General features: G+C 39.3%; 3 protein-coding genes and 2 long non-coding RNA genes across 6 annotated transcripts; 3 read left to right on the plus strand and 2 right to left on the minus strand.

Annotated features, from left to right (window-relative positions):
• Positions 1-27,586: 27,586 nt before the first annotated feature.
• LOC311093102 lies at positions 27,587-29,756 on the plus strand. Of its 2 annotated transcripts, none has more exons than XR_014608358.1 (7): positions 27,587-27,900; positions 28,203-28,308; positions 28,406-28,512; positions 28,620-28,711; positions 28,825-28,903; positions 29,009-29,104; positions 29,211-29,614. It is a non-coding gene; the product is annotated as an uncharacterized lncRNA (long non-coding RNA). The 2 variants fall into 2 exon arrangements; XR_014608359.1 differs by lacking the exon at positions 27,587-27,900 and adding an exon at positions 29,622-29,756 and having other exon boundaries at positions 27,909-28,308; positions 29,211-29,319.
• Positions 29,757-33,230: 3,474 nt separating this feature from the next.
• LOC311093107 lies at positions 33,231-34,107 on the minus strand. The gene is made up of 3 exons (XR_014608360.1): positions 34,053-34,107; positions 33,827-33,907; positions 33,231-33,715 (listed from the first exon to the last, which is right to left on the minus strand). It is a non-coding gene; the product is annotated as an uncharacterized lncRNA (long non-coding RNA).
• A 101-nt stretch (positions 34,108-34,208) lies between these two features.
• On the minus strand, positions 34,209-41,309 carry LOC311080822 (uncharacterized protein; the record flags this gene model as incomplete). The annotated part of the gene is made up of 5 exons (XM_084110976.1): positions 34,209-34,633; positions 34,704-35,018; positions 40,694-40,773; positions 40,891-41,026; positions 41,135-41,309. The coding sequence occupies 5 exons, from the start codon at positions 41,307-41,309 to the stop codon at positions 34,209-34,211; spliced, it is 1,131 nt and encodes a 376-aa protein (XP_083967102.1).
• Positions 41,310-43,815: 2,506 nt separating this feature from the next.
• On the plus strand, positions 43,816-57,443 carry LOC311080834 (macrophage mannose receptor 1-like; the record flags this gene model as incomplete). Its single annotated transcript, XM_084110986.1, has 6 exons — positions 43,816-43,906; positions 43,989-44,045; positions 54,888-55,190; positions 55,356-55,691; positions 56,502-56,780; positions 56,974-57,443. The coding sequence occupies 6 exons, from the start codon at positions 43,816-43,818 to the stop codon at positions 57,441-57,443; spliced, it is 1,536 nt and encodes a 511-aa protein (XP_083967112.1).
• Positions 57,444-59,254: 1,811 nt separating this feature from the next.
• On the plus strand, positions 59,255-60,449 carry LOC311080841 (C-type mannose receptor 2-like; the record flags this gene model as incomplete). Its single annotated transcript, XM_084110995.1, has 3 exons — positions 59,255-59,696; positions 59,790-60,134; positions 60,304-60,449. Coding segments are annotated over 3 exons (933 nt in total), but the record flags the coding sequence as incomplete, so codon positions are not given.
• Between the last annotated feature and the right edge of the window lie 8,357 nt (positions 60,450-68,806).

The raw sequence follows: 68,806 nt of genomic DNA on the forward strand, positions 1-68,806 counted from the left end.
CAACTTCTTTATTAGAAATGCTCTTTCTTCAACTCCACTAACCTAAAGAACGATCTAAACGGAGAATCTGATATCCAAACTCTGATTTAAATAACTTATGGACATTTTCTCACAAACTTTTTATCCCTTATAAAATTAAAGAGCTCCTTTTAAAAATTGTTCATAGATATTACCCTTTTTCTCAGATTTTCTGAGAATGTATCTTCTTTCTTTGTATGTTCCTTTTGCAGTATTGAAGAAGAATCTATCCTACATTTATATTATCAGTGCCCGTTCTCTAAACCTCTCTAGTCAGAAGTTACCTTGTTAGTTTTGTGCTGTTGGAACAAATTGGTACAAAAAACAGAATCTATAAAATCTTTTGCCAAATTTTCATTCTAACGATGTTAATCTTGATTATACGGTATTATTAATTTGTCTTCTGGGCAAGTTTCATCTTCATGAAGCCAGAACCATTCAATGTAATCCTGATTTTAGAATATTCTCCTCTGATATAAAGTCCCTTTTTTCTTCCTTTAAGAAAACGTCAAAACCTTTAAACTCAAAGGTTTCTAAAACAAATAATATCATTGAGTCTGTTTTAAAGAACCTTTTATTTTTTATATTGGCAAAATGTAATATTGTATTGATTTGTGTAGCCTAATTCAATAATCTCTTTTGATGTCCGTATACCCCCCTTGTTTTTTATTATTAATTTTTTTCTCTTCTCACTGTTAATGTCTGTATCCTTTCATTTGCAATAAAAAATAAAAATAAGAATACATTTGAGTGTTTGGGAAGTTATTCCCCATAAATGCAATATATTCAACTATATATGAAAAACAGTTGAATAGATTGAAATATATTAAAAAAATATATATATATATTTTCAAAATGCATAAGATTCAAGCTTAAAATTGTATCTCCATGTTGCAAATAAGTGTACATATTTCTGACAATAATTCATGCATCATGTCATGCATAAAAAAATATTATAAATGTATGATTTTTAATCAAGTGAGTTACTTTTTTGCTATTTATTTTTTTTGTTTTACACTGTTTTCTATATTATATATAAAATGTTATTGAATACATTCAAACATTGGATTATATTGTGACATTTATTGTCAGTGTGCATTCATATTCTCATTCTGTTTACTGTGAACACTTGAGATACATTACAATCCACTCGATATATATGCTCAGGTTTCAGGAAAAGCATTTGATCTAATATTCTGATTTAATTTACTGCATCCGTACTGGTGTAATGACTTTATGAGCAGATCGGGTCGATACTAAGTAAAAGCTTCTGTCAGTGAGAGTATAACAAGTCCTCCATGTGCAAATCTCAACCAGAAAACATTATTATTTTACTGATAATATTTACATTTGTGACCCTGGACCACAAAACCAATGAGTCATTGAAGTGTCCAACAGACTCACAAGAAGAGGAAGGGTCAAAGGAAGAGCTTTAGTTGTGTGTGTGTGTGTGTGTGTGTGTGTGTCACATGTCCAACTCATCTGACCTGTTCTCACACTCGTTCACTAAAGGTTTGAAGAAGTGTATTCATGTTTGACTTTTTCCTAAAACCCACAGAGCATCACGCGCTTTAATCTCACTGCTGGCTCACGATCATTAATATAGAGACATTACTTTACAGATTTATTCCAATAACACCTTAAATATCGAAGAAGAGTACAAATTATAATGATTATGTAATATGGTGTATAATATGGTATAATTTAGCAAAATGTTAATTTTTCTAGCTAACTAAAACATTACGTGACATTGATCACAAGCTGTTTCATTGAGGTTTTTCCTCTGATTAAGTGATTACTCGAGACATGATAGAGATTTCGGGAAGATGATCCATTCACCAATGAATAAACCTTGAGCGGACATGCAACGTTCAACTCACTGTATATGAAGTTCTTCTTCATTCTTCTTCGTCGAACAGGAACAAACTCAATTGCTTTTGCAATAATTGTAGCTGTATTATATATTTTTTGTATGTATTTTATAGTTTTCACATGATTGTATATCATTTTATTAATTGATTTGTTAAATACACACAGTATTGCTGTGTTATTACTGTATCTCTTCAGTTAAAACCAAAAACATAGACTGTCCAGTCAAGTGGACATCTGAAAAAACTTTCAGATGTGTTGTTAAGAGCATTAAAATCAGGGAAATAACCCTGACCACTCATGAACGGGTTAATGTTGTCCACATTATAGACTCTTTTAACCCTAATCTGTTTCTATTGGTTTCCATTCATATGGAATTATACCTGTATATATTCACCAAGATCTGAACTAGTCAGACACTCTTAAAGGTCCTATCACTTCACACCCATTTGGTGAAGTGACCAATCAAAGATGACCGGGAGAAAGTCTTTGCTCATCTTATCCCCATTTGCATGTTCATGCTGGCATGGAGAATTTGTGCAGTCTTTACACAAAAGTATGGTAAAAATATTTATGATGCAATTTATCTTAATATGTTGTACACCATTGATTATAAAATCAAAAGAGGATTATTTTGATACCAAGAAAGAGGGGATTTGAAGAGTGATGCATCATCTTTGGATATCAACATTTGAAGTTACTCTAACATAACTAAAGAATCATAACTAGTCATAACTAATAAAACATAGGGACATGCATAAAACACAGAAGAAATACTATAAATATTTGTGAAAGTTTGTGGGTAAGAATGGAGTAAATGTCCTTTGTGTATTAGAGTTTGTCTCTATAGTCTTTGACCAAATGGCTCGTGCCGTCTGGGTCTCCTGAGCTGTCTTTGAGGGTGGCAGACACTAGTAATATATATTCACCAAGATCTGAACTAGTCAGACACTCTTAAAGGTCCTATTAGTTCACACCCATTTGGTGAGGTGACCAATCCAAGATGGCTTCCCTGATTCGACGCCAAATGCGCTTTTCGTTTCCCCGTGAAAGGAAGGATACATAAATGGATCCTTAGTGGCCTACCCTACCCTATTCTACCACATAAGTGATTGCGCGCCGGTGACGACAGCATTTTTATTTTAAAAAAATTGCGTCCGAGAGTTCGGTGGTGAACGGCAAATTCACATTTAAATGTAAGTATTATGTTTTCATTTACTCAAATAGGTAGCGAAACCACAGTTAAAAGCCACAAGTTTTTCGTGGCTTCATTTCTCAGGTGGTTTCAGGCAGAACTTGTAAATTCTGAAGGCAGAATTTTTTCTAATATTAGTTTAATAATTGTTTCAGGGAGCAGACAACTCAATTTATTAAATTGTGGTCTGAAAATGACAATTTCTTTACGAGGGCGAAAAACTCCGCCAGCGTGGCTTGAAGGAAAGACAACAACCTATTTATAATATTTGCACTAGTCTGTCTCACTTGTGTATTATAAGAAATATCACTCACCCTATAAAGCCCACAACGATAAGAAAAGCAGTAGATAAGGCAATGGGGTTTCACTTCTATGTGTTTGTGTAGTGCTGTCATGCAAGCTATGTCTACAAAGGTTTTAACCAAATTTGAGTATCCAGAAATATGATTTCTGAAGTATTTTGTATGCATGTCCTGATGTGTCATATTTTACAGTGTTAACAATGCAGTAATATTAAGATTGCACCCCTGTGTTAATATTTTTCATAAGTACCTTTTTCTGCTTTTTTAGAGCAGTTCTGGAGAAAATGGGTCTGCTGGGGAAGGTAACTCCCATACAGGCAAAAAAAATAATGGGACAAAAAAAAAAAAAAACATTACAAAGTAAGAAAGTTAATACACACATCTTTCTCCTTTATTTGTTGATTTGTATTTTGTCTAATTCTTGTGTGATTCTGTTTATCCAGATTTGTTAGCGGTTGTTTGTGATTGTAAAGGGTGTTAAAATGTTTATTCAATAATTAATTGAAAACCTATACCTCCCTATTTTTTTTATGTGAACACCAATAGTTCAGAATCAGTTCACCGCCACGCCAGCGGATGGCGCTTGAGCGCTCCTGTGAAGCACACTATAGAGACTAGCTTTTTCCCGGGTGCGATCTCAGAAGTAAACTAACGCACCAAAGGAACGACACTCATTTTGTCTGTCTCTTTATTTATTCACAGGTAAAATAATATGCACTTTAAACGTTCTTCTGATTGTTCACATTACTATAGGAAGGTTTAGGAACGTAATTGTGAAAGTGTTTGGAGTAACTTTTTCATGTTCTAATGTGTTTTATACAAATTGAATTAACTCGAGGGTCTCAAATGCAAACGATTTATTTAGTTATGCATTCAAAAGTATTAAGTCATACAGCATTGTTGTGATGTTTGAGTGCATTGGTAGTGCGAGGTTGCTTGTTATTTTTGTGTTTTAATTGAGTAGTTGAGTATTATCTGTGCATTAACAATTCAATCGCCATTTTGAGTGCTTTGCGCACATGTTTAATGAGTGACACGAGGCAATCAGGGTGAAGTGGTGTATGTAAAATGGCGTTGGATTTTAGTTTATGCATTCTGTGTGTTTAAGTGACACATTTGTCATCTTTCTAGTTATGTGAGTAATGAGAGTGACATTTATGTGAATCTTTATTGATTTATTCTGTACACACACTTCTTTCCACATAATATGTAAATCATATATTGCCTTTATGTGAAACAGGCTATGGAATACAGGTGTGTATGTATTCATATATCTTATGTGTACACGTATGAGTCATATAACATAAGTTAATGTGCAGATGTTATTTGTGTATGTAACTCAAGAAGTGTTTACAGTTACTAAAGTTTTATGAGCTCAGAAGTAAACTAACGCACCAAAGGAACGACACTCATTTTGTCTGTCTCTTTATTTATTCACAGTGTTTTCACAGATACACAGTGCTCCACTGCCTGTGTGTCCTTTGCTACCAGTCCAGATATCCCCTAGGTCTGAGGCCGGTAACATGATCATCATTCATTTACTTAGCATTATTCATATTATAAGCTCTAAAATGCTTATATTATATAAGCATTTGTAAAGTCCCATTTGTAAAGACTTTATAAAACTGTAAAGTCCATAGATATCATATATAAACGCTAGATGTCTTATGGCTCAGTCACTTCCGGCATCACCGTTCGGCCATCTTGTCACAGTGAAGCTGTGAATTAAGGTGAATGATCAGCACGCACACAAATCCTCTTATCTCGCTGAAATCTTGACGGATTTACAAACGGTTTGGTTTCTTACAAACGTTATTAACGTGGCTATAATTCCGAATGCTTGAACATGTATGTTATAATTAATCATATGTATGCAGTGTATGTATGCAGTGTCATAACTACATCTCTGACGTTTATAACAAACCAAACCGTTTGAAAATCGGTTGAAAATTGAGCAAGTTATGGTTATTTAAATGTACATGCACCATTAAACGAGTGAGCGTGGCAAGATGGCCGCCACGTAGTCCACATGTTGTCACCTATAAAAGGTGTAGAGTAAGACAGTTGAAGTGTGTTGTACATGCTGACCATTATGTAACATCTTTTAATAAATCTATAAGAACTGAGTTCTTTCTTGGTCTCATGCTTACCAGGATTTAAACATTACAACATCAGCAATTGCTTCTATATATATATATATATATACATCTCTGAACACATCTAGTGTGTGTAATCAGAAACGTCCTGTATCTGATCATCTCTGTGCATCTCAAGTGTATGGACGTGTACAGGGTTTTCACACACCTTAAGTTTCACTGAAATTTCCAATGTCCAAAAAGTCCCAAAGTAAAAGTATGGGGTTAGGATTGTTGCATTATTCCAAATAAATAGATTGAGATTCACAAAAAAAAAAGATCAAATTCACAAATAAACAGATTAAGATCCACAAATAAATTCTCACAAGTAAATACAAATCGCCCAAAAGAAAAAACTCTCAAGTAAATAAAATGAGATTTACAAATAAATAAACAAATGTGTATTGTCAGAAACACAACTCTGCCTGACATTTATTTGTGAACCGCTATCTGTGCATTTGTAAATCGCTGCACGCATCTGTGGATTTTGAAACACTTCTAGCGTCAACATGCAGGAAAAGCCACAGATAAGTGGAACCACTAAAATAGACAGATTAGACTGACACAACTGACAGAATGGTCAGAGGAGAACCTTGACAGAGAGAAGTGAAGAGAGAATGATCAGTCCCAGCAGACACAGATCACACTTATCAGACATCTTCTGTTTCTGTCAGTCTTCCTCTTCATTATCTATAGTTACAGCATCATCAGGTCCTCTTGTGGTTATAAACTTCCTCTGTTCTGATCAACTGAGTGATTAAATCCTGCTAGAGTTGCTGTATAGAGACACGATGCCACAGTGAAGTGTTGCTTTACATGCGTATTGTGAACGTATTCTCAACACACATCTGCTCTGAACACAGTTTATAAGATATTCTTTTGCACACGAGAGCATTACTGTTAGTCACTTATTTTAGCAGTTTCCTGAATTTTAAAACAGATTTTAAAAGTATTGTAAAGTAGCATCAGCTTGGTAAAAAAATAAACCTGCATTTGCACATGAGCAGATATTAAAGCAGATATTAACTGTCTTCAGGGAGTTTCTACACATGGATTATAACGTTCTGCTTTACTCTCTCCAGCCTTGAGAAATATATCAGATCCAGACTCCTTTATCAACACTACAAATGCTCTGGAAGATCTGGGATGTATTTCTCAAGCACCACTGATTTAACTTCCGCCTCCCTGAACTTCTGGACCACTTTGCTAAAACACTTGAACGAGTCGTTTTCGACCAACTACACTCACCTAAAGGATTATTAGGAACACCTGTTCAATTTCTCATTAATGCAATTATCTAATCAACCAATCACATGGCAGTTGCTTCAATGCATTTGGGGGTGTGGTCCTGGTCAAGACAATCTCCTGAACTCCAAACTGAATGTCAGAATGGGAAAGAAAGGTGATTTAAGCAATTTTGAGCGTGGCATGGTTGTTAGTGCCAGACGGGCCGGTCTGAGTATTTCACAATCTGCTCAGTTACTGGGATTTTCACGCACAACCATTTCTAGGGTTTACAAAGAATGGTGTGAAAAGGGAAAGACATCCAGTATGCGGCAGTCCTGTGGGCGAAAATGCCTTGTTGATGCTAGAGGTCAGAGGAGAATGGGCCGACTGATTCAAGCTGATAGAAGAGCAACTTTGACTGAAATAACCACTCGTTACAACCGAGGTATGCAGCAAAGCATTTGTGAAGCCAAAACACGCACAACCTTGAGGCGGATGGGCTACAACAGCAGAAGACCACACCAGGTACCACTCATCTCCACTACAAATAGGAAAAAGAGGCTACAATTTGCACGAGCTCACCAAAATTGGACAGTTGAAGACTGGAAAAATGTTGCCTGGTCTGATGAGTCTCGATTTCTGTTGAGACATTCAGATGGTAGAGTCAGAATTTGGTGTAAACAGAATGAGAACATGGATCCATCATGCCTTGTTACCACTGTGCAGGCTGGTGGTGGTGGTGTAATGGTGTGGGGGATGTTTTCTTGGCACACTTTAGGCCCCTTAGTGCCAATTGGGCATCGTTTAAATGCCACGGCCTACCTGAGCATTGTTTCTGACCATGTCCATCCCTTTATGACCACCATGTACCCATCCTCTGATGGCTACTTCCAGCAGGATAATGCACCATGTCACAAAAATAGAATCATTTCAAATTGGTTTCTTGAACATGACAATGAGTTCACTGTACTAAAATGGCCCCCACAGTCACCAGATCTCAACCCAATAGAGCATCTTTGGGATGTGGTGGAACGGGAGCTTCGTGCCCTGGATGTGCATCCCACAAATCTCCATCAACTGCAAGATGCTATCCTATCAATATGGGCCAACATTTCTAAAGAATGCTTTCAGTACCTTGTTGAATCAATGCCACGTAGAATTAAGGCAGTTCTGAAGGCGAAAGGGGGTCAAACACAGTATTAGTATGGTGTTCCTAATAATCCTTTAGGTAAGTGTATCTACATTTCTCACACAGAACATCCTCCTGGACAACAACCAGTCTGACTTCAGAAGCGCCACTAAACTGAGACGGGCCCTGCTCACCAGTTCTCATCTTGCTGGATCTGTCTGCTGCTTACAGTTAACCACCAAGAAGAGCATCTCAGGAACAGTGCTTCAAGTCTGACCTCTCAGTGGGTCCTTCAGGGTGTCGTGAGGTGTTTAAGACCCAATATCTAGCTCTCGGTTATTGAAGCAGGTCCTCAACTACAACTCGCTTCAGTGGACTTACAGATACATTACCAGCTAATAGTGGAGCGCCTAAGTGATATAATCGTTCAGTTTATGATAGAAGCGTGAAAATTGGCATAAGCAGTCTCCATGAGTCACTTGACAAGAAAATTGTCCGAGCCACTTGAAATGTCAAGATTTTTCATTTTTTAAGATGGCCGACACCTTAGTGGAGCAGTTAATTGATATAGTGGTTTATTTGGTGATACAAGCATGAAAATTGGCATGAGCAGTCTCTGATGGTCACTAGACAATAAGCCACCCACAGCTACTTGAAATTTCAAGATGGCGGCCATTTTTCAAGATGGCCACCACTTTAGTGGAGCAATTAGGCTCATGGCAATTTTCATGCTTGTATCACCAACTAAATGATTTCTTAAGCCTAATTGCTCCACTAAGGTGGTGGTCATCTTGAAAAATGGCCGCCATTTTGAAATTTCAAGTGGCTCGGACAATTTTCTTGTCGAGTGACCCATGGAGACTGCTCATGCAAATTTTCACGCTTGTATCATAAACTGAACGATTCTGCCAAACATAAGCACTTAGCCGCTCCACTGTAATGAAGGGGAATTAACATATTCGTAACAAACATCTCAGGAAAGGAGACTTATTAAACACAACTGCAGCGGTTTTATTAAGAAAATTATAGCAATCATTCAAAATGAAAAAAGATGCTAAAAACAGGAATGAACAGACAAGATCCAAGAATCCTCAAATCAGCTCCATCACACAGAACAGAGAGAGATTATACAGTCTGAGTCTGTCCATTACTGTATTAATATTATATTTAAAGCAGTTTACATATGAAGCGCAAGAGAATGACTTTCAACACTGTAGGCAAATATATCCATAAACCCATATAAATGAAAATAAATCTGGCTTTTATATGTAAAAAACATTTTAATCTAAACATGATTATGTCACTATAAGTGCTCAGAGTTTTTCCTCTGTTTTCTGAGAAGAAGAAAATAAAACAATGAACAATCCTCTGTAAGTTTTTGCTATTGTAAATATTGCTGCAGATTGGCTCTAAACTCATCAGTATTTTATTCTAATATTGTCGGCATCTCTATTTCCTCTGGGTGCTTCGAGTCCTTCCTCCCTGCAAAATAAAAGCATTGACTGACCTCTCGTATGTGTTTTTATCATGATTGCAGATTGTTCCAGATCAGATGAGTGTGAATCATCAGATTGTGTGCGGCTCAAAACTCACCAGCTCTTCTTGCACAGATGATCTGAAGAAGAATCACAGTAGGAGCAGCAAACACTGCGATCCCAACAATACTCACAATCACTGCAGGAAACATGAGAGGAAGAAGAGAAGCTGTACATGACTGAAGTCAAGGGTATTCAACTATCAACAGTTACTGATGAAGCATTTACAGACTGACTGATAGTTTAATGTTATAAAGCTGTCAGTATAAATGAACGTGTCGTACCTCTGTATAATGATCCAGCAGTCACACAGACTAAAGTTTCTCCTGGATCTGTGGATCACGTCTGTTAGTTCAGTTCAACACATAATGCCACATATACACAACATCATCATCACATAATACTTGAGCTTCACATCACAGAAATGATGAATATCATTTCTAGTAGAGCCAATCTGTGGAAGTTTTCCCAAATCTGTCAGTAAAGACTGTTTTCTCACCTGAATACTTGACAGTGTATCTGACTGAGGTCTCGAGTTGATTTCTGCGAGTAAGCTGACATCTCCACTCTCTGTTGTCATCTTCATTCAGGAGTGTTGTTGTCAGAGTGATGAAACAGCGTTGTGGAGCTGATGATGATAATATCTGATATCTGGAGTCTGTCTTCAGATCAACACCAGCCTGATTCACCCACAACAGCTCAACTCCCACAGAACTGACCCAATAATCACAGGAGTATCCAGCAAATTAATACAACTGACAAGAGAGAGTCACAGAGCGGCCTGGACTGATCTCAGTCTGTGAGGATGAAGATGATGATGATGATGCTGAAGATGATGATGGAGATGATGATGAAGATGATGATGATGATGATGAAGACACTGAAACTGAACACAAGACACAAATCACAGACTCTTCAATCTTCATCTGAGTTTAAAGGGAGAATCTGCCCTTTTTAAATTGACCACATAATCATAAACTTACCATGAAGAACATGCAGATAAACACCAGCATCAGGTCCTTGTTGTCTGTCATTCACATATTGTTGGCAGCTGTAATATCCAAAATCTTCTCCTGTGACGTTCTTGATGTTCAGAGAGCAGTCAGACTCCAGACTCAGTCTCTCATGTCTCTCTGTGTCGTTCTTCTTTATCCCTCCAGTAATCAGTTCAACTCCTACTGAATCATTGAATCTGTTAAAGTAGGTCCATGTAGTTGATTTGCAGTCAGAAAGAGCTTTATTACAGGACAGACGAGCATTTTCACCAGAATTGATGAACACATTATCTCCACTGGTTCCTGAAACACAGTATATCTCAGTGATCATTATGATATATATTAATAAATGAAACCATAAAACACACCAGCATAAAAAGCAGAAGTTTAAAATAATAGTATTTTTCCTGACTTAAAGCAAACAACACACTCTCCAGAATAAACTATTAGTCTTTATCAGAGAGCTGTTCAAATCACTGACACACTCTTAATATGAAGATAATTCTTCATCATCAGATGTTTGAGTGACACTATGTCCAGTATCAGGAATAATACAGTATGATCTGTGTGTATCAATACACAACTCTGAGATCACAACGTGAATGTGTGCAAGAATAAACTGAGCATGTTCAAATTAACTCTTTCCAGATTAATTCCACTAAATGTCTTTAGAGAAAATACAGATTTCTTTACCTGTGAGAAGTGAAGAGAGAATGATCAGTCCCAGCAGACACAGATCACACTTATCAGCCATTTTCTGTTTCTGTCAGTCTTCCACTTCATTATATATAGTTACAGCTCCTCCTTTAAACATCATCAGCTCCTCCTGTGGTTATTAACTTCCTCTGTTCTGATCAACTGAGTGATTAAATCCGTTGCTATATAGTGACACTATACCAGTGTAACTTTGTCCTCTCTGTAGACTGGGCTCATATAGACTCTGAACTGTGTACTTTAACACTGAGGATTTTGCCCTGTGGTTTTGAATGGTCTTGACTCTGAGTGACACGCAACTTTCCTCTACAAAACCCGAGATCTAAACCCTGTCTGTGAAACCAGGCCATACTGCGCTAGCAATGTGAGCATATTATTACTGTAAACCCATTTCATTTGAGTCCACTAAAAAACGATATTTCACACAATATATATATATAGAGCTGCGGCATCTGTAGGTGTACACCCAGAGTGTGCACATATTTCTTGATATGTAGCCCCTACGATAACATGAAGAAATCCCCCAAAATATTCTCATCCAATCGCCCACAGGAACTTGGACATAGACTCGGCCAATCAATGACTTGCATGCGGGTACACTGGTGAATGAGACGAGAGGAGAGGGCGGGACAAGAGCGAGGTGAAAAAAAAAAAGAAAGAAAAAACAACGGAGAAGATGGCGGCGTCCGAAGAGGTCCCATGCTGACGGAGATTTCGGTATGATAATTCAGTAAATAACAGTTTAGCTCTTAGTTATTGCGGGTGCTACATGTTTTGGTCTGAGCTACAGAACTGTTGCGGTTTGAGTGGCGTGTGTAAGAGCGGAAGACTCCACGCTATCAGTACTGAAGATTCATCCGTCGTCATATCATCAACAAGTATAGTTCGCATAGTGCGAGGCAAACGTTCTCGCTAGGTAGTGCAAAGTGTTGATTATTCAGCTATACTACTAGCGCGTCGCCAACGTTGGAAGCTTGTCACACAAGGAAAGGAAGACAACCAGCCAGTTCACTGCTATAGCCCTGGACGTGTCTGTGGCTCATTTCACCTGCTCTCTCTCTCTCCCTCTGTCTCTCACGCCATCGATACACGGTGCGGTTGATGAATAATAGGCTACCCTGCCACACATGACTCCACCATTGTCACGCGATAGCAACGCCCTCGTGATGGACATGTTCTATTAATTGGTGTACGGTCGGCACATACGTAACGTGGACAATCCGAACCAAAAGGAACATTGAACTGAGGTTGGTCATGGAGTGTTGTTAAGTGTATTGTGTGAAACTGTTTTTGAGGTTACCGTTGACCTGAAGGTTACTGTTATTCAAATATATAGTTTATCTGCAGTGTATTTAGATACATGCTGATGTTGTTAAGTAAAACTTTCAAGTGTTATTGAGCCACTCTGGTGAAGTGGATGTTAATACAAGGGTTTGAACACTTTATGGTGGTTACAGGTTGATAGGGAAACCATTCCTATCGTTTAACATTTGATTTATACATTTTTTTATATATATATTTTTATTTTTTTTATTTTTTTCCTCAGTATTAAAATACTGGTACTTAGTATAATAAATAACCACTCATTTCTCAACGTTTACACTATTGTTTTATTGTGAAGTTTTTCCATCTCCCCTGAAGTAGGGGCGTCTCATCCTCTGTCTGTAAAGTATAGTAGTTAGGGGGAATACAAGTTGAGTCACACACACTGATGGTTAGGCTACTGATATTCTGCACTTTAGGTCTCCACCGTGACAGGTCCAAATCCTAAAGCCTAAGCTATTGTGCTCTATTGAGCGGACAGAGTAGACACGAGATTAATAGGTCTGGGGGTTAGGGACTTAGATCCTCTGATTTCCAGCCATTCAGGGGAGAGTGATTTACCCCTACTAAACGGACGTTGGTCCCGTCCGCTACATATTGGCCGCCACGAACAGGATCTACTTTTTTTGTAGCTTTATAGTTTATGCTCCATGGCTGAGATGGAAGAGTTAAGGAAGCAATTTAAGGATCTCCAGGAAACAGTTACAGCTCAGACAGCTAGGCTGGGGGAACAAGCGGCACTTCTTGATCAAGCCAGACAAGATCAGAGGGAGGCTCTGTTGATGGCTAAGACTGTAATCGAACAGCAGGCCAAGACCCCCGCGTCTTTGTATATTCCAAGAGAGAGAAAATGTTCCGATTTCACCGGTAGCCCAGCCCAAGGTGAACCATGCGTTGAGGAGTGGATAGCATCCATGAAGTCTAGCTTCAAGATAGCCAGGGTTCCAGACGAAGATAAAATTGAGTTGCTCAGGCAGCACCTCAAGGGTGAGGCTAAACTGACAGTTAAGTTTCTATTAAGTGAAGAAAATACTGATATCACAAAAGTCTTTGAAGTTCTGGAGAAAACATATGGTGACAAGGTCCCTGTTGGTGCTCGCCTTAGAGAGTTTTATGACAGGAAGCAAGGCCCAGGTGAAAAGATACGTGCCTATGCTTATGATCTTCAGGAGAAACTGCATAAGCTGAAACGGCGAGACCCAGAGCGAGTTCAAGATCCAGACAAAATGCTGAAGGAACAATTTGTACTTGGGCTAAGAGATGACTTCTTACGGCGTGAAACAAAGAGACAGGAGAAAGCACAACCAACGCTGTCCTTCTTTGACCTGATGCAAGCGGCCATCACGTGGTCGGAAGAAGAAGAAGAGGCCCCTACAGCTGCCAGAGGCCCAGTGCGAGGAGCAGTTAATGCAGCAGCTGCTGAAGAAGCCTCTTCTCCACTGACCCTGACATCACTATACGAGGCTATCCAAAACCTTGCTGCCCGTCAGGAGGAACTCTACAAAGCAGTTCATGGCAGGGAGCAGGCTGCAATGCCCCCTAGACCTGCTAGACCCCCTCTAAGAGACGACGAAGGGCGACTCATTTGCTATTCCTGCAATAAACCTGGTCACACGAGCCGCACGTGTCGGCAGAGTAAACCAGCCGAGCATAGAGCAAGGATGGCAGCCGTTGCTACAACAGAGTGTCAAGCTGAAAATGACACACAAAGCCCTAGTGGTTTGGTTTCAGCTGGCATTAAAGCTGTTACCCAGACCAGCGAGAGGGACTCAGCAACTTCGGTTGGTGCATTTGGGGAGTGCTTCACAATTGATATTTGGATAGATGGTGTAAAGACCAGCTGCCTTTTAGACACTGGTTCTGAGGTCACTACCATTCCAGAGAGTTATTTTAGGGAACATTTCCAGGGGACCGAGTGCTGTCTGTCACCAGCTAAATGGGTTCGTCTAACAGCGGCTAATGGCCTTGAAATTCCAGTGGTCGGGTGTCTGGAGGCGGATATTGAGTGTATGGGCAGGCTGTTGAAGGGTCGGTGTGTTTTTGTGCTGAAAGACAGTTGCAGCGGCAAGAAGGAAAGGGGAAAACCACCCGGCATTCTGGGAATGAACGTGATCGGAGAGCTCAAGGGCTTCCTGACTGATTTCAAGGGTGTTAAGAAGCTGGACCGAGGTACTCCACAGCTAGGCCATGCCAGCCTACGCCGTATACTGGCCACCATGGAAGAGGAGGAACGGTGTGTGGGCCCAAACGGACGGATAGGGTTCGTAAAAGTTGCAGGGAAGCAGGCTGTCACCATTCCCCCGTTCAGTGAAAAGGTGATCGAAGGTCGCTGTAGGATACCACCCAGAGCAACATGCAAAGTGCTGGTGGAGGCGTCTGCCAGTGTCAGTCTCCCTCGTGGTCTAATGGTGGCAAATGTTCTGGCCCAGGCTACTGAGGGGAAGGTCCCAGTGCGCATACTCAACTCAAGTAAGAAGACCATCACATTGTTCCCAAGATGCAGAGTGGCAGAGTTGAGTAAACCCAATGTGATCGTACCAAGGGAAGTAGTGTCCGTGGAGGAGGTGAATGGAGAAGTGTACGTGAGGAAGGTCAGCCGTGGAGAGGTCGAGTCGGTAAAGGGGGATGGACCACTGTCTGTTCCGGTACACGCAAATCTCGAGGGTCTGACGCCACCTCAGGTGCAAAAGCTGGACAATCTTCTCAAGAAACACCGGGATGTGTTCTCAGAGCATAAAAGCGATTTTGGGTACACCACCACGGTGACTCACCGTATTCAGACTGGAGATGCAAGGCCGATTAAGCAAAGGCACCGGCGTATACCTCCACACATATTTCAAGAGTTTAAGAAACACGTGCAGGACTTGGTCGCACAGGGGGTACTCAAAGAAAGCTGCAGCCCGTGGGCCTCCCCTGCAGTAATTGTCATTAAGCCAGACCAATCTGTACGGTTCTGTTGCGATTACCGTAAGCTAAACAGTGTCACGTTGAAGGACGCCTACCCGCTCCCGAGGGTTGAGGAGTCCTTGGATGCCCTTGGAAAGGCGAAGCTCTTCTCGTCGCTAGATTTGACAGCAGGGTATTTTCAGGTGGCTGTTCATGAAGACGATCAGGAGAAAACGGCTGTTACCACCCCATTTGGCCTGTACCAGTGGACTAGAATGCCATTTGGTCTTTGCAATGCCCCTGCCTCATTTCAGAGACTAATGGAGGTAGTCCTAGGCGATCTGGCGTTCGACGTGTTACTGATATACCTGGACGATGTCCTGGTCTTTTCCAGCGATTTCGATAGCCACTGTGAGAAACTGGACGTAGTATTCACTCGTCTGAAGGAACATGGGCTTAAGCTTAAACCGAGCAAGTGTTTCCTGCTAAAGTCAGAAGTCAAATTCTTGGGCCATATTGTTTCTGCGGAGGGTGTCCAAGTGGACATGGAAAAGGTCAAAGCACTCCGTGACTGGCCGGTGCCCAGGAGTACAAAAGATGTGCGGCAAGTGGTGGGGTTTATGTCATATTACAGGCGTTTCGTCCCGAACTTCGCCCAGTTAGCAAAGCCGTTACATTCTCTAATGGGAAAGGGCAAGAAAGAGAGTGGAGGCCATTCTGTTCCCTTTGTGTGGAGTAGAGAGTGTCAAGAGGCCTTTGATAAGCTAAGGGAGCACCTTATGTCATCTCCGGTACTTGCGTACCCCGACTTTTCACTCCCTTTCACCCTTACCACCGATGGGAGCCTTCTTGGGTTGGGGGCAGTGCTCAGCCAGCGGCAAGAGGGGGTGGAGCGCGTGGTCGCCTTTGCTAGTCGAGGTCTCCGGGGTTCAGAGCGGAATGACAAAAATTATAGTGCATTTAAGCTTGAGTTACTAGCCCTTAAATGGGGAATAACAGAAAAATTCCGGGACTTCTTAATGTACTCTAGATTTGTTGTGGTGACCGATCATAATCCTCTGCGCTATCTCGAAACAGCTAACCTCGGGGCGGTGGAGCAGAGGTGGGTCGCCCAGTTAGCAGAATATGATTTTGAAGTGCATTATAAGCCGGGGAGGGAAAACACAAATGCGGACGTGCTGTCTCGGCTCCCTCGAGCACAGGAGCCTGAGGTCAGCGACACTGAGAAAGACTTTCTGGTCATTCAGGCTGAGGAAGTGCGTGCCTGTCTATGGCCTGGACAGAAGACAAATGCAAGAAAGCCTAGTGTGCAGGTGGCTTCACAAGCTGCTGTTACAGCGAAGGTTACAGGATATAGCTGGGAGGATCTTCAGCAACTTCAGGCAGAGGATCCTGTCGTGGGCCCTATAGCAAGGGCAATGAAATGTAACGCGAGGCCCAATAAGAATCAGTTACAGGAAATGGCTCCAGAACAAAAAAAACTGGCCTCACAACGGGATCGACTGAGCATCCGTCATGGTGTCCTATTTCGTAGCATTTATGACCCCAGAGATGGTGAGGAGGTACACCAGTTGGTATTACCAGAGGCTCTGCGGAAACATGTGTTCAGTATGGAACATGAGCATGGGGGTCATTTTAGTCAGAAGGGTACACTTGCGCGTATGACACGCAGTTTTTACTGGCCCTCAATGAGCAGAGATGTACATGAGTGGGTGAAGCAGTGTAAGCGTTGTGCACTTGCCAAAGACGTATTTCCAGCTATCCGAGCCCCATTGACATGCACTAATGTGACCACACCTCTGGAGGTACTGGCCATGGATTACACCCGATTAGAGGTGTCTGTGGGGGGCTATGAGAATGTGTTAGTCATGTCTGACATGTTCACACGGTTTACGATGGCTGTACCCACGAAAGACCAGTCTGCTAAAACCACTGCCAGGGCCATTGTCAAGCACTGGTTTGTGTATTATGGCTGCCCCTCTAGGCTTCACTCAGACCAGGGGCGCAGCTTTGAAGCCAGTGTCATCAAAGAACTCTGCCGTATCTATGGCATCTCCAAGAGTCGTACAAGCCCATATCACCCCCAGGGCAACGCTCAATGTGAGCGATTCAATAGAACGATGCATGATATGCTCAGAACTTTGACGCCAGAGAGGAAACGCAATTGGAAGGAGTATCTTCCTGAGCTTGTGATGGCTTATAACAGTCATGTTCACTCCTCGACGGGATACTCCCCGTTTTATCTCCTCTTCGGGCGAGATGCACGACTGCCTCAGGACATTCTGGGGGGAAGAGACTTGGAGCCCAGTGACATTGACAATCTCGATGATTGGGTCCTCGACCACCACGAGAGGCTGAAAGTGGCAGCAGAGGCGGCAGGGGACGCCGCTCGGGATGCATCCCGGCGACGCAAACGGCTCTACGATCGGAAGTCACGCGCTGCACTTGTCAGATCGGGGGATCGAGTACTGCTAAGGAATCATCGACCAAGGGGGAGGAACAAGATCCAAGACAAGTGGGAGCCAGAGCCATATTTAGTTGTCAAGCAGAACCACCCCGACTTACCTGTCTTCACAGTCAGGCCCGAAACTGGGGGGCCGTCAAAAGTAGTGCACCGAAATCAGATGAAGCATTGCACCTTTCAGACACCTATTAGAGAAGTAGTTGCTCCCAGGCACAAGAGAGCTGCATCTGATTCAGACACAGACTCTGTAGGATTAGTTTGCATTCCTCGTACCCTTCACAAGGCACCAACACCAGGCGAGAGTATGGGGGCTAGTCAAGGAGAGCTGCGGGATGTTGAGCCAGAGGCAGTCTTGGGTGGTAGCCTGGGGGAGGTATCTGATCATGAAAGTGGGGGAGCCTCTAATGCTAGCTCTGGGGAGGGGTCTGTTATAGGGGATTTAGTTGAAGATGCGGATAACTCGGAGTCAGATAATGAGTCTGTAATAGTGAGACGCCCACAGAGGAACACTAGGGGTCAGTTACCTGTTAGATATCGGGAGGGGTATGTTCTGAAGTGAGCTCCTTTTCCTTTGGTATGTTTTGTTTTGTTCTGTGATTTTGTTTTACACTAACGAAAGTCTAAAAGAAATGAATGCATGTGTACTTCTGTTCTAGATGTATCGATGTTACACTGTATGAAAAAAAGTACATGGACTGTGGGTTAGCAAGGGACTCAAACATTGAAGTCTATGATGTGGCAGGGTTTGGAAGGGGGGAATGTAGGTGTACACCCAGAGTGTGCACATATTTCTTGATATGTAGCCCCTACGATAACATGAAGAAATCCCCCAAAATATTCTCATCCAATCGCCCACAGGAACTTGGACATAGACTCGGCCAATCAATGACTTGCATGCGGGTACACTGGTGAATGAGACGAGAGGAGAGGGCGGGACAAGAGCGAGGTGAAAAAAAAAAAGAAAGAAAAAACAACGGAGAAGATGGCGGCGTCCGAAGAGGTCCCATGCTGACGGAGATTTCGGTATGATAATTCAGTAAATAACAGTTTAGCTCTTAGTTATTGCGGGTGCTACATGTTTTGGTCTGAGCTACAGAACTGTTGCGGTTTGAGTGGCGTGTGTAAGAGCGGAAGACTCCACGCTATCAGTACTGAAGATTCATCCGTCGTCATATCATCAACAAGTATAGTTCGCATAGTGCGAGGCAAACGTTCTCGCTAGGTAGTGCAAAGTGTTGATTATTCAGCTATACTACTAGCGCGTCGCCAACGTTGGAAGCTTGTCACACAAGGAAAGGAAGACAACCAGCCAGTTCACTGCTATAGCCCTGGACGTGTCTGTGGCTCATTTCACCTGCTCTCTCTCTCTCCCTCTGTCTCTCACGCCATCGATACACGGTGCGGTTGATGAATAATAGGCTACCCTGCCACACATGACTCCACCATTGTCACGCGATAGCAACGCCCTCGTGATGGACATGTTCTATTAATTGGTGTACGGTCGGCACATACGTAACGTGGACAATCCGAACCAAAAGGAACATTGAACTGAGGTTGGTCATGGAGTGTTGTTAAGTGTATTGTGTGAAACTGTTTTTGAGGTTACCGTTGACCTGAAGGTTACTGTTATTCAAATATATAGTTTATCTGCAGTGTATTTAGATACATGCTGATGTTGTTAAGTAAAACTTTCAAGTGTTATTGAGCCACTCTGGTGAAGTGGATGTTAATACAAGGGTTTGAACACTTTATGGTGGTTACAGGTTGATAGGGAAACCATTCCTATCGTTTAACATTTGATTTATACATTTTTTTATATATATATTTTTATTTTTTTTATTTTTTTCCTCAGTATTAAAATACTGGTACTTAGTATAATAAATAACCACTCATTTCTCAACGTTTACACTATTGTTTTATTGTGAAGTTTTTCCATCTCCCCTGAAGTAGGGGCGTCTCATCCTCTGTCTGTAAAGTATAGTAGTTAGGGGGAATACAAGTTGAGTCACACACACTGATGGTTAGGCTACTGATATTCTGCACTTTAGGTCTCCACCGTGACAGGTCCAAATCCTAAAGCCTAAGCTATTGTGCTCTATTGAGCGGACAGAGTAGACACGAGATTAATAGGTCTGGGGGTTAGGGACTTAGATCCTCTGATTTCCAGCCATTCAGGGGAGAGTGATTTACCCCTACTAAACGGACGTTGGTCCCGTCCGCTACACATCATTCAGACACACACACACACACACATCACTAGTTACAATCAACATAAAGCTTCATTGAGTATTGAGTGTTGTAATGTGTTGAGTAATCTGGATTAGTTATCGTTACAGTTATTATAGTTATTGTTATATATTATATATATATCTCTATGTATAGTGCTGAAGTGCACAGGGGAAATGCACAGTTTGTGAAGAAACTTTAGTTGAGACATGAAGCAGCAACTGTATTGATCTGACAGCAGCATCACAAACCGTAAGAGAATAACTTCATAATGCTTTGTCTGTAAATGATGGAATGACATTAACCAATCATAACAGGGGCCGTTTCACTGTCAAGCCTTAAGGGACACGCCACTAACACCAGTCATTTCAGACAGGGTTCAGAATGAAGGATGAAAATAATCATTATTGCTAATATACCGTATAACTGTTGAGCTAGTCATGCATGTGCTCCAGAATACATGCAGTGTGTCCTTTGGTGTTGCTATGTGTAACCGGCAGAGTAGTCGCTGTCTGGTTGAAGTTTGTCCCTCTGCAGCTACGGTAGCCCCCTGACGTCACCCAGCTAGCCGTGAGTGGCTAAACAACTCATTTGCGTCTAGGCCAGTTTCTATAAAACAGTCTGCACTGTTGGGCTTAGAGAGATTCTCTGGTGTCCAGATACATTTTCAGTCTTGTTACTGCTTGGGTATGTGGTTCTCCTGTGCAACAAAGGTGTTTGACTGATTGCCAGACGCTTCCGGGTAATCGCGCTGTGTATTACTGAAGGTCTTGGGCAAAGCACCCGCCGGGTAGCTGTACCGCAATTAAGCAGCAACATCAAGAAGAATTGTGAAGACTGGCACAAAGGGCTGTTTTTCCACTGTGCAGATTGCTCCTGCTGCTTTGCCTTGCCTAAATTAAGTTTTATATATATCTTTTCTTTTCTTTATTGTGGTTATTTTGCCGTAGCCTCCGTCTAATGCTCTGTCTGACTGATGTGGTATTGGCTGTTCTAGTAGTGTATAGTTTTACATTCTCTATCCACTCTGCTAGTGATAACTTTCTTGTCTTTCTTTTCTTCTTTTTTCCAGAGTACTAGAGTAGCTGCTCACAAGAGAGGTTCCTGGTTCCGTCCTCGCGCACTGCACCACGTATTGTAGTGGTAAACTGCACTTCACAATATTGACTGAATTATCGGCTTGTAGTGGTTGTGCCTGTGTGTGTGTGTGTGACTGCATGTGATCGTGGGCACCAGATTCCAGAGCACGGGCGGTGAACGTCATGCGTATCCCGGACAGGTAACCTGCCTTGACAGTGAATCAGTATTTTCCAGTTAACCCTCTGAAGTCGGCAATCACGCCGGCGTGATCTGCTCGCTTTTTTCCTTATCAGTTAAATTGAGACCCGAAATACTCTTTTGACTTTGATTTTACAAGCAAGTTTCATACATCAATCGATTAGGTTAAATGTGTATTATTTTTGTGTATACTCACAATAAAAACAAAGTGTTGTGCTTTTTGCCAAATAAAGAAAAATAAACACGAAGCGAGTTCTGCCTTCTCTCTGCCAGTGTAGTCCATTCTGAAACGCGTCCGAAAATGAACTGTAACTCAGTGAATACTCAGTCAAACAGGCATACAGACACACAGGCATGAAGCTTGAATTCTCTTCTTTTAAATGAAGTAATTTATATAAAAAACAAATATTCTCATCTTGTGAAATCTGTATTAAAAGAGAGCGATTCCAGTCGAGCTCATTACAGCTCATTCAAATGTAATGTGACTCCGCCCACGGAGAGCGCGCGCTATTCAAACACAAATGGCTGAGGCAATCCACGCAATCCTGTGAACGCCCCCATATCAGCTCTAGAAAACACAAGTTTATTCAGATCATTACTTGTTTACACCGTCTTGCAGCGCTGTGAGGAATAATAATAATGGAAAATGTACCTCAGAAGTGCAGGTATATCGAGGAGCGAGCTGAGGAATACTAGTAAGTTTTTTTTCCTTCTCACGTGAATCGGGTTTCTGTTTATGAATGAATGAACGGCAGAGATGCGCGCTGTTTACCACAGCTCGCAAAGACAGTTTAAATTTAAATCGCGTGTATGAATGAATGATGATGTTTTAGCAAACTGTATAGCTATACTGTAGGGTGACCATATTTTAGTTTTCAGAAAACAGGACGGGGGCATGGTCTGGGAGGCGTGGTTAAGGGGTTGGGGGCGTGGTTGGGGTAAATGCATAAAAAAAACTTGACAAATGCATTCACAACCTTGCAACTATGTTATTGTACTTTAATACATAAAGTAATACATCCTTTCCATTCAATGTTTGGACCGCAACAATAGAATAGGCCTACTATTAAAAAAAAGTTTAGCTTTTAACACCTTTTACATGACACTATATCTTTTCATGGTCATAGGTTAAAAAACTACCACTAAAAAAAAAAAAAAAAAAATCAATCCTGATGTTCTCTTGTAGCCTATAATTTCTTTATGTGGGCTTCTAGATCGCTAGCACCTTTATTTGACACTGACACGTACGTGCCAGCTTTGCAGTTCAAGCATTCTGCTTTACACGGATCCCGACCGAAACGAAAACACGGGAATTTTCTCTGTAAATCATCTATGAATTTACATGTGGGCTTTTTTTTAACGCTGTTAGCTACTTACATATAAACTGAAGCGTCGACCGTCGAGTCCTGGTCGAGTCACGCTGCTAAATTGAAATTCTGTGTCTGTGAACTTAAAGTCCGCCTACTTTGATTTGATTGGTCATTTCAAATATTCTGACATTGACGAGCAGTGTGACAGACCAATGAGGCTGAGATGAACAGTGAACACACACACACACACACACACACACACAGGCCTCTGTATTCTGACGTGCGCTCTGCTTGCCGCTGCGGATTGAGGAACGCGCTGATTATAACAAGACGGGGCGAAGCCGAAGTCGGTTTCATATGTTTTGTGTGCAAAGGCAAGCATGTATTTAAAGTACACGCTTAATGGCCCAATGAAAACCAGGACATTTTCACCACTTTACAAAAAACAGACAGGACAGCCAGGACAGGACGTGAAAACAGGACATGTCCTGGGGAAACAGGACGGTTGGTCACCCTATATACTGAGATGAGTAAAAATCGACTGAAATATGTTGAAATAAAATGTAGGCTATTTGTATAAGCAACGTATTAAACTGCAAATTAACAATATGCCCTAATATTTCATGAAAACAACATTACAGTCAGGCGAAATATGAAAGACAACATTTTGTTGACTAGATTTGGGTACAGTTTTTACTGTAGAATATACTGCCACGTCAAATAAGCTTTTGTTTAGCAATTTCTATATATAAAATACTATTTTTGTCAAAAATAAAGTCATCAACTAAGATGTTAGCTGTTCCAATGTTGGCTATATTCAAACTAATGAATACATAGATAAAATGTAGGCCTATAATCATTTTTTTTACAAAGAAAGAGTACACTTGAAATATTGTTGAAATTGTAATTATTGTTGTAATTGTAACCTTTTTAATAAAATAGCAAAAGATATTTACAAGATAGATGTAAGCAAAATCTTAAATGGTCAATATAAGTCTTCTTCTAAATATATATTTTGTCCTTGCATTGTGGCTCAGTCAGTGTCACACCTGAATGAATGGCTCATTATGCAGAGTGGGTGGGACATTGTATTCTCAGGTGTAAACCACTCCTCGTTCACGCCCCCCTCGCATATTGGCTTTCCAAGCAAAACCTGTTTTACATCAATTTAAATCAATGTATGGTTTTATGTGAACGATAAAGCAAGACTATTTTCACATAATTTTGAAGAAAAAACTCTAGGCGACGACATCCATTAGTCAAAAGTCTTATTGCCACATATTTAGTATGTGTTTTGTGGCCTTATTTCAAAAACTTTAATTTTTAGTTTTTTCGATTTTTTCGACGCATAAACATTATTCTCTCAAAAATGAAAACATGTACATACATGTGGCTCACATATTATTGTAGTCCTGTTTGTGCTATATAGAGTGAATTTACACCTTTGCCATTAATATGTTTATAAGCAACTGAAAAAAGCACAAATGTCAGAGCATGTCAGAACACCCCCAGGGCCCAGAAAACCGCTCAGACTCCAGAGGGTTAAATTGTTACTCGTATTGTCCCTTGTAACAGCCAATACCAGGTCTGGTCCCTCGCTTTAGTACTGTGCCTCAGTATGATGGGGTGGCTCTTTTAATTATACCATTGTATAATAAAGTTTTGTTATTGTTTTTCTACTGTAAGCACGTCTCTGTCTAGTTCATCTTTGGTGTACTTCTACGAACCTGCTTGCCTTAGATTAGGTATTTAGCAGTTAAGGTGCAAAGTATATCCTGGTGTGAGAGGCACCAGGTGGCGTAGTCAAGAACCTTTAAACCTAGATCTGGTCAAAGTTCCATAAGGTCACATATGCATGGTTTGACTGTGACTTCTTAAATCACACTGTGTATCAAAAGGGTAAACCCTTGTCTTTTCTAAAATGACTCCTTTCTGTACTCAGAATGAACATCCACATTCCCCATTGAAGTGTCCAACAGACTCACAAGAAGAGGTCAAAGGAAGAGCTTTAGTTGTGTGTGTGTGTGTGCGTCACATGTCCAACTCATCTGACCTGTTCACACACTCGTTCACTAAAGGTTTGAAGAAGTGTATTCATGTTTGACTTTTTCCTAAAACCCAAAGAGGATCACACGCTTTAATCTCACTGCTGGCTCACGATCATTAACATAGAGACATTACTTTACAGATTTATTCCAATAACACCTTAAATATCGAAGAAGAGTACAAATTATAATGATTATGTAATATGATATGGTATAATTTAGCAAAATGTTAATTTTTCTAGCTAACTAAAACATTACGTGACATTGTTCACAAGCTGTTTCATTGAGGTTTTTCCTCTGATTAAGTGATTACACGAGACATGATAGAGATTTCGGGAAGATGATCCATTCACCAATCAATAAACCTTGAGCGGACATGCAACGTTCAACTCACTGTATATGAAGTTCTTCTCCGTCTGCTGGTCGAACAGGAACAAACTCAATTGCTTTTGCAATAATTGTAGCTGTATTATATATTTTTTGTATGTATTTTATAGTTTTCACATGATTTGATATCATTTTATTCATTGATTTGTTAAATACACACAGTATTGCTGTGTTATTACTGTATCTCTTCAGTTAAAACCAAAAACATAGACTGTCCAGTCAAGTGGACATCTGAAAAAACTTTCAGATGTGTTGTTAAGAGCATTAAAATCAGGGAAATAACCCTGACTACTCATGACAGGTTAATGTTGTCCACATTATAGACTCTTTTAACTCTAATCTGTTTCTATCGGCTTCCATTCATATGGAATGATATATATTCACCAAGATCTGAACTAGTCAGACACTCTTAAAGGTCCTATCACTTCACACCCATTTGGTGAAGTGACCAATCAAAGATGACCGGGAGAAAGTCTTTGCTCATCTTATCCCCATTTGCATGTTAATGGTGGCATGGAGAATTTGTGCAGTCTTTACACAAAAGTATGGTAAAAATATTTATGATGCAATTTATCTTAATTTGTTGTACACCATTGATTATAAAATCAGAAGAGGATTCTTTTGATACCAAGAAAGAGGGGATTTGTAGAGTGATCATCATCTTTGGATATCAACATTTGAAGTTACTCTAACATACCTAAAGAATCATAACTAGTCATAACTAATAAAACATAGGGACATGCATGAAACACAGAAGAAATACTATAAACATTTGTGAAAGTTTGTGGGTAAGAATGGAGTAAATGTCCTTGTGTTTTGGAGTTTAGCTCTATAGTCTTTGACCAAATGGCTCGTGCTGTCTGGTCTCCCTGAGCTGTCTTTGAGGGTTGCAGACACTAGCTGAGTCCCAATGCGAAGGCTGCATCCTCCGAAGGCCGTATTTGAAGGCCGGTTGCGTCACAGCGGCGCGACGAAGGACGTCCCAATTCAAAGGCTGCATCCTCCGAAGGCCGTATTTGAAGGCCGGTTGCGTCATCGTGGCGCGACGAAGGCTTCCCTGATTCGACGCCAAATGCACCCTTCGTTTCCCCGTAGTGCTGTTATGCAAGCTATGTCTACAAAGGTTTTAACCAAATTTGAGGATCCAGAAATATGATTTCTGAAGTAGTTTGTATGCATGTCCTGATGTGTCATATTTTGCAGTGTTAACAATGCAGTAATGTTAAGATTGCACCCCTGTGTTAATATTTTTCATAAGTACCCTTTTCTGCTTTTTTAGAGCAGTTCTGGAGAAAATGGGTCTGCTGGGGAAGGTAACTCCCATACAGGCAAAAAAATAATGGGACAAAAAAAACAAAAAAAAACATTACAAAGTAAGAAAGTTAATACACACATCTTTCTCCTTTATTTGTTGATTTGTATTTTGTCTAATTCTTGTGTGATTCTGTTTATCCAGATTCGTTAGTGGTTGTTTGTGATCATCATTCATTTACTTCATACTTAACGTTGAGCATTATTCATATTATAAGCTCTAAAATGCTTATATTATATAAGCATTTGTAAAGTCCCATTTGTAAAGACTTTAAAGTCCACCCGGCCCTGGGTGTGATTGACAGTTTTAAGTAATGGGGGAATGTAGTGTTTGTGTATTAGTCAGGAGATGGCGCTGTAGTCCACATGTTGTCACTGTAGAGTAAGAGTTGAAGTGTGTTGTACATGCTGACCATTATGTAACATCTGGCACTGTTGGATTGCTTTAGGATTTTAGTAAATCTATAAGAACTGAGCTATTTCTTGGTCTCATACTTACCAGAATTTAAACATTACAACATCAGCAATTGCTGGTATACTTATATATATATATATAAATCTCTGAACACATCTAGTGTGTGTAATCAGAAATGTCCTGTATCTGATCATCTCTGTGCATCTCAAGTGTATGGATGTGTACAGGGTTTTCACACACCTTAAGTTTCACTGAAATTTCCAATGTCCTAAAAGTCCCAAAGTAAAAGTATGGAGTTAGGATTGTTGCATTATTCCAAATAAATACACTCACCTAAAGGATTATTAGGAACACCTGTTCAATTTCTCATTAATGCAATTATCTAATCAACCAATCACATGGCAGTTGCTTCAATGCATTTAGGGATGTGGTCCTGGTCAAGACAATCTCCTGAACTCCAAACTGAATGTCAGAATGGGAAAGAAAGGTGATTTAAGCAATTTTGAGTGTGGCATGGTTGTTGAGCCAGACGGGCCGGTCTGAGTATTTCACAATCTGTTCAGTTACTGGGATTTTCACGCACAACCATTTCTAGGGTTTACAGAGAATGGTGTGAAACATCCAGTATGCGGCAGTCCTGTGGGCGAAAATGCCTTGTTGATGTTAGAGGTCAGAGGAGAATGGGCCGACTGATTCAAGCTGATAGAAGAGCAACTTTGACTGAAATAACCACACTGTAAAACCTAAGACTGAAAGTTACTAAACTAAATGAGTACATTTAACTTATTTTTTAAAAAAAGTTAGTTTAACTTAATAAAATATGTGATATTAACTCAAAAACTGCAATGTATTAAGCAGAACTTAAACCGAATAAGTTATGAATAACCTATTTGTTATTTTAGCTTTTAAATTTAATTTTTCAAGAAATTACTTTTGTATAAGGAGATGAAATAAACACTTAAATAAATACATTTAACATTTTCTGCTTCATTTGAAGCCTACATTTAGGTCTCTCTACGGCGTTCTCCCTCACGCACCGGAAAACCCCGCGTATTTATTTCAATCTGCCCATCCCCCACAGCTCAGCTCACACACGAAGTAACTCGGAGTCGGAACAGAATGGAGAGATTTAACAGGTAAGCACGGCAAAATGCTTCGTCCTCTTTAGAGCACTTGTACGTTTAACGTTGTATTGTCGTTACTCTTCATCTTAAGAAGACCGACTAGCTAAAGTAACGTAGGCTACTAACTACTGTAATAAGACTAAGTTATGCCATTTGTGTCACGTCACAGAAACGCCAACGCGACATTGCATTTAGCACTAACTTAGAGATTTTTTTTAATCAGCGGCAGTAAGTTAGTTGTACTGTGAGTACACGACAGTTTTGTCACTGGAACAGTAATTTATATGTGTGTGCGTTTTGTCACATTTTTACAGAGCGTGTCCCGCGCAAATTTGGATATTTATCAGTGAGGACGAAACTGACTGACTCCACTAGTGCTAACGTTAACCGTCATTCACACGGCAAAAACTAAAGAAATAGGTAACGTTAATACAAGCTGACATACTCTTTTATTTATTATGTTGTGAGTAAACCACAGAAGTGGAAAATTAATATTTTTTGTGTTTTCTCATTTTAGCGTAAACAAACGTGTCCCGCGCAATTTTGGATATTGTGAGGAGACTAGCAGCTATAACGTTATCGTCCACCGACCGACATTTACCCGGCAAAAACTAAATAAAAAAGGTAATACAAGCTGACCTATTTCTTCATTTATAATGCTGTGAGTAAACTTAAGTTTTTTCAGTGGAAGATTAATTAATTTCTGTGTGTTTTCTCACATTTTTGCTTAGACAAAAGTGTCCCGAGCCATTTTGGATCATTATCAGTGATTGAGACTACCATCCACCGCCCGTCATTCACATGGCAACAACTGCAGAAATAGGTAATACAAGCTGACTTATTCCTTTATTTATTATGCTGCGAGTAACGTAAACCAATTTTTTGACAGTGGAAAACTAATTAATATTTTGTGTTTTTTCTCACATTTTGTCATAGACAAATGTGTCCCTTGGGCAATTTTGGATATCGGTGAGGAGACTATCAACCGACCGTCATTCATACGAAAAAAAAAAAGGTAATACAAGCTGACATATTTCCTCATTTATAATGATGAGTAAACTACAGTTTTGTCAGTGTAAGAGTAATTCATATTTTTGTGTTTTCTCACGTATTTGCATAGACAAACGTGTTCCGTGCAATTTAGGGTCTAGTGAGGAGACTGACTGACTATCCTCCACATCGACTGTCATTCACGTGGCAAAAATGAAAGAAAAAGGTACTACAAACTGACCTATTCTATTTATTATGCTGTGAGTAAATTACATTTTTGTCAGTGGAAAATGTATTAATTTTTTTTTTTTTTTTTTTTTTTTTTTTCACAGTTCAAAATAGACAAACGTGTCCTGCGCATTTTTGGATCTATTTCAGTAAGAAGACTGACTGACTATCCTCCAGTGACTGTCATTCACATGGCAAAAACTAAAGAAAAAGGTAATTTCCCAGGGAAAGCAAGAACTGAGAACTGATAAGAATGTAAAATGTGCACCTTGAAATGCAATGTAAGTCATTTTGGATCTTGTCAAATCTAGTTGTACTGTCAATCTCAAAGCTCTTTTCCATTTTAGATGTGTTTGTGTGTTTTTATAGTGAAAACAAATGCTGCCGCTCAGTCTTTTTGCCACTTAGCCGACGGTGACGTCACGCATAACCTCTATTCTAGCATTTATGCTGTGAGTAAACCAGTTTTGTCAGTGGAAGATTAATGTTTTTTTTGTTTGTTTGTTTATTCACAGTTTGCCAGACAGAAGTCATGTGCAGTTTTGTATTTTGGACAGTGAGGAGACTGACTGACCATCTTTCACAACATTCATCACTGAGAACCTTTTGTAAAATAAATTATTTTTCAATAAATACTATTAATAACTGCATCCTTTTCTTTGACCATTTCTTTATACCAGGGTTCCTCAAACTCGGTCCTGGAGGGCCACTGTCCTGCAGAGTTTAGCTCCAACACTGATCAAACACACCTGAGCAAGCTAATCAATGTCTTCAGGATCTCTAGAAACTCACAGCTAGGTGTGTTTGATCAGGGTTGGAGCTAAACTGTGCAGGACAGTGGCCCTCCAGGACCGAGTTTGAGGAACCCTGCTTTATACCAATGTTTTTCCTTTGTCTTATAAAACTTTATTAATTTGAGTTTAATCAACTTAAATCATTTACCGCAATCGGTTTCCTAAAACCATTTGAGTAGCTATATAGTTGTTATGACTTGATTAGATTTATTAAATGAACTCAAACCAGTTAGTTTAAATGGTTTAAATTACTTTAAAAGTTTAATGGAATGAACTTAAAATATTCAAGTTACATATACTCAAAATGAATGACTAAACGAACACTAAATTATGCGTGAATATGACTCAATATATATAAGTTCACAATACTCATATGTATTTATTTTAAAACTTAAATGGTTTGCCGCAATTAGTTTCCTTAATCGGTTTGAGTTGAGTTAACTTGTTGGGTTTTACAGTGCACTCGTTACAACTGAGGTATGCAGCAAAGCATTTGTGAAGCCACAACACGCACAACCTTGAGGCGGATGGGCTACAACAGCAGAAGACCCCACCGGGTACCACTCATCTCCACTACAAATAGGAAAAAGAGGCTACAATTTGCATGAGCTCACCAAAATTGGACAGTTGAAGACTGTAAAAATGTTGCCTGGTCTGATGAGTCTCGATTTCTGTTGAGACATTCAGATGGTAGAGTCAGAATTTGGTGTAAACAGAATGAGAACATGGATCCATCATGCCTTGTTACCACTGTGCAGGCTGGTGGTGGTGGTGTAATGGTGTGGGGGATGTTTTCTTGGGACACTTTAGGCCCCTTAGTGCCAATTGGGCATCGTTTAAATGCCATGGCCTACCTGAGCATTGTTTCTGACCATGTCCATCCCTTTATGACCACCATGTACCCATCCTCTGATGGCTACTTCCAGCAGGATAATGCACCATGTCACAAAGCTTGAATCATTTCAAATTGGTTTCTTGAACATGACAATGAGTTCGCTGTACTAAAATGGCCCCCACAGTCACCAGATCTCAACCCAATGGAGCATCTTTGGGATGTGGTGGAACGGGAGCTTCAGGCCCTGGATGTGCATCCCACAAATCTCCATCAACTGCAAGATGCTATCCTATCAATATGGGCCAACATTTCTAAAGAATGCTTTCAGCACCTTGTTGAATCAATGCCACGCAGAATTAAGGCAGTTCTGAAGGCGAAAGGGGGTCAAACACAGTATTAGTATGGTGTTCTTAATAATCCTTTAGGTGAGTGTAGATTGAGATTCACAAAAAAAAAAGATCAAATTCACAAATAAATAGATTAAGATCCACAAATAAATTCTCACAAGTAAACAAAAATCTCCCAAAAGAAAAAACTCACAAGTAAATAAAAATCTCCCAAAAGAAAAAACTCACAAGTAAATAAAATGAGATTTACAAATAAATTAAAAAAATTAAACAAATGTGTTTTGTCACAAACACAACTCTGCCTGGCATTTACTTGTGAACCGCTATCTGTGCATTTGTAAATCACTGCACGCATCTGTGGATTTTGAAACACTTCTAGCGTCAACATGCAGAAAAAGCCAATCTCAACTCAAGCCAATCAGATAACAGCTACATTTCTCCAGAATAAGCAGAGAAAACTAAGGGGGGAAATATACTAAACAATAGCAAGGATACTCTGGAACAGCGGGAAGAACAAAACACCACTAAAATAGACAGATTAGACTGAACTGACTGACAGAACGGTCAGAGGAGAACCTTGACAGAGAGAAGTGAAGAGAGAATGATCAGTCCCAGCAGACACAGATCACACTTATCAGACATCTTCTGTTTGTGTCAGTCTTCCTCTTCATTATCTATAGTTACAGCATCATCAGGTCCTCTTGTGGTTATAAACTTCCTCTGTTCTGATCAACTGAGTGATTAAATCCTGCTAGAGTTGCTGTATAGAGACACGATGCCACAGTGAAGTGTTGCTTTACATGCGTATTGTGAAACATGCGTATGCGTATATCTCAACACACATCTGCTCTGAACACAGTTTATAAGATATTCTTTTGCACACAAGAGCATTACTGTTAGTCTCCCTTCCTTATTTTAGCAGTTTCCTGAATTATAAAACAGATTTTAAAAGTATTGTAAAGTAATTATTAGCATCAGGTTGGTAAAAAAATAAACCTGCATTTGCACATGAGCATCTGTAAAGCAGATATTAACTGTCTTCAGGGAGTTTCTACATATGGATTATAACGTTCTGCTTTACTCTCTCCAGCCTTGAGAAATATATCAGATCCAGACTCCTTTATCAACACTACAAATGCTCTGGAAGATCTGGGATGTATTTCTCAAGCACCACTGATTTAACTTCCGCCTCCCTGAACTTCTGGACCACTTTGCTAAAACACTTGAACGAGTCGTTTTTTTTGACCAACTATCTACATTTCTGACACAGAACATCCTCCTGGACAACAACCAGTCTGGCTTCAGAAGCGCCACTAAACTGAGACGGCCCTGCTCTCGGTTATTGAAGCTCTGAGACTGGCAAGAGGAGCCTCCGAATCCTCAGTTCTCCTCTTGCTGGATCTGTCTGCTGCTTACAGTTAACCACCAAGAAGAGCATCTCAGGAACAGTGCTTCAAGTCTGACCTCTCAGTGGGTCCTTCAGGGTGTCGTGAGGTGTTTAAGACCCAATATCTAGCTCTCGGTTATTGAAGCGGCTTCTCAACTACAACTCGCTTCAGTGGACTTACAGATACATTACCAGCTAGTGGAGCGGCTAAGTGATATAATCGTTCAGTTTATGATACAAGCGTGAAAATTGGCATGAGCAGTCTCCATGGGTCACTTGACAAGAAAATTGTCAGAGCCACTTGAAATTTCAAGATTTTTTGGAGCAATTAGGCTCATGGCAATTTTCATGCTTGTATCACCAACTAAATGATTTCTTATGATTTCACCAACTAAATGATTTCACCAACTAAATGATTTCTTAATGATTTCTCTAAATGATGATCTTGAAAAATGGCCGCCATCTTGAAATTTCAAGTAGCTGTGGGTGGCTTATTGTCAAGTGACCCACAGAGACTGCTCATGCCAATTTTCATGCTTGTATCACCAAATAAACCACTATATCACTTAACTGCTCCACTAAGGTGTCGGACATCTTGAAAAATGTCCGCCATCTTGAAATTTCAAGTAGCTGTAGGTGGCTTATTGTCAAGTGAAATTTCAAGTGGCTCGGACAATTTTCTTTACATAAGCACTTAGCCGCTCCACTATAATGAAGGGGAATTAACATATTTGTAACATCTCAGGAAAGGAGACTTATTAAACACAACTGCAGAGGTTTTATTAAGAAAATTATAGCAATCATTCAAAATGAAAAAAGATGCTAAAAACAGGAATGAACAGACAAGATCCAAGAATCCTCAAATCAGCTCCATCACACAGAACAGAGAGAGATTATACAGTCTGAGTCTGCCCATTACTGTATTATTATTATATTTAAAGCAGTTTACATATGAAGCGCAAGAGAATGACTTTCAACACTGCAGGCAAATATATCCATAAACCCATATAAATGAAAATAAATCTGGCTTTTTATATGTAAAAAACAAAAACATTTTAATCTAATCACTATAAGTGCTCAGAGTTTTTTCTCTGTTTTCTGAGAAGAAGAAAATAAAACAATGAACAATCCTCTGTAAGTTTTTGCTATTGTAAATATTGCTGCAGATTGGCTCTAAACTCATCAGTATTTTATTCTAATATTGTCGGCATCTCTATTTCCTCTGGGTGCTTCGAGTCCTTCCTCCCTGCAAAAAAAAAGCATTGACTGACCTCTCGTATATGTTTTTATCATGATTGCAGATTGTTCCAGATCAGATGAGTGTGAATCATCAGATTGTGTGCGGCTCAAAACTCACCAGCTCTTCTTGCACAGATGATCTGAAGAAGAATCACAGTAGGAGCAGCAAACACTGCGATCTCAACAATACTCACAATCACTGCAGGAAACATGAGAGGAAGAAGAGAAGCTGTACATGACTGAAGTCAAGGGTATTCAACTATCAACAGTTACTGATGAAGCATTTACAGACTGACTGATAGTTTAATGTTATAAAGCTGTCAGTATAAATGAACGTGTCGTACCTCTGTATAATGATACAGCAGTCACACTGACTTCAGTTTCTCCTGGATCTGTGGATCACGTCTGTTAGTTCAGTTCAACACATAATGCCATATATACACAACATCATTATCACATAATTCTTGAGCTTCACATCACAGAAATGATGAATATCATTTCTAGTAGAGCCAATCTGTGGAAGTTTTCCCAAATCTGTCAGTAAAGACTGTTTTCTGACCTGAAAACTTGACAGTGTATCTGACTGAGGTCTCGAGTTGATTTCTGCGAGTAAGCTGACATCTCCACTCTCTGTTGTCATCTTCATTCAGGAGTGTTGTTGTCAGAGTGATGTTGATACAGCAATCTTGATCTGGAACTGATGGTGATAATATCTGATATCTGGAGTCTGTCTTCAGATCAACACCAGCCTGATTCACCCACAACAGCTCAACTCCCACAGAACTGACCAAATAATTACAGTCGACTGAAGACAACTGACAGGAGAGAGTCACAGAGCGGCCTGGACTGATCTCAGTCTGTGATGATGAAGATGATGATGATGAAGATGAGGATGAGGATGAAGATGATGATGGAGACACTGAAACTGAACACAAGACACAAATCACAGACTCTTCAATCATCATCTGAGTTTAAAGAGAGAACTTAAAACTTACCATGAAGAACATGCAGATAAACAAAAGCAACAGGTCCTTGTTGTCTGTCATTCACATATTGTTGGCAGCTGTAATATCCAAAATCTTCTCCTGTGACGTTCTTGATGTTCAGAGAGCAGTCAGACTCCAGACTCAGTCTCTCATGTCTCTCTGTGTCTTTATTCTTTATCCCTCCAGTAATCAGTTCAGCTCCTGCTGAATCACTGAATCTGTTCTTGTAGGTCCATGTAGTTGATTTGCAGTCAGCTTTATTACAGGGCAGAGAGACATTTTCACCAGAACTGATGAACACATTCTCAAACGCTCCACTGGTTCCTGAAACACAGTATATCTCAGTGATCATCATGATATATATTAATAAATGAAACCATAAAACACACCAGCATAAAAAGCAGAAGTTTTAAATAATAGTATTTTTCCTGACTTAAAGCAAACAACACACTCTCCAGAATAAACTATTAGTCTTTATCAGAGAGCTGTTCAAGTCACTGACACACTCTTAATATGAAGATAATTCTTCATCATCAGATGTTTGAGTGACACTATGTCCAGTATCAGGAATAATACAGTATGATCTGTGTGTATCAATACACAACTCTGAGATCACAACGTGAATGTGTGCAAGAATAAACTGAGCATGTTCAAATGAACTCTTTCCAGACTAATTCCACTAAATGTCTTTAGAGAAAATACAGATTTCTTTACCTGTGAGAAGTGAAGAGAGAATGATCAGTCCCAGCAGACACAGATCACACTTATCAGCCATTTTCTGTTTCTGTCAGTCTTCCACTTCATTATATATAGTTACAGCTCCTCCTTTAAACATCATCAGCTCCTCCTGTGGTTATTAACTTCCTCTGTTCTGATCAACTGAGTGATTAAATCCGTTGCTATATAGTGACACTATACCAGTGTAACTTTGTCCTCTCTGTAGACTGGGCTCATATAGACTCTGAACTGTGTACTTTAACACTGAGGATTTTGCCCTGTGGTTTTGAATGGTCTTGACTCTGAGTGACACTCAACTTTCCTCTACAAAACCCGAGATCTAAACCCTGTCTGTGAAACCAGGCCATACTGCGCTAGCAATGTGAGCATATTATTACTGTAAACCCATTTCATTTGAGTCCACTAAAAAACTATATTTCACACAATATATATATATAGAGCTGCGGCATCATTCAGACACACACACACACACACATCACTAGTTACAATCAACATAAAGCTTCATTGAGGATTGAGTGTTGTAATGTGTTGAGTAATCTGGATTAGTTATCGTTACAGTTATTATAGTTATTGTTATATATTATATATATATATCTCTATGTATAGTGCTGAAGTGCACAGGGGAAATGCACAGTTTGTGAAGAAACTTTAGTTGAGACATGAAGCAGCAACTGTATTGATCTGACAGCAGCATCAAAAACCGTAAGAGAATAACTTCATAATGCTTTGTCTGTAAATGATGGAATGACATTAACCAATCATAACAGGGGCCGTTTCACTGTCAAGCCTTAAGGGACACGCCACTAACACCAGTCATTTCAGACAGGGTTCAGAATGAAGGATGAAAATAATCATTATTGCTAATATACCGTATAACTGTTGAGCTAGTCATGCATGTGCTCCAGAATACATGCAGTGTGTCCTTTGGTGTTGCTATGTGTAACCGGCAGAGTAGTCGCTGTCTGGTTGAAGTTTGTCCCTCTGCAGCTACGGTAGCCCCCTGACGTCACCCAGCTAGCCGTGAGTGGCTAAACAACTCATTTGCGTCTAGGCCAGTTTCTATAAAACAGTCTGCACTGTTGGGCTTAGAGAGATTCTCTGGTGTCCAGATACATTTTCAGTCTTGTTACTGCTTGGGTATGTGGTTCTCCTGTGCAACAAAGGTGTTTGACTGATTGCCAGACGCTTCCGGGTAATCGCGCTGTGTATTACTGAAGGTCTTGGGCAAAGCACCCGCCGGGTAGCTGTACCGCAATTAAGCAGCAACATCAAGAAGAATTGTGAAGACTGGCGCAAAGGGCTGTTTTTCCACTGTGCAGATTGCTCCTGCTGCTTTGCCTTGCCTAAATTAAGTTTTATATATATCTTTTCTTTTCTTTATTGTGGTTATTTTGCCGTAGCCTCCGTCTAATGCTCTGTCTGACTGATGTGGTATTGGCTGTTCTAGTAGTGTATAGTTTTACATTCTCTATCCACTCTGCTAGTGATAACTTTCTTGTCTTTCTTTTCTTCTTTTTTCCAGAGTACTAGAGTAGCTGCTCACAAGAGAGGTTCCTGGTTCCGTCCTCGCGCACTGCACCACGTATTGTAGTGGTAAACTGCACTTCACAATATTGATTGAATCATCGGCTTGTAGTGGTTGTGCCTGTGTGTGTGTGTGTGTGTGTGTGTGTGTGTGTGACTGCATGTGATCGTGGGCACCAGATTCCAGAGCACGGGCGGTGAACGTCACGCGTATCCCGGACAGGTAACCTGCCTTGACAGTGAATCAGTATTTTCCAGTTAAATTGTTACTCGTATTGTCCCTTGTAACAGCCAATACCAGGTCTGGTCTCTCACTTTGGTACTGTGCCTCAGTATGATGGGGTGGCTCTTTTAATTATACCATTGTCACGAGGTGACAAAAGTTCCAGCTTTAGTTTCCGTGCAAGGCGGAACTAATGTCCGCCGAGATTTGCCTCCCGCCGGACCCAAAACAACAGAACACCGGCTTAGTTCCGGGCAAGCGCAAAATCCCCGTGAACGGGGTAATCAGCCAAAATCACCGCCAGCTGTGCACGATGAGACACGTTGTCATTAGGGTGGGATATAAGGAGAGAGTACGGGCTGAAGAGCGTTGGTGTTTGGGGATTGAGTATTTCAGAGGAAGCGTGAGTGGCGGAGAAGAGGAAGTGGGGCTGGCAAACGGGCACGGCATTGTGAGTTTGGGAGAAAGAGCACATTGACTCAATCGGAAGGAGGAAATCGCTGGACAGTAAGATCGTTTGTGAGAGACTGTGAGTAGTCCAATCGATCTCCATCTTCTCTCTCTTGTCTATGGGACTCCTGATGTGAATGCCAGGTCAGAAAATGGGCGACGGCCATTTATATATGTATTTCCCACTGAGTGTTGAATTGCAGTGATGAAGTGATGTGATGCACTGTCTTGATGTGTGAAGTGTGAACTTAAAACCTGCTGGATGTCCATCACTTACCTGAGTTTTCTATCATGTTCTAAGACGTAAGAAGAGGCTAACACTGTTGTACTCCACAGAGACTTGAGTGTACTATCTGTCAGCCCATTGTGAAGAGAGACACGTAGGTGAATGCTTAACTGACTGCTTTGCAGTAAAATCCTCCAGCCGTAAGTTCTCTGTCTGTCATTACTGAAGAAGAGGATTACGTGTCTGTTTTGCAGTAACGTTTCCCTGTCACAAGCTCTGTGTCTGCCAGCCCTTTAAGAGGAGTGCATACCTGAATATTCACCTGACTGCTTTGCAGTGAGTTCCTCCAGCCTAACGTCTCCCTGTCGTAAGCTTTGTGTCTGTCAGCCCATTGTGAAGAGAGACCCGTAGGTGAATGCTTAACTGACTGCTGTGCAGTAAAATCCTCCAGCCGTAAGTTCTCTGTCTGTCATTACTGAAGAAGAGGATTACGTGTCTGTATTCACCTGTCTGTTTTGCAGTAACGTGTCCCTGTCACGAGCTCTGTGTCTGCCAGCCCTTTAAGAGGAGTTGCATACCTGAATATTCACCTGACTGCTTTGCAGTGAAGTTCCTCCAGCCTAACGTCTCCCTGTCGTAAGCTCTGTGTCTGTCAGCCCATTGTGAAGAGACACGTAGGTGAATGCTTAACTGACTGCTGTGCAGTAAAATCCTCCAGCCGTACGTTCTCTGTCTGTCATTACTGAAGAAGAGGATTACGTGTCTGTATATTCACCTGTCTGTTTTGCAGTAACGTTTCCCTGTCACGAGCTCTGTGTCTGCCAGCCCTTTAACCCTCTGGGGTCTAAGGTGTTTTTGGGGTCCTTGAGATGTTCTGACATGCCCTGACATTTTTGCTTTTTTCAGTTGCTTATAAACATATTAATGGCAAAGGTGTAAATTCACTCTATATAGCACAAACAGGGCTACCATCATATGTGAGCACCATGCATGTACATGTTTGTATTTTTGAGAGAATAATGTTTATGCATGGTTATTGAAAAAACTAAAGTTTCTGAAATAAGGCCATAAAACACATTCTAAATATGTGTCAATAAGACTTTTGACTAATGGATGTCATCGCCTAGTGTTTTTTCTTCAAAATTGTGAAAATCATCCTGCCTAATCATTCACAGAACACAATGCATTGATTTAAATTTTGCAAAACACTTTCTGTCTGGAAAGGCAATATGCGGAGTGGGCGTCAACGATCATGCATATTTAGTGGTTCGCACCTGGAGACAATGGGGCCCACATACTTAATGAGCCATTCATTGAGGTGTGTCACAAGAAAGAATGCAAGAGCAACAGTTGGAAGCATCTCATGTTTTTTTTATTTTTCCACAAATTGTGCTTGCAAATTGGCCTTTAATATCAAAAGGAAAACATGTCTAGTAATTGTGCAGTTAATTCTCATACTGTATTTTAAGTTTTGGAATATTTATCCTCTCCCCAAATTTGTCACTAATAAAACACAATAAAAAATGATTTTAAAGAAAAGGCTTATATTTACCTTTTATTAGTTTGTTTACATCTACCTTGTATTTTTTTTTTTTTATTAAAAAGGTTACAATTACAACAACAATTCAAGTGTAATCTTTCTTTGTAAAAACTAAAGTATACATTTTATCATACATATTTCAAAGTTAAGGATTCATTACTTGAATATAGCCTAAGCTACATTGGGATAAACACTATAACAATATTATTTGATTATTTTTGACAAAACATACTATATTTAACATATGAGCAAAAATTGGCAAACAAAAGCTTATTTGAGGTGGCAGATATTTTACAGTAAAAATGTATAATCTATCCAAAACTAATCAATGAAATGTTGTCTTTCATATGTCTGTAACATAGTAACTTTCGTTTTTATTATAAGAAATATAAATGTTAATTTGCAGTTTAATATGTTGCTTATACAAATACATTTTATTTCAACATATTTCACTCGATTTTTACTCAGTAGCCTATAGCAATACAGTTTGCTAAAAGCGAAACATTCACAGACAGAAACGATTCAAATTTAAACCGTCTTTTGCCAGTTGTGGTAAACAGCGGCATCTCTGCCGTTCATTCATTCATTCATGCACAGATACGCGCCGCACTTGAGAATGAAAAAAAAACTTACTACATTATTCCATAGCCTCGGATCTGTTGCTCCTCGTACTTCTGAGGTAAATTTTCCATTATAGTATTATTCCTCACAGCGCTGCGAGACTGTGTAAACAAGTACAATGATCTGATGTGTTTTCTCGAGCTGATGGGGGCGTTCACAGTTTGCGTGGATTGCCTCAGACATTTGCGTTTGAATAGCGCACGCTCTCCGTGGGCGGAGTCACATTACATCTGAATGAGCTCTAATTAGCTCGACTGGAATCGCTCTCTTTTAATACAGATTTCACAAGATGAGAATATTTGTTTTTTATATAAATTACTTCATTTAAAAGAAGAGAATTCAAGCTTAATGCCTGTGTGCCTGTATGTCTGTTTGACTGAGTATTCACTGAGTTGCAGTTCATTTTCGGACGCGTTTCAGAATGGACTACACGGACAGAGAGAAAGCAGAACTCACTTCTTGTTTATTTTTCTTTATTTGGCAAAAAGCACAACACTTTGTTTTTATTGTGAGTATACACAAAAATAATACACATTTAACAGGATCGATTGATGTATAACACAAGCATATTAGATAAAAAGTAATATTTTATTTATTTGTTTTCACTGATAAGGAAAAAAACGAGCCTATCGCGCCGGCGCGATAGCCGACCTCAGGGGGTTAAGAGGAGTGCATACCTGAATATTCACCTGACTGCTTTGCAGTTAAGTTCCTCCAGCCTAACGTCTCCCTGTCGTAAGCTCTGTGTCTGCCAGCCCTTTAAGAGGAGTGCATACCTGAATATTCACCTGACTGCTTTGCAGCGAAGCTCCCCAGCCGTAAGTTCTCTGTCTGTCACCTGTAGAAGAAGAGGATTACGTGCCTGTATACTCACCTGTCTGCTTTGCAGTGAAGCTCCCCAGCCGTAAGTTCTCTGTCTGTCACCTGTAGAAGAAGAGGATTACGTGCCTGTACACTCACCTGTCTGCTTTGCAGTGAAGCTCCCCAGCCGTAAGTTCTCTGTCTGTCACCTGTAGAAGAAGAGATTACGTGCCTGTACACTCACCTGTCTGCTTTGCAGTGAAGCTCCCCAGCCGTAAGTTCTCTGTCTGTTTCCCTTTGTGAAGAAGAGTACGTACCCGAAACACGCACCTGAGCCGTCCTGCAGCAGCCTCCTCCCAGTCGTGAGCCACGACTCGTCCCTTCCACTGGAAGACAGCGAAGCCACTCACCAGAGCACTTCCCTTTACTGTATCCTGTGGGCCTTTGGTGGGTTCGTAGGACGGAACGACCCTGCCCAGAAAACTTACCCATTTGAACTTTCTTATCCACTTTTATACTTAATAAAATACTGATTCTTTGAAGTCCTGTTTGTCTGTCATCCTTGCCTGTCCTCTGTCCGACTCCCCAAGGGTGGTAACGGGTCTCGAGGGGTGGGTGCAGTCCGATTGGCCCGCCCCGACCTGTGACACCATTGTATAATAAAGTTTTGTTATTGTTTTTCTACTGTAAGCACGTCTCTGTCTAGTTCATCTTTGGTGTACTTCTACGAACCTGCTTGCCTTAGATTAGGTATTTAGCAGTTAAAGCTGCAGTAGGGAACTTTTAGAAAACGTTGACTTAGCCTGAAAATTTTAACAAGCACAGCTTACAGGTCACTCCCCCTCGCTCTCTGCTGCGCTACAGCCCTCCCTCCACAGCTCCTCCCCCACAGCGGAGCCTGCCGTGAACGCGCAGGCTAGTAAACATGCAGGGCCACTGATGACGGCGGATTAACAGTTATCACACATTCACTGGTAGGGGCGAAACATCAACAATATGCTTTACATTGACTATGGCCTGCTCATACTTTGACTACAAACTTGGTCCTCAAATCATTACGTATTTTGCAATACATGTAATGTAACTTTATAACGTTGCACTCTTTCTATAAGTTATAAATAGCTAGCAAGATAATATAATGGTAATGTTACAGTATGTAAGTAATTATTCTAGCGATGTGTAATGCTAAATAAGGTTTGCTAGTACATTATTTCAGCAACATGACAAGCCAGTGAATTAGCAGGTTTCAATTGTTGCTTTGCACAGTGCGTGACATTTTATCTGTATGTTATGCGGCTAGAGTTTTGACACTGAGTCAATGGGCTCCGACGGGCTTGTTTATCGTCATCGGTCTTTTTCCGTTTACCTGTCTTTGTTGTATGAGCAGGTGCCACTCGAGAAATTGGCAGTTTTGGTTGTTTGTCCGAGGCCATTATCACAGCTGCGGCACACCGGCTATCTTGATTTTGAACGACGGTGCGCGCTGTGCGAGAGAGGGGGGTGATCAGCGCGTACACGAGCTTGATTGACACTGCTAAGACACTCCTCCTGGCTCTGATTGGTTGTTTCTTACCGGGAGCGGTGTATTTCTGCAAATGGCAATAGGACCACTGGGAGGAGCCTGAGGAGCTTGATTTTTTCACAGATTATCTGTCTCATATTCTACTGCAGGACATAATGACAGTTTTAACAAATATGTAAAAAATACATTTTTACAGAAGTTACCAACTGCAGCTTTAAGGTGCAAAGTATATCCTGGTGTGAGAGGCACCAGGTGGCGTAGTCAAGAACCTTTAAACCTAGATCTGGTCAAAGTTCCATAAGGTCACATATGCATGGTTTGACTGTGACTTCTTAAATCACACTGTGTATCAAAAGGGTAAACCCTTGTCTTTTCTAAAACGACTCCTTTCTGTACTCAGAATGAACATCCACATTCCCCATTGAAGTGTCCAACAGACTCACAAGAAGAGGTCAAAGGAAGAGCTTTAGTTGTGTGTGTGTGTGTGCGTCACATGTCCAACTCATCTGACCTGTTCACACACTCGTTCACTAAAGGTTTGAAGAAGTGTATTCATGTTTGACTTTTTCCTAAAACCCACAGAGCATCACGCGCTTTAATCTCACTGCTGGCTCACGATCATTAATATAGAGACATTACTTTACAGATTTATTCCAATAACACCTTAAATATCGAAGAAGAGTACAAATTATAATGATTATGTAATATGTTGTATAATATTTAGCAAAATGTTAATTTTTCTAGCTAACTAAAACATTACGTGACATTGATCACAAGCTGTTTCATTGAGGTCTTTCCTCTGATTAAGTGATTACTCGAGACATGATAGAGATTTCGGGAAGATGATCCACCCAGTCTCTTGCTCAGATCGTTCAGGAGAGCAGAAGCCTTTGAAGAGAACTGGTTTGAGAGCCGATGACAACAGGGGAGAGGGGGAAGGTTTTATGATGTCTAGAGCATTTTGATTAAGTCCATTCGTTACACATTAATGGATAGTCAGGAGGAGCCGCTACTACTGAGTAGGCTATAAAATTAGAATAAATGGTGAGTATTAAAAAGAGCTCAGCTGGAGGGTACTGTGAATCCTGTTGCTGAAACCCTCTTAAAGAAAAACACACACCCATAAGGGAATTGTTTTTTATATATATACATTACTTTTATCATTCTGTATTAGCAGAAACACCCATGTCAAACTGCTAAAGTATATATCCAATATGTTCTCTTGACACCCTTCCAAAACACCACTTATACACATCTCAAAAGTGTGTTAATACATAAAGCTACTTAATCACTAAAAACAATGGAAATCACTGCTAATTAAAGTTGAGCCAAAACTGATTGAAAGTTGACTTAAAAGGGTAATTGCATTTGTTTCTAACTATTAGTAATAATGAATGGAACAGGTGTTGGCTATGGTCCCATTGTTCCTTAGGATATATAAAGAACCTGCATTACCCTGTGTAACACACAAACAAAATGGACAATGTAACCATTAATGTGGCAGACAGCAAAGGTAATGCTGTCATGCTAACGGTTTCCAAGGACATCGCTGAAAGGATGAAGAATGGTAAGTAAACAGCAGAACTGGGGAATAATTGCAAGTCTCCAATGATTTGTGCAAGTGTTTTATTGATCATTTATTTCCCCAGATCAAATGTTCCTTTCCTCTGTCATGGAGAAAGTATCAGCTGTTGAAACAAAACAAGGTACACATTTTCTTACTAATGAACAAGAATATACTGGAGATATGTGGAGTAAAAACAGTGGCGGTGCCAGGGAGGAGCTAGGTGGTGCTGCAGCTCCCCCTATAATAGCCATAGCACCTGCCCAGCACCCTCAAGAAATATCTGTACGTTTTTAGATTTATATTTTAATGTGATGTTTGAATAGTTTTTTTTTTTTTCATGTTGTTGAAAATGAAAATTAAATAATAATTAAAAAAATATATATTTTAGTCTAAAATAACATGAGGCCCAAACAGGTGATCTTCTTTGGCCAATGGGCGCAGCGCCCGGTGAACCTTTGACCTTAACGCATTGCAGCTTGTTTTTGAAAGCGAGTTTGGAAATTTAGCAAAGTAAAATACACCAAAATGGATAGTTTTTTGCTCCCTAAACATCCACGTACTGAGTCACAACCTGAATGGAAACGAGACTGTGAAGGTGCAGACACACAGCTCATCGTCCCAGAGCCCCAGGAACAAGAAAATCCTGGGGATGAAGACGGAGAATCGCCGGCGGCGGTTTCCATTGAGGATGCTAACGTTACGGTTTGTGCTGCAGGTGATATTAGCAACCATCCTCAGGAGGGCCCAAGAAGGCCAGTCCTTAAAAAATACCCTACACGGCAATTTGAGAATCAGCAGAGAAGTTTTAACAAAAGTTGGATGGATCAGTATTCATGGCTGGAATACAGCGTGGCCAAAGATGCCGCATTTTGTTTTGCGTGTAGGCATTTTCTGAAACGAGGGCACGGATTTCATTTAGAGCCAACATTTACCAGCAGCAGCAACGGATTTAACAACCAGCGGAAAGCATCAGCATCTCTGAAGAGCCATCATGAAAGTATGGGGCACAAATTTGCAATGGAAGGATGGAGTGAGTTCAAGCAAAAAGAGACAAGCAGATCTAAAATAGCAAACATGCTTGATAAGGTACATTCTGCGTTAGTTATGGAGAACAGAAAATACATGAAAGCTGTGGTGGAGAGCCTGCGGTTCACAGCCTGCCAGGCTGCCTGCGCACTGATAAATTATAAAGATGTATTTATGGACCTGTACACGTTAATATGCATAGCCCTGACTCTTCCTGTCGCATCAGTGAGCTGTGAACGCAGTTTTTCTTGCCTGGGCCGTGTAAAAAACTACCTGAGGAACAGCAGTGGAGACGCTAGGACCAGTAATCTGGCACTTTTGGCCATAAACACGGAGAGAACGAGGACCCTTGACTGCGAGAACATCATTGATGCCTTCGCACTCAATCACAGCAACAGACATATTGTTTTGTTGTGAAGGCGTCTATGATAAGTGCTTGATTTCCCCCTCTGTTGGCTATTGCAAATTTAATTAATTTTGTGGTTGAAGCACAAATCTTGGCTCTTCATAGTTACATCTATGATGCTCCAACAATAGGAACACTGCTGATTCATCATTAGACTAGTGTTGGTAACTGGCTGTGTGATTTCGTGATCTGAGCATTTTAGGCCGAAGCGTGCACAGTGTCTGTTGCCTTCAGTTTGCTGATCCGTTGAATGACTGTGACAGAATTGTGTAAAATATTATTTTCAATAGAGGGAAGAACACCTGGGAGCACTATACAGTAAGCTGAAGTAAATTGATAAATACGTCTATTTTAAAAAAAAAAAAGATACTTATTACATTTAACATTTACTCACCTATGTTGCTCATTGTGCTCAAAGTCATGCAAAAATAATGGAATTTCCATCGCTTCCAGCTAGTCTGCGATAAAGCAAGCAAGCGCCACATGTCCGGCTCAAGTCAAGTCATCTTCATTTATATAGCGCTTTTAACAATGTAGATTGTTTCAAAGCAGCTTTACAGAGATAAGCGTATAGTTTAAGGTAACAGAGATTGTTTTGGCTTTATAGCGGTTCTTTAATTAAGTTATTTTCCAGCTAAAGTTAGTTTTGATTGATTTGCTTCTGTCGCAACGATCATTTGTTATTAAATTAGGGGCCGCTAAGACGACACCATTCTCTCTACACAGACTTTAAACGCGAACCTGTGATAAACAATGATGGCGTTCACATGCGCATTTAGAATAGGTTCTATAGTTATGTGCGTTTGAATATATGTGCGCAGGTTTGTAATTCTCTACAAACCAAGCCTGAACAAAGTACTTGTCTTTCCTTATAAATTTTGATACAGAATTTTATTTTATCGCTTTTGGGTAGGAACGCGAAACGAATTTTCCCGACGACGCTTTATCTGTAGAGTGGTAACGGGATCCTCCATAGGGAGAGACTAGTTGGCACTTCAGCACTGCGTTGTCATCGGTCCAGGCGAAGGTCCTTCGTCAGATCTGGATACGGCCCGGATCCGGCAGGCTGCAGGAAAACCTCGGGATAAACACAGACACTAAACTTAGCATAGATGCCATTCTTCTCATGATGTAACGAGTACATCAGGATTTATGGGAAGTGTTCCTGGTTCCGGCTGACCTAATCTATGCAGCCTAACATTGAATTATAGAAGTTTATAATGTATTATGTGAATGCTAGGTCAAAGAGATGTGTCTTTAATCTGGCTTTGAACTGACAGAGTGTGTCTGCTTCCCGGACAATGTTAGGAAGACTATTCCAGAGTTTTGGTGCTAAATAGGAGAAGGATCTACCGCCAGCAGTCGATTTAGATATTCTAGGTATTAATAACTGGCCGGAATTTTGAGATCGCAATAGACGTGAAGGACTATAATGCGTTAAGAGCTCGCTCAAGTACTGCGGAGCTAAACCATTTAGTGCTTTGTAAGTAATCAGCAATATTTTAAAATTTATACGATGTTTAATAAGGAGCCAGTGCAGTTTTGACAGAACCGGGCTAATATGGTCATACTTCCTGGTTCTGGTAAGAACTCGAGCTGCTGCGTTTTGAACTAGCTGTAGTTTGTTTATTAAGCGTGCAGGGCAACCACCCAGTAGAGCATTACAATAATCTAGCCTTGAGGTCATGAACGCATGAACTAACTGTTCCGCATTTGTCAATGAGAGCATATGCCGTAATTTAGATATATTTTTAAGATGGAAAAATGCAGTTTTACAGATACTAGACACGTGACTTTCAAATGAAAGATTGGTATCAAAGAGCACACCCAGGTTCCTAACCGACGACGAAGACTTGACAGAGCAGCCATCAAGTGTTAGACAGTATTCTAGGTTATTACATGAGGATGTTTTTTGTCCAATAATTAGAATCTCTGTTTTTTCAGAGTTAAGTAGTAGGAAATTACTAGTCATCCAATTTTTTATATCCGCTATGCATTCCGTTAATTTTGTGAATTGGTAAGTTTTGTTAGGTTTTGAAGAAATATACAGCTGAGTATCGTCAGCATAACAGTGAAAGCTAATTCCATGTTTCCTAATGATATCTCCTAATGGTAGCATGTACAGAGTGAACAGCAGCGGTCCTAGTACTGAGCCTTGTGGTACGCCATACTGAACTTGTGATCGATGAGACATTTCTTCATTTACTGCTACAAACTGATAACAGTCAGATAAGTATGATTTAAACCACGATAGTGCAATTACATTAATGCCAACATAATTTTCGAGTCTATTTAAAAGAATGTTGTGGTCGATGGTGTCAAATGCAGCACTAAGATCGAGTAACACTAATAGCGAGATACAACCACGATCGGATGATAAGAGCAAATCATTTGTGACTCTAACGAGAGCCGTCTCGGTACTATGGTACGGTCTAAATCCTGACTGGAAATCCTCCCAGATATAATTTCTTTCAAGAAAGGAACACAGTTGTGAGGATACTGCCTTTTCTAGTATCTTTGAAAGAAAAGGTAGATTCAAGATCGGCCTTTATTTGACTAATTCTGTACGATCAAGTTGCGTTTTTTTAACAAGCGGTTTAATCATAGCCAGCTTAAAAAATTTTGGTACGTATCCTAGAGACAAAGACGAATTAATGATATTAAGAAGAGGGTCTATGACCTCTGGAAGCATCTCTTTCAGTAGCTTAGTCGGTATAGGGTCTAACATACATGTTGTTGATTTAGATGATTTAACGAGTTAGCAAAATTCTTCATCTTCTATAGCAATGAATGAATAAATTTTTTCCTCAGGGAGACTACAATGCACTCCCTGATGCGATACTGTAGTAGACGGTTGCATAGTTATAATTTTGTCCCTGATATTATCAATCTTATAAGTGAAGAAGTTCATAAAATCATTACTGCTGTGTTGCTTGGAAACTTCAGTGCTTGAAGCTTTATTTTTCGTTAGTTTAGCCACCGTTTCAAATAAATACCTAGGATTATGATTATTTTCTTCTAATAGGGTTGAAAAATAAGCAGATCTAGCAGCTTTTAAAGCCTCTCTGTAAGTAATCGAGCTCTCCTTCCACGAAATGCGAAATACCTCTAGTTTTGTTTTCTTCCAGTTGCGCTCCATTTTTCTGGCTGCTCTCTTAAGGGCCCGAGTGTGCTCGTTGTACTACGGCGTTGGACTATTTTCTTTAATCGTCTTTAAGCGCAACGGAGCAACTGTGTCTAAAGTGCTGGAAAAGAGAGAGTTAAACGTTTCTGTTGCAATATCTAGTTCTTCTAAGCTATCTGGGATGCTGAGATGATGAAACTGATCAGGAAGATCATTAATAAAGCAATCTTTAGTGGCAGAAGTGATAGGTCTAACATACTTGTAACACGGAGTCGGCTTTGCAGCCTTGGCTAAATGTAATTTACACGAGACTAGATAATGATCTGAGATGTCATCGCTCTGCTGCAGAATTTCAACGGCATCAACATCTATTCTGTGTGATAATATTAGATCTAGAGTATGATTACGACAATGAGTAGGTCCTGACACGTGTTGTCTAACTCCAATTGAGTTTACAAATCTTTAATGGTCTTTAAATGCCAATCCCAATGCATCTTTTTCATTATCGATGTGTATATTAAAATCACCAACAATTAGTACTTTATCTGCAGACAATATTAATTCTGATAGAAAGTCCGCAAATTCTTTGATAAAGTCTGTATGGTGCCCTGGTGGCCTGTATACAGTAGTCAGCATAAATCTCAAGCGTGATTTATCGTTTACACTATATATTTTTACATTAAGCACCAATTCTTCAAAATAATTATATTTAAAACTTGATTTCTTAGTGGTTTTGAAACTATTACTATAAATTACAGCAACACCACCCCCTTTGCCTTTCAGACGAGGTTCATGTTTATAACAGTAATCTTGCGGGGTGGACTCATTTAAAGTAATGTAATCGTTTGGGTTTTAGCCAGGTTTCTGTCAAACACAGCACATCTAGGTTATTATCTGAAATCATATAATTAACAACGAGTGCTTTTGGAGTAAGGGATCGAATATTCAGCAACCCAAGCTTTAGCATTTGCTCATCTGTATTATAGCTGTTTTTTATTTGTTGAACATCAATTAAATTTTTAACCTTAGATGGGTTTAAACGTTTTTTGGATTTCCAAGTTCGGGGAACAGACACAGTCTCTATATGATGATAGCTAGGTGAAAGAGGCTCTATGTGATGGGATTTATCTGACCTTGGTGACGCGAGGCCGCTAGCAGACGGTCGGTTTAGCCAGTCTGTCTGCTTCCTGACCTGAGCCCCAGATTGTCATGTTTGAGCTCTAGGACTATGAGCCATATTACTAGAGAGAAGAGCAGCACCATCCCAGGAGGGATGAATACCATCTCTTTTCAACAGGTCAGGTTTGCCCCAAAAACTTTTCCAATTGTCTATGAATTCTATATTATTAAGCAGACAACAATTAGACAGACAGCGATTCAGTGAACACAATCTACTAACTATCTCATCACTCCTGCGAACAGAAAGGGGGCCAGAGCAAATTACAGTCCTTGACATCGTACTTGCAAGTTCACACACCTCTTTAATATTAATTTTGGTGATCTCCGACTGGCGGAGTCGAACATCATTAGTGCCGACCAAGGTTATTATAGTTTTGCTTTTTTAAATTAGTTTTTATTTTAATATCGTTTTCAATTTTGCTTTAAATTTAAGTTTAGTTTTAGTTAGTTTCATTAATGGTTTTGTTAGTTTAAGTTTAGTTTTTATTTTGCAAACACATTTCTATTTAGTTTTTATTTTATTTAGTTTCAGTTTTAGTTTTAGTAATTATAGTTTAGCAGAGCAAACAGAACACTTCCAGGGTAGACCAAAGCGAGACGCAGAGTGACGCTTTTTTCAGAGTGACACTGGTACATACAACAACAAAAAAACAGCTAAATTAATCTGACAACCTGCTGTGAAGCCAGTGTGATTAAATAATGAAGTATCTATGCTGTTTGTGAATGTGTACATGTTTTTCTATCGTGGTGGGGACTTAAACCTGAATGCACACACACTCATGGGGACTTGTGTCACTGTGGGCCTAAATTAAATCACACAGAATGAGTTTTTTTGAAAATGTGTGTGATGGGTCGGTTTAGGGGTCGGGTTAGTGTGTGTGTGTGTGTGATGGGTCAGGTTAGTGTGTGTGTGTGTGTGAGTGTGTGTGTGTGTGTGTGATGGGTCGGGTTAGTGTGTGTGTGATGGGTCGGGTTAGTGTGTGTGTGCGTGTGTGTGTGTGTGTGTGTGATGGGTTGGTTTAGGGGTCGGGTTAGTGTGTGTGTGTGTGTGTGATGGGTCAGGTTAGTGTGTGTGTGTGTGTGTGTGTGAGTGTGTGTGTGTGTGTGTGATGGGTCTGGTTAGTGTGTGTGTGATGGGTCGGGTTAGTGTGTGAGTGTGTGTGTGTGTGTGTGTGATGGGTTGGTTTAGGGGTCGGGTTAGTGTGTGTGTGTGCGTGTGTGATGGGTCGGTTTAGGGGTCGGGTTAGTGTGTGTGTGTGTGTGTGTGTGATGGGTCGGGTTATGTGTGTGTGTGTGTATGTGTGTGATGGGTCGGGTTAGTGTGTGTGTGTGTGTGTGTGTGTGTGTGTGTGTGTGTAATGGTCGGTTTAGGGGTCGGGTTAGTGTGTGTGTGATGGGTCGGGTTAGTGTGTGTGTGTGTGTGTGTGTGTGTGTGCGTGTGTGTGATGGGTCGGTTTAGGAGTCGGGTTAGTGTGTGTGTGTGCGTGTGTGTGTGTGATGGGTCGGGTTATGTGTGTGTGTGTGCGTGTGTGTGTGTGATGGGTCGGGTTATGTGTGTGTGTGTGTGTGTGTGTGTGTGATGGGTCGGGTTATGTGTGTGTGTGTGTGTGTGTGTGTGTGTGTGTGTGTGATGGGTCGGGTTTGTGCGTGTGTGCGTGTGCGATGGGTATGTTTAGGGGTCGGTATAGTGTAAGGAGACAGAATATACAGTTTGTACAATATAATAGCCTAACCATTACGTCTATGGAGAATCCCAACAAAGATAGTGGACCAGAGAGAGAGAGAGAGAGAGAGAGTGTGTGTTTGTGTGTGTGGACATGTCTCCACATGGATAACAATATTATTAGCAGAAAATCTTTTGTAAAAACAAAGATAACAACAGCACCTTTCAACCTGTCAACCTTCATGAAAGCATGACATCACCAGATTAAAGGTATTTTTGTGCTTGACGGACTTGTTTTGCTGTTGCACCCGCGTCTCGCACGCAAATGAAAGGGCATTCTAAAAACGCTTCGCTCAAGTTAAAAGTTCAACTTGCGTCTCATTACCTTGAGTTATTATTTCCCATTCCACTGCCACAGACGCATCCTTTATGAACAGCCGCTTAGGACTAGCGATGTGTTCGCTGGTCCTTCATTGAGCGCATCACAGGACAGCGGTTAATCGCCTCAGCAACTTCACGCGTGTGAAGCGCAATAATACAGGCATTTCCCTAAACAGCCACAGGTCAGACTTTCCACCAAAGTTTTTTTTTTTTTTTTTTTTTTTTTTTTTTTTTATTCTTTCCACCAAAGTAAAGAGCTTATTAAATACGAAAACGATTATTTATTTTTGCTAATTATTATTTTATTTCAGTTAGTTTTTCAGTAACTGTTGTTAGTTTCGTTTAGTTTTAGTTTTTCATTTATTATGAATTTCTAATTTTATTTCAGTTTACGAAAATGTTTTTTGACCAATAGTTTTAGTCTTAGTTTCAGTTTTCGTTTACGAAAATAACCTTGGTGCCGACATGAATAATGATCTTAGAGAATTTACGATTAGCATTAGCCAGCACTTTTAAATTTGCTTTGATGTCAGGCGCTCTGGCTCCCGGCAAACATGTGACTATGGTGGCTGGTGTCTCTGGTTTTTTGATCCGCCACTAGAGCGATCCCTCACTGTCACCCATTTGCCCGGCTGCGCAGGCACTACTTCAGCTGGAACCGACTCATGTAAAGAGTTCACTATGCTAGGCGCATCCAAAGCAGTATTTAAATCTCTAGCACTCTTACTATCCTCAATTAAGGTTTGGATGCGTGTTTCTAATTCTGAAATCTTCTCTGTCAACCTAACTGTCTCCTTACATTTATCCATATAAATCCTATATTGCCGACAGAGAAGGCTATGCTAAACATGTGACATGAAGTGCATGTGACAATAACAGGACAAAACATTACAATGTGTGCCTCTACACATCCACTAATACATAAAGTGCATAAAGTGCCGTGCTTCGCAAAGAGTGTCATCTCTTGCTATCTTTATTTATTAATTCTATGGCTGCAGGTACAAAAGTATTCCTATATCGTTTGGTTCTCCACCTAGGGGCCACAAACCGACATCCAGATAATATATATGTAAACTGCAGGCTTTTTTGATTCTTTTTTGTTTTTGTTTTTTACTAAAAAAATATTAACACAATAGGTTGCTTGTACTCATACTATCATAACTTTATATATATATATATATATATATATATATATATATATATATATATATATATATATATATATGGAACATCCACTAAGCCTCTTTAACCATTGTTACTGTAGACTCACAATGTCCTGATGGAGTACATTTGTCTGAAGTTTAAAATCATTGGTTACCCGTAAGCCAATCACATAACGTTTGGTTATGGTACGCACTTGAATGCCACCACAATGTCGTAAATACCAGTGGGGAGCTCGGGATTTTCTCTAAGCTCCGATCTTTACGAGTTGGGGGCGTGTCAGTGATTAACATGGCGGAATCAATATGTAGGCTAAAGGTATTTAGCTGTGATATTGTCAGGCTTTTCTATTTACAGCGCAGTTAGCTAATCGCCAACACAGAATATGATAGTATTATAATATAACTATGCAACATGTAACGATGAGTTGGCGGTGGCTTCATAAATTAATTAAAAACATAAAAATACAAAGTACACCTGATGCACATTTCTTTGTTCTTCATTTTTTAGAACAAGAGTTTAAGAACCTTACTGTATTTTGTGTAATTAATTAAGAGAAAGTACTCCGCCATCTTGCTCCGACGAAAGTGACTTGAACGCACATGCCGTTATAAGCACGACTTCCCGCCTCGTACGTACGAACTTCCCAAGAGGACTTGAACGCACCATTATGCGCATGCTCAGCCGCATCTAACTTCCACTGTAAACACATGTATGATGCGAAAACAAAACCATCGAGCGAAATACCGGAGTGAACATGGCTGTGAACGACTTTTGCAGATTATGTGAAGTAAATCTACGCATCCACGGTACAATCAGCGTCTACGTCACGGCTCTCAGCCCGCCCTCTGTTCGTTGATTGGCCGGCTGTTTTAAGGCCGGAGGAAAACAGGGAAAACGGTCTCTGTCTCAGACTGAGTACAGAAGCAAACTGAAATTGAGCGGAAGTACAAAGTCTGACGTAGTCAGGCTATGTTCTTTGTCCTGTTGATAATAGAAATTTTGAATGTCGCATGATTGTCTTCAAGGTCAAGGTGTCTTTATTAGTACCCAAGGGTAAATTTGTTTTGCAGACAGGAGATTCAGCAATCAATACATAAGACAATCCAAAAAAACATCAAAATAAACATAGAACATTAAAATATAACATTAAAAAACATTGCACAAAGCGTAAAAAAGTTTTAAGAAAGATCATTAAAAAAATGTGCCTCTACACATCCACTAATACATAAAGTGCATAAAGTGCCGTGCTTAGCATAGAGTGTCATCTCTTGCTATCTTTATTTATTAATTCTATGGCTGCAGGTACAAAAGTATTCCTACATCGTTTGGTTCTCCACCTAGGGGCCACAAACCGACATCCAGATAATATATATGTAAACTGCAGGCTTTTTTGATTCTTTTTTGTTTTTTACTAAAAATATATTAACACAAAGTAGGTTGCTTGTAACTTTATATATATACAGTATATGTAACATCCACTAAGCCTCTTTAACCATTGTTACTGTAGACTCACAATGTCCTGATGGAGTACATTTGATAGGGCAGCTTTGTGATCCAAGTTTCATGATGTCATGAGTGTTCAAAGAAATGATCCACCCCTTCTTTGCAAACCATTATACATTTTAAGACGGTGACATAATCTGGCAAATGGACCGAAACCAAGAAAATCAAAAGGTAAGCTTGGCAAAATATATAAAATAATATTAAAGATTATAATTATTGTACTTTTAAATGTATCCATCTACTAGATGCTTTATACAAACCTACATACACATGAGGAATGCTATAAAAAAGTTGTTTGTACTATAATATTGTATAATACGTATATAAATCTTACTTCACAGCTATGTTTCCACTGATTATATTATCTGGTAAGCCAAACATTTTCATAAAGTGTTTCATCATCACAGCTTGCTACTCTAAAATCATGATATGGCTTTTGTTGGGCTTCTGCTGGTAAAATTGTTTATTTCCATAGTCTAAAAAATACAGTCTAACACATTCATTATGTTAAATAACATGTTAAATGTGCCAGCAGGTTTTATCACCTTCACCTTGAGTGTCCCTCAGTATGTCTTTGTGAATGAATCTAAGACTTGGGCAGAAGCTCAGAGATACTGTAGAGACAAATACACTGATCTGGCCTCCATTGAGAATGAACAACAGACACTCCAGTTATTGAACACAGTGAATGACAATTCCATTGAGTTGGCCTGGATTGGACTCTATGATGATCTGAACAGTTGGAACTGGACTCTAGAAGACAGTGATTTCTTCAACGAAGGAAGGAAAGACTTCAGGAACTGGTATAACCTAGAACCAAGTAATTATGGAGGACAAAGTATGTGTGTGCTTATGTTCGTGGGAATATGGTATACAGCAAGCTGCTCCAGTGCATTTTATCCTGCTGTCTGCTATGATGGTAAGCTGTTCTAATAGAATGACAGTAAACAAAAATACCAAATCAACCTCTGTCTAAACTTAATATGATATTAATATCTTTCAGGAAGAGAAAACGCCAGTGATGCTTATGTTTACATTTACCAGTTTTGGACCTGGACTGAAGCTCAGAGTTACTGCAGAGAACATCACACAGACCTCGTCAGTATCAGGAATGAGACTGAAAACCAGAAGATTCAGTATTTATTAGGGGATCATTATTATTTTGCTTGGATTGGATTGTACAGAACCAGATCTTGGTCAGATCAGAGCAACTCTTCATTCAGTAACTGGAGGACAGAACAGCCAGAAACTGCAGGATCCTGCACTGCAGTGTCATTTAATGACTCTGCATGGACAGACGAAAACTGCAATACTGCATTACCTTTCATTTGCTACAGTGGTGAGTAGATCTTAAAGGGATAGTTCTTCTAAAAAAAAAGAGTAATCTGGCATCATTTACTCACCCTCGTATCATTCCAGACCTGTATACATTTCTTTATTCTGCTAAAGACAAAAGAAGATATTTGAAGAATGTTGGTAACTAAAAGTTTTAGCGCCCAATTACTTCAGTTGTGTGAAAAAAAAGATAGCACTTAATTTTACAGTCCTTTTCCCCATGTACGTACTATGTACTTATAACTGCTATAAATATAACTGGGTAATAACTAGGTACTAACCCTGAACCTAATCTTAACCCATGTAGTTACTACCCAGTACTTTCTTATGTAAGTTCACGTAAGAGCGCCATCTTCTTTTGTCTTCCACAGGAGAATAAATGCGATGGAATGACATGAGGGTCAGTAAATCATGACATAATTATTCTTTATCCCTTTATTATCTTTTCTGTCAATAATCCATTAAATCTATCACACACTGCCTCAGTGTGTTCACGTCGATTGCAAGAAAGAGTAGATATGTTTAGTTGGGTTCCAAAGTCTGATCAAATAAGCAAATTTGTGACACAAGAAAAAGAAAGACAAACCAAATACTAGATATTCTAAAATTCATGTTCATTTTTCAATTCATTTTTCACTCAATTTTTAAGGCTGATCATATAATTTATAATGAGAAAAAAAAAAAGAAAAAAAAAAGCTAAATCTTTTCCAGCATTCTCAGATTTTGAACCATTTTGAATTTATCACAGATATTTAGGATACATAAAAAACTGAAAAAACTTTATATTAGAAACATTTGTTTACGGTATTTACAGCATTAGCATCATCCCGGGAGTATCACTTTGTGAATGAGACTAAAACCTGGACTGAAGCTCAGAGACACTGCAGACAGAATTACACTGATCTGGCCACCATTGATAACATGGAGGAAATGAACAGTCTGATTAACACAGTTAATGGGAGTTACACTGGTTCAGCCTGGATTGGACTGTATGATGATGTGAACAGCTGGAGATGGTCATTGGAAAACAATGATTTCTATAAGGAAGGAGAGAGAGATTTCATGAACTGGTATCATGAACCGGACAACTATGGTGGGAAAGAACTGTGTGTTTACATGGATCATGATGGCATATGGCATGATATGTCATGTGACAACACACTGCAATTCGTTTGCTATGATGGTAAGGTTCATATAGTTAGTTTTATATATTAATTTAAATGTGATTTTTTTTTTTTTTTTTCAATGAGAGCTAATTTGTTTTTATTTAATATTTAATATCTTAGGTAGAGGGAATGCCACACAGAGTTACATTAGAATCACTGACAGGAAAACCTGGTCAGAGGCTCGTAGATACTGCAGAGATAATTACACAGACCTCGCTAATGTGAGAAATCAGACTGAGAACCAGAGGATCCTTGAGACAGCAAGTGGATATGGAGTCTGGATCGGCCTGTACAGAAACAGGGTTTGGTCAAACGGTCAGATTACCAGTTATCAAAACTGGAGACCACAAATTCCTGGGTTAAAGGAACAACCAGATAATGGAAATAATCAAGCTAACGGATATGGATATCAACACTGCACTGCAGTATCATACCAGTATTCAGGCCGATGGACAGATGAGATCTGTGTATCCAACATGCCTTTCTTCTGCTACAGCAGTAAGTTCACTCACTTTGATGGATGCCTTTATTTGGCAGGAATGCGAAAGACTTTTAGCACCAGTGTCTTCAACATGTTTAAATTAGGCTAAAGGCACCAGGCCTATAAATATGTGGATTCAAATTATATTGTGAAACTAAGCTCTGAAAACCCTTAACATTTAAAATTTTAAATAAAAAATAGATAAAGGAAACCACCTCAATGGTGACCTAAAACAGAACTTTTACAACAAAACATCACCAAATACAATAAATAGAGATAAAGCATCTGTTGGGGGTCAAAGCAAACTCCAAACAGAATCCTGTCAGTTACCAACAAACTTTTTTTTTTAAGTTGCTCATACAAAATTACCTTGAGTTTAATTTTGTTTTTTTAAATAATCTATTTTGAAATCTATTCTATTTGGTATGCATCTCGGCAGGAAAATAATTAGTTTAGCTGTAATATTTAATTCAGCACTGTAAAAAAAAAAGAATACACCATATCTACTCAATAAAATTGTGGCAACAAGAAATATTATTAATTAAATAAATAAAAAATAAGAATTGAGTTAGAATTAATCAAATTAATTCCTTAAAACCATGTAAAACAAGTAAATGCAAATAGCACACAAAAAAATCTGTAAAATTTAAACAAAAATATCTTAACAGACAGACGTCAAAGATGAATTGAGAACTCTTTATTTTTTATTGCCAACATTGAAGACACCTGATGATAACAAGCAGATTCACTGAAGGAAACAGAAACACAAGAACCACAACTGACTTCCAGCCACCGCCTTTGATGAAATCAACTGAAAAGACATTAAATATTATAAACCAGACTTTTTTTCTGTAATTCATCAACAGTTCTCTTTGAGAATTGGCTTTATTTCTGTCAGATGTCTACACAAACTATTATTGAGAATTAACAGAGGTTTAGATGTTAATGTTTTAGTGAAAATGTTTGGTCACCATTCTGGTGATAAGTGTTTGCTTTAGTTGTACAGTTTGACCCTTGGCTTTTTAAGTCAGTGTATGGCTTTTCACTGAAAATATTTTGTTTGCAAAGATCAGACATTCTGAATTAAACAAATTAAATATAATGTAGGATTTTTATTTTATTTTAAATACACAGACATACAATGGTGACATACGTCTTGCCACAATGCGTACTGGGAGTCATGATTTGTATACTATGGTGGCTCCCAGGATGCATTAGGGCATGAAGCATGTCAGCATTGTTGAGATTAATATGCTGATTCTGTACGCATCTAAAAACGAACCAACAAAATATTGTCAGTGAAAATCATCTAATAACTAATTTTGATCAGTTATGAACTTAGACAATATTTTTTCTTTACAATGATTAACATGTTATCATCTGATTGTCTATGTTTCTGTCTTCCTTTGCAACAAATTATGTGCTTTAGCAAACACTGTTACAAAGACCACAAACTGACTTAAAACTCCTCAAACTGCCCAACTAAAACAAAACACTGATCACCATAATAGTGACCACACCTTTTCAATAAGACATCAACATCTGAATCAACATCTCTTAATTCTCAATAAGAATTTTTGTAGATGTCTGGTAGAAATAAAGTCAATCTGATGAGTAATAAGTGAAGCTGGTTATGCTGTTTGTGGAGTTGTTTAATCCTCCTCTGCTGAGATCTTGAGAGATTTAATGTCTTCTTTTATCTTCAGTTGATTTCATCTAAGGCTGTGGTTGGAAGTCAGTTGTAGTTCTTGTGTTTCTCTTTCATTCAGTGTGCTAGTTTATTAAAGCGGTTTACCACGCTAATTTTTAAACTATTTCAATCATAAGTGAAATGTAAAAAAAAAAAAAATCAAGTGTGAAGTGTGACTTACATGTATGACAGTAGTTAACAACTATTAGTACAATGGAAGTTTGTACAGTATGGCTTGTTGGTACATCACTGACCAGGTGATTGCAATTTCTTTTTTCTGTGCTGTAAAACAATTCACAGAGACCTGCACACAATCTTCATGCACCCACCAGTATCACTTTGTGAATGAGTCTAAAACCTGGACTGAAGCTCAGAGACACTGCAGACAGAATTACACTGATCTAGCCACCATTGATAACATGGAGGAAATGAACAGGCTCTTTAAAACAGTACGTAGGACTTACTATGGCTCAGCTTGGATTGGACTCTATGATGATCTGAACAGCTGGAAATGGTCTCTGGATAATGCAACTTTAGTGGGAGGATTTAAAAGCTGGTATGTCCAGCAACCAGTGAACTCAGCTGGACAGAGTCTCTGTGTGCACATGTCAAATTGGGGAATATGGAGTGAAATCTCTTGTTACTATACACTTCCATTTGTTTGCCATGATGGTGAGAACTGCCGATGGACTTTCTAACAAGTAATTAGAACAAAATATTTATGATTCCTTGATCACATCACATATTTAAAATGTTTCCCCACAGGAAGAGTGAATGCTAGTGCAAGTTATGTGTTGGTTTCCCAGTCTAAAACCTGGACTGAAGCTCAGAGTTACTGCAGAGAACATCACACAGACCTCGTCAGTATCAGGAATGAGACTGAAAACTACAGGGTTCAGTCTTTATTTCAGTATTATTCCTCTGTTTGGATTGGACTGTACAGAACCAGATCTTGGTCAGATCAGAGCAACTCTTCATTCAGTAACTGGAGGACAGGACAGCCAGATAATGCTGGAAACAGTGAACACTGCACTGCAGTGTCATTTAGTGACTCTGGGAAATGGACAGATGAAAACTGCAATACTGCATTACCTTTCATTTGCTACAGTGGTGAGGAGATCTCTAATAATAATGACAAACTTAATTTATTATTTAAACAAGGTAACAAATGAGAATAAGACACAGTATATTAGAACATCAAAGAATAAAGGGACACATAATTTGTAAATGTGACAAATTTTTTGGTTTTGTATTTTTTTTAATTTTCCTACCTTGACAGGATTAGCATCATCCCAGGAATATCACTTTGTGAATGAGTCTAAGACCTGGACTGAAGCTCAGAGACACTGCAGACAGAATTACACTGATCTGGCCACCATTGATAACATGGAGGAAATGAACAGTCTGATTAACACAGTTAATGGGAGTTACACTGGATCAGCCTGGATTGGACTGTATGATGATGTGAACAGCTGGAGATGGTCATTGGAAAACAATGATTTCTATCAGGAAGGAGAGAGAGATTTCAGGAACTGGTATCATGAACCGGACAACTACGGTGGGAAAGAACTGTGTGTTTACATGGATTATAATGGAAACTGGTTTGATTCATCATGTGAAAATAATTACACATTTGTCTGCTATGATGGTAAGGCATTCCAATTGAACTTTTTATATAAATACATTTAGTTTCCTTTCAAAAGTCTTTCAAAAGTCAAAGTCTCAACAAATGTTACTGTCAGTATTGTGGTAAGATCTCTAGAACTCTTAGCTTAGTTGGCTTGGATCAAACCCCAAGTATACTGTATACTGTTGGAAAGTTTTCTTTCATCGAAGCAGAGACCAGGAGATGTTGGGATCATGTTCAAACAAAGTTATTCTTTATTGAGCGCGGCTGCGGTTCGTCCAACATTATCTAACTCAAACATTATACATTGTAAGTTATATACCTTCCAGGGGGGAGGGACTTTTGGAGGTGGAGACAAATCAAGACAAAGCATAGGGATGATTTGATTCTATCAAGTGAAAACCAGTTTGGCAGGTTATCTGGCTTGCTCAAGAGAGACAGACCCAATCAGCATAACACTATCATTCAAATGATCCAATCAGCCTTACAGTATCACCCACACCTTCACATGATCACAGAGACAAAAGCACAGCTGTACATTGAGCTTACTGGTCAGGAAATGCATAAGGACAAAGGGTGAGGTTGAGAGTCTCAGGAATTGACTCATTTAGAGAACAGGACTGGCAGGAATCTCTTGATATAATCATCATAACCGCTGCTAAACTTTCTCAGTCTATATTGGAATCTAAATTAAAACCTCAAATGCTAAAATCAGTATTCTTCACCGTGATGTTATGTAAGGAAGCATATCTGAAATAGATTCTTAAAATTTGTAACCCTTCAGTCCCCTCTTTGAGAGTTCTTAAAAACACTCACAAAATACAAATTTAGACACTTAAAAGTTCATTCTTGTAACTTTTGATCGTCACAGGCACATATAACTTATTCTGTGTTGTGTCCTTGATTTACATGAGTGTCATAGTTCTTCTCAAAACCATAACTGTTGACACATACGACGCAGGGTGTAAAATGTCGTATAAACTACATGATTGCACAGAAAACCATGTAGCATAAGAGTGGAAGTCTTGAAAGTCCATGGCGCCTGAATAGCTGTGAAGTCTGTTTCCTGTAGAGTCCATTTCGCACGTAGAGTCGCTCTGATGACTTGTCCCTCATGAGGCTTGTTCATGGAAATCTTAGGTGATGCTTTACACCAGGTTTCTGCTTGCGAAGACATCAACACATACCTGTAACACAAGAAAACCAAGAAACAGCAGAACAGCAATATTCATGCATTTGTCATTAGCAATAAGTCATTTGATCGCAAGCCCGTAGGCAGGGGGGGTTCGGGGGGTTCGAACGAACCCCCCCTCACTGCCAAAGGTCCAGAATTTAAGTCGGGTTTTTTTTCATTTTTATTTTTTTCATGTGATTACTTTCATCATTGTTTTAATCAATGCTTGTGACAAATATTCTGGGTTGCTATTTCCAATTAATATGATTATTGTAGCTGGACGTGTGTGTGTGCCGCGCGTGCAGTTCAGAGAGAGTTCTCGCAATGCACTTTTCAAAGCAACGGTGAAGAAGCATCGCCTCTGAATGAGGGGGGGGGGGGGGGGGGATTCTCGCTAATTGGGCTTAAGCCCGAATGTTTTGTCAAAAGCCCAGAATCTTTTAGGTTTTTTAAAATAACTTCAACTTTGTTTAATTTCCTCTCAGTCTTTATGACTGGAGCGGCAAAAAATGAAACACAAGCTCCATTACCGTGCGTGGTGGCGGACGGTAATGCATCGCGCATCACTCAGCTTGTTTGCCAACTGCCATAAAAACTAACGAACGTCGTTGTCATCAGGGGCTGGCGGGCTGTTGTATGTTTCACCGGCGTCGTAGCGAGCTTACTGGCTAACCGGCTGAAGTTAATATGGACATATCAAAGTTTTTTATACGGAACACTAACAGTAAACCTCACCGGCCGGAGAGAGATTCAGAAGCAGCGTCAGACGAACCGCGGACAATGTAATGATATGATGTAATGATGTTTACATTAAATTCCAATTTTACCTATGCAGGCTAACTTAAAAATAGTCAGATAATGGTTGCCTCTTTTTAGTTGCCAGGGGTGAAAATGAGTCATCCTTAACATTTTTGGTGTTTTGGATTCACTACAGCTGGAGAACAATTAAATACAAAATAAGTTGTAGGCTCTACTGGGTGATTTTTTTTTTTTTTTTTACTGAGTAACTATCATCATTTTCCCAGATAGTGTATAGATTTTTAAGCATTCTATTATCTAAAACAGCCTGAAAAATAGTGCATTTAGCTGACGTAAATGGGAAAAAAATCTCCCCGGGGGAGTATGCCCCCGGACCCCCCTAGGTTTGGGCTGAGCCCCGAATGTTTACATCGTCTGGCTCCGCCCCTGGGGTTATATATATATATTTTTTTTTATTATTATTAAAAGGATTTCTATATTTTATCCACTCAATAGTCTACAATATAATAGCCATATAAACGTAGCGTAATTATAATAATAAAACATAGTGGGATATTCAGTGATATTGGCTGTGCAATATGATTGGAACTGACCAGTGTACTAAATCCATAAGTGTCAAGACAAATACAGCAACAAGCAAAGAGGCATTGACAGAGAGTCAAGAAATTATGATGAGAAGAATTATTATTAATATTTCAGTAAAGTTCATTAAATCTATTCTGTTGTTAGTGTGGTCTTTAAACTTATGAACTGTGTATGGACTGACAAAGGTGTTACATGAGGAAGCAATTTGACAACAATGCAGTAAATATTTTAGGTGCATCAAAAAGCGTGCTCGTTAAGATACCAGCAGACAAGCTAATCCAGCACAAATTAGTGCATAAAAGGTCACCAAAATGAAGTATTTGAACCTCATAATTAAATACAAAAGGAGGAGAAAAACTGCAAAAAGGTCCACTTTTTGAAAAAAAGAACCCCCCCTCTCAATAGGCTGGCTACGGACCTGGATCGTATGGTGGTTTTAAGTCTAACTTTTATCCAAGTACACTTAAAAGTTCATTCTTGTAACTTAAAAAAAGTTACAGGCACAAGCATGATCTGTGTTGTTCATCTGAAATTGCATGCTGACACAGAAATAAACATGCAATTAGGGTCCGTGAAGTTCTTACGGGTAATAGTCTTTTCTAGTTGGAACGGTCATTTTCTCATGAGAGGACATTTGTTGAATGAAATACTTGATACTGTGGACGCATAGATAGTATGCCAGTAGAAGAAACAACAGCAGAATTGTCATTTCCTTGATCCACAGCCAGGGTTTACCTAACAAGTTTCCGAACCATGAAGAGTTATCTTCAGTCATCTGGTGTAATTTTGTTGAAAGATCAAGAATGTCTTGTAGTTTGTTCAAGTTCTCTGATGGATGACTGAAGTTCCCGTAGGTGAGTCTCTGCGTTGTGTATTTTTTTCTTTTTCTTTTGTGATAGTTCGTTCAGCAGTTGTCGTCTTGAGGTTGTGGCTTCATATGCAGGTGAGACGGTCGTTGCATATGGGTCTCGGGACAAGTGTTTATCTGCACAGAATAAGAAAGAAAAACAATAGACGACAGAGCAGTATTTGTTCAAACACTAGGGTTGTAGCAGCATTTGTGCAAATACGGGTTGTATCGTTTTCCGAGTCTGCGGTTGTTTCATTCTTTCCCTATTTCTTAATTTATTTGGCACCTATGGACCAGTGAGGTGGGGATAAGAGGGGGGATGAGGAAATCTTCACCACATGGCTGACCCCCGAGGCCTGTTGCACTTCGGTTCTTCCCTGGGCTCCGCACTGGTCTGTGTGTCCTATTCTGTCCCTGTTGTGTGCACACTGTACAGTGTGTGAGAAAATTGGCAAATTTCCATTCTCCAGTGAAACATCAGTCATAGTAGACATCAAAATAGAGCATGGGGGTCTGACTGGAATATTTCTGTGGTATAACATTTAAGGCTGTGACTCTACTTAACCAGGGTTCCCCAAAAGAAGGCTGAGACAGCCACGTTCTATTAAACAAAAATCAGACTTTCATCTTTGTTGTTGTTTCTGGGGAAATTAAGCACTCACAGCCTAAATGGTTAACACATTATAAAGTTGCCCCATGAGTTTAATGAGGAGGGGAGGGGCTGTTTCAGGGTAGCAAGCAGGCTGAACAGAAGCTGAGTAACCTTGTTAACTTCTTTAAAGTTCTTTTTGTTTTTCCTACACTCTCTCATCCAATGGCCAGGTTTACCACAGTAATTACAGCTGCCCTCTCTCTTAGGACGTTTGCGTTTCTGTTCATTCCCTGTGTTGAACTTAAAGGATGCTGCTGCAATTTTTACTCTTGCCTTGACATCAGAGTCTCTTTCCCAAGTAGCTAACCTGTCCAAGTTGTTTTGCGGGGTTCTACTGGACCATGTTAATTCTAAGTAAGGCAATGCATTTTTATGTTCTGACAGAAGACCCTGAAACCATGTGCGAACTAGGGGACCATTATCACCTAGCACCTTCTCTGAAGTGTCAGCAATTACGCTGTAAGCTGCAGCGGTCTGGCAAAATCTTTCTGTGTAATCACAAACAGTTTCACCCTTGTTCTTCCAACATCTGTTGGAAAGTTTTCTTTCATCGAAGCAGAGACCAGGAGATGTTGGGATCATGTTCAAACAAAGTTATTCTTTATTGAGCGCGGCTGCGGTTCGTCCAACAAAATCTAACTCAAACATTATACATTGTAAGTTATATACCTTCCAAGGGGGAGGGACTTTTGGAGGTGGAGACAAATCAAGACAAAGCATAGGGATGATTTGATTCTATCAAGTGAAAACCAGTTTGGCAGGTTATCTGGCTTGCTCAAGAGAGACAGACCCAATCAGCATAACACTATCATTCAAATGATCCAATCAGCCTTACAGTATCACCCACACCTTCACATGATCACAGAGACAAAAGCACAGCTGTACATTGAGCTTACTGGTCAGGAAATGCATAAGGACAAAGGGTGAGGTTGAGAGTCTCAGGAGTTGACTCATTTAGAGAACAGGACTGGCAGGAATCTCTTGATATAATCATCATAACCGCTGCTAAACTTTCTCAGTCTATATTGGAATCTAAATTAAAACATTTAATAAATTTGTAATACAACAATACTAATATTAAAATTCTTACTGTAAACTGTATGGATTTAAAATATGGTTGACTAATTAACAAATTAACTGACTTGATATTAAATGTATATGTTTATCTTAGGTAGAGAAAACGCCTCTCAGAATTATGTTTTGGTATATGACAGAAAGACCTGGGCTGGAGCTCAGAGTTACTGCAGAGAGAAATACACTGACCTGGCCAGTGTGAGAGATGAGACAGAGCGTCAACAGATACTGAATGTTACACGTTATTATTCTGGTTATGTATGGATTGGTCTGCACAGAAACAGACTGTGGTCAGATCAGAGCAGCTCTTCCTTCACATATTGGCTGCCATATACTCCAGCTGTTGATGAACCAGATAATGGTTTACATATCCGAGGACAGGACAGAGCTCAACACTGCACCGCTGTGTCTTTAAAATACTTTGGTCAGTGGACGGATGAGAGCTGCTTTGCCAGTTTGCCTTTCTTCTGTTACGGAGGTGAGTAAATATAACTTCTGTAAAGAAATAAAAGAATCAGGCTATAACACCCAAAAACAAGAAAATGTGGATTTAAATGTGGATTCTGTCAAATAAAAACAATAGAAAGATTGAAGTGTAACATGCTAAAGTTTTGCTAATGCAAGCTTTCTGTTTGCTTTTCGGTGACCACGATGACGATGATATCAACACACCATTTCAGATGAGTATGGTATGTTTGTGTAGAAATGTGATCCATTTGTTTCTTTAATTTTCAATAATGTTAAAACATAATGTAAATTGTTACCGTTTTTGGTTACACTTTATTTCGATAGTCCACTTTAGACATTCTACTAACTGTAAGTAACTTTTCAACTACATGTCAACTAACTCTCATTAGAGTAGTAGACTGTCAGTAGACTGTTAGATTATGGTTGTTAGGGTTCGGGTTAAGAGAATAAGTTGACTTGTAGTTGCAAAGTTACTTATAGTCAGTAGAATGTCTGTTGGGGGACCAACAAAATAAAGTGTTAGCAGATATTAAGCAGACAGTCTACTAATACTCTAACGAGAGTTAGTTGACATGTATAACTGCAAAGTTACTTATAGTTAGTAAAATGTCTAAAGTGGACTATCGAAATAAAGTGTTACCCAGTTTTTTTTTATTCACTTTGGTTATATTTTTTCACAAGTACATGTACAAAACCTGATCTCATGCTTTCATTACAGTTATACACATTTCAGTCAAACATTGTTTCAAACACAAGATGTAATATGTAATGAGAACATTTGGTTTAATCACAGAAACACAACAGTATGATCTTCTTTCAGTTTAGGACTTTTAAAAATCAATTAATTCAACAGCAAACAATGCAAGATACACGTTTCAATTCACCCTTGTTGCTGAAATAATTATAGTAATAATAATATTAATATTATATTAATATTAATAATATAATATTAATATATAGTAATAATAATATTCTAATAAAAATTAGAAAATACACTTATATTACATAACTTATGTAATTGAATCCATAATGTTTGTAATATTATCTATGTGTGTTATCAAAAGCTGTGATGAAGTGCCATGAGGTTTTGTGCTAGAACAGTTTGCTGGCAATACAGTAAATGTTTTCACTGTGCCATATGACCGTATACATGGTTGAACTTACAGATGAAGGGTGAGTTACAGTAATGTGGCAGTACCATGGTAATCTGTTTACAGTATCACATGGCATACATACTGTAATGTACTATATTTTATTCCATCTGTCTCCCTTCTTCTAATGCATCTCTAATCAATCTGATGTTATACAGTCATTGCCTGTTTCCTCTTTTTGTACTCTATCCTGCTTTATGTTCACAAATTGCAAATATCTATATAGTTATAGCCTCTGTCAAAATACTTTCTGTATTTTGACATTTTCAACAAACATCACTTAGTATGATTTATAAGCTGTTTTTCTCATGGGGACCCACATTATATGTCCCCACAAGGACAAAGATTTCGGATGTTGCCATCTTTGTAGAGACATTTTGTCCCCATAATGTAGAGTTTGCCAAGACACAGACCACACACACACACACACACACACACACTTTAAACATAGTGGATATAATCTAATTAAAATCACTTATAATGTAAAAATAATTCATTACATTTGGTTATCTGTATCAGAAATTGCAAACAAATTAGAAACTATATCTATAGAATCTGTTTCTATAGGTGTGCCAAATGATTCACTGATTAACCATTAAGATCAGTTTGATTAAATAATAGACAAATTTGTATTAAACTGAACAAGAAGAGATGCAAATCAAAAGTTTGATAGTAATGGCATTATGAAAGGCAGCTACTGTGAATGAAACATTTATTTTGTGTTGTGAAAATGATACTTAGTGATTTTGAGTATTGTATTAACACAATTGAAAACATGAAATGTTTTAATATTAATGCACTTTTGATGATCTGTTGTGATATTAACACTAAGAGTTTTGAAAATGTATTCCTTACTTGTGAAAATAGCACCAAAGCGAATAAAATAAAATAAAACACTGTAAACTGTAGTACATAAATGTATGAAATATGACACCTGACTTGTTTTTTATTATTATTATTGATCAGTGATGGGAATGCGAGTAGAAGTTACAAGTCTAGAAAATTTGTCAGAATCTCAGATTGAAGAGCTGGTGATTATGCAGGTAAGTAACTCAACAGTCAAACCATTCATTTACCTACATAAATGAAAATGTATTTTTACATAAGCATTGTATAACATATATATTGTTAATTGACCACATATAACTTTCTATATAATCTTCCAACAATGCAATATATACTTTACAAATTGAATAATTTAATGATAATACGACTGAATAACATATCACATGGTAGGTTTGTCATAAAGCTCATATATTTTCAGTTACAAGAGGAGCTGATCAGACTTGGACTTCCCTACAACGTGACCATGCATTTGAGAGACTATCGTAAGATCAATCCCTGACGTATGGGGACATTTTATCTTCCAATAAATACAGTTGTGTGCTCAATACTTAATCAATCATGAAATTATACTATAGTCTATAAATACTTTTACAAAT

This window comes from Abramis brama (genome assembly GCF_963993115.1).
Source record: "Abramis brama genome assembly, chromosome: 1".
Classification (NCBI taxonomy): Eukaryota; Metazoa; Chordata; class Actinopteri; order Cypriniformes; family Leuciscidae; genus Abramis; species Abramis brama.